Below are 72089 nucleotides of genomic sequence, written 5' to 3'. Positions count from 1 at the left end.
TGGCTCCTCTTCTTTGCCAAAATACTCAATCATCGCTGCTATCAACCTTGGCCAGCTTTGGCAAATGTCTTCGGTCTACTTCTCATACCACACTTGAGCCAAACCCTCTAGAAATGTGGGAAGAACCAACAGCCATCTGTCTTCAGTAAAAAAGTTGAGAGAAACACAACGGCACTTGAAGGCCACAAGATACTCATTTGGATTTTCTTCCACCCATCCACAAAACACGGGAATGTCAGCCATGCTTAGAAGATGGCATTCTAATGGATTCATATATTTTGCAGGCTTTCATTGACACTGGCAAGGTAACATTGGGCAATAGCTTTGCCACGAAGGATGTACATATGATAATCACAAGCGATGCCATTTATGATAGTTGGATCTCCATCCTTGAGGATTACATTGCAGGAAAATATTCACAAGATGGAAAATGCCGTAGGCAACCCACAGTCTCAATGTTTAGATGCTTGCGTGGATTGAGTGATGATCAACTTGGTCAAATTCAAAATGACATTAAGGAAGGTAGAGTAGTCATAGCTAAAACAAAGACTGATGCCATGATTCTTGATATTGAAGGACGAGCTATGCAGATCAAGAGAGATGCTGCACTACAAGAAGAACTTTATATGTTTATATCCGCAGAACGGCCTTCTTTAATGTTAAAAAATTGGGATGAGTGCAGATTACATTTCAAAATTACTCCAGAATTGTATCATCAGATTCGTGGTTGCTCTGACTCATGGTTAAAAGTGAAGCTTCAACAGGGCAAGGAAACTCCACCATTGCTTGATGCTGCAAAGGGGTATCTGAGGTGGATTATGGGACAAAGTGAAGGTGCAAGTCATGGACCGAATTCCACCCGGCCTTGGAGGTTCTACACAGTCGGTTCAAACATGGAGGGAATGGAATTTATACATAATGTGTACCAAGAGCCAATGGCAATAGGGGTTGCCTTTTTGGATGTAATGTATGGACCAAGCAGAAGTAGAAATTGGAACTCGGGGGGGTCACTCATATTATGTAACCCTATCACGTGAGTTCAACAGATGGATATTTTTAATTTTAAAAATTGACAGAATTTAACTTACATAAGGGATTATTGAAAATGATTTTAGCAAAAAATTACAGATCTGTATAGAAAAAGAGTACATTTTATTAATGAAAAATATACGGATAAGGGATTTTACAAATAAGCCTTGAACGCACGTGATATAGAGAGTTTATACATAGTGACCCCCCCGAGAATTGGAATGAGGATCGCTTTGAGTGTTTGTTGAAAAGCTTGATGACAATCGCTTCTCCCCCAGTGCAATTCCTTCTTGTGGTGTTCTTGACCATGGATCATGTATCATGTTTGAAGAATGCATTAAATAAGACATGCGGACAATATAAAATACACTTCGGTTGCCTTAATTTTGAAACTGCAGATATATTTGTCACTGGATCTATGGATGGCTTAATTGCCTGTGTACTGGTAAGCAAGGAAAAGCATTTCAACGATATTGAGCGCTATACCAATGCACAATGTAAGCCATCGATATATGTTGCAGATGAAAAATATGAAAAATCAAGTGGTGCAGAAGAATCAGGTGATGAGGATGATGATGATGAGGATGATGATGATGAATTTGACATTGAATTGTCCTTGAAAAGAAAACGTTCAAGTATCATGAAAGACATGATTATGGGTTTTTGTCGAGAAGATGAGTATGTATTGGACTTGTTCTCTGAGGGGCTTGCTGCAATAGAGTCTCTTTCTTGTAAGAGGCGTGTTGTTTCAGTTGTTGAGACTTATGAGGAGTTGGCAAAGGTTGAAAGTATATGTTGCACGTATGCTTACAGTAATCATGAAATTCGACAATGGGCTGGCTTGCAAGAACCAATATTGGCAATAGAGGGGGTGCCAAAAGAAGATGATACAATTGAAGGTGGAGGGGATAAAGAAATTGATACCATACCAGGACAAAAAGAGCTTCAACCGTTCAATGAAGAGCAGCGTGAGCATTTACAAAAACACGCTTCAAAGTTTTGGGAAACAGAAGAGGAAGCAACAGGTCCTTGAAATTGTCCTTTTATATGGTGTTCGTGTTTTCCATATGTTATCTTGCTATATTCTCCATATGATGTATTAATTTTGTTCCAAAGATCTTTTAATATTTCTTGGAAATTTCTTCTATCTCATTGCCATAATTCAAACATTCATATGTATTCTTGAATATGTTTAATTTTCTATATTTCATGAAAAGATGTGTTTGCATGTTGTAATACCTTCGGAGTGTGATACACATCCAAATTTATTTATGAGTTCATAAATGTTAAAAAGTGTGTTGAGTCTTGATTGTGATGAATGAATTAGTGTAAATTGTTGTTTCTATCCTTATTCACTTCATATGAATGCTCAAATATGTTTTGGCCGCTTGGCCAAATATTTTCTTAGTGGGAACACTCGGGCAATGCTAGATAATGTTGGACTCCACTCTATCTATTACGCAAAGGTTTTTGGCATTGTAAGGATATGTAGTTTTGGGGATTAAAATAACTTGAAAGGGTATAGATTCAACAACTTTAGGGGGTATACTAAGCATATGAACATGAATGCTTTCTTTTTTTTAGTATTCCAATTTTGTTTTGAAAAAGAAAAACATGAATGCTTTCACACAAACAAATTGCATTGAGAGCACACAACCTAAAGTTTGACAATTTGGTTTTCCATCTCAATCTTCAGTTTGTTTCTACTTATGAATTTCATTTCCTTGTTTATCAACAGATATTGGCCATCTCAATTTCTCATCGCTAGAAGCATTGCCTGTACATGTGACACCTGATCCAATGATTCATTATGTGCCTAATTTGAACATTAGCATGCAAGTTCCAAGCTCAACATGGTTGATTGAAAATGTTGAGGATGCAATGTCTGCAGTTAATGTTTCATTGACAAATGTGAATGCAAGCTTAGAAGGTAAAGGAGAAGATGCAATGTCATTGTATGAAGCCAAGGTGCAGGAAGAAATCTTAGAAGGTAAAGGAGAAGACATAATGTACTCACCCTCAGAAATAATGTCAAAAGAGGTGATAACAAAAATAAGACTAGCAGTGATAATAGATTTGAAAGGGTTATTGCTCGAGCATTGTTTTTCGAAGTCAAATAAACATATGAGCTTGCACAATGGGAAGCATTGGCTTGTTCTCCGACCTGGGTGTTTAGAGTTTCTACAATGGTTGCTCGATCACTACCATGTTGGCATTTGGTCCACTGGAGGAGAAAAGGGCATGGTGCAACACATGCTGGACACTTTGGAGCATCATGTTAACAGAAAGTTACATTTCTTCATGGTTTGGGGTGCGATGGCATGCCACAAGCATACAAAGAGTAGAATCATTCGACCAGATAGGATGAATGTGGAAGCGGAGTTTAAACCATTAATGAGAGTGTGGTGTTGTTTCAAAGAGGAATGCAAACCAGCAAGAACAGTGTTCATTGATGTTTTGCCTTACACGGGTTGTGTTAATCCAGCAGAAAATTGCATTTTCCCTACAAAATTTGATATAGATTGTGGTGATTCTATTTTGCTTCATGAGTTATTACCGTACCTACAGATGCTAGATGATGCAGTAGATGTGCGCAGTGCCATCTCTTCTAACAGATTTGGTCAAGCTCCGATTGTCGAAGGGCATGATATGTTCTATTATTTTCAACCAGTGATCCTTGAATTCAAAGAAAAAAACAAAGAAGTTCTCGAAAGGACGAATGTCGAATCTCATATGTCTACTCGTAGTTCAAAAAAAGACACAGAGAAAGGTATTACTTCACCTATAACCAAAACTAGAGTGAGAGGGACTTGTCCTACTACAAGAAGTATGGTGCATGCTCATCATGTTACATTGAATGAAGAGGAAGAATGCATGCTAGGAAAAATTGCCAAAATGGGGCCATTGAAAGATAGTGAGGCAAAACGCTTTGCTATGGTTCTTGGATGCAAGGAAAGGGGAATCACTGCCGATGCTGCAAGGGCATTCTTAGCCAACTTGATTCGATTTTATTGCATAGACAACCCTTAGGGAATGTGAGTGATCTTGTTAATTAGAGTTGCAAACACAAATGCTCAACTAAAACATTTGTACCTACATTCTGATTTATATTTGAACTTTATTTAGATCTGATTTGCAAAACATTATGTTTCAATTTGTTTTGTGAAAGAATTAATAGACATTGAGTTAGTACCTTGTCCAAAAAATGCTATGTGCTTTATGATGTGAGTTTGTATTCCTCCACTAAAAGAATGATTCTTTGATTTTAAACATATGATAGGTGTTGCAGATTGTCCTGAAAAGTTGAAGAGCTATCTTATTACAAATTTTGATCCTGCATCCAATGGCTTATGGAAACATAAATTGCCCATACCCATTGAGCATGTGTTCGAAATGAATGGCATCCATTATGAAGTAAAGAAATCAACAATACCTGGGGCACATGATATGGTCTTTTTGTACATACGAGCATCAAGAAAAAACAAGATTTGATGGTATATAATGGTCCAAAGTATGATTATGATACTTGGAGATCTCTCCTCAAGTTTTTTCCAAGGATGAAGACTTATGGAATGTTTGAAGATCCATTCATTGAGCCATTGACAGATGTGAAATGTATTGTGGGAGATGTATTGTATGGAAACATTGCTGGATATATAAATAGCTCAATGTATTATAAAGAAAGAACAAATGTTATATTTGTATACATCCCTAAACTACCACCTTGGGCTCAGAAGTCACAAGGAAATTTGAGTGCCCATGGCTACATTACTGTGCAAACCATAAAGGATATCTCCTTCGGAGATGAGCTACTTTGTGAGTATGAATACTAGTATGGAATTGTTAATGATTATGTTAAACGATGTGGTGCAAAATTGGCTATGTGTCAATGGTTTTGATTATATTTAGTACAAGAAAGAAATTTAAAAAAAGGTTTTTATCAAGACCATGTCTCTGAGTTTCATGAGCTCTATTGTGATGGAGAGTTTCATGAGCTCTATTGTGATGGAACGATGTTTTTGAACACCACATTTATATGATGGATGTCGAAGCTCTACCATAATCCTATTGCATATGTCAATACTGCAATTTATCAACATAGAAACATATGCATTTGACATTAATTTGATACATCTAATATACCAAATAAAAATTGACAATTGTTGCAAGTTTATTTTTGTTGCAAGTTTATTTTTGTTTTTGAAGACCACATTTATATGATGGATGTCAAAGATCTATAACAATCCTATTGCATATATCAATACTCCAATTTAATTTACTCCAATGAATCTTCCTAATGCAACATCTATAAATTGGCTTTTGTTTGTGGTTTTGATGTATACGAAACAACAAACATCTTTCTTTCACTAGCAAATCAACAAATGTTTTGGCCATGGAGCCATGTTCACATCTATTAAGGCCTTTTGCCATAGCAACATACGGAAGATTTTTGCTTGGGTTTCTAGGAATTGGGAAAGTATTGTGCATGGTTTAGTCTCCCCCAACATAATTGAAACTTGGGTCCTCAATGGAGCTAATGTTTCAATAAAAAACATCAAATTTTACTTTTGAAGTGACTATATTTTATTTCGTGGGAATTGGGATTTTCCCAAATTCTCTAATATAGTGTTCTATGTCAAATGAGAGTCAAAATATGCACTGGATGTCACCCAAGGGTCAAGGCTTGGCAAGACAATAGGGAGTTAATGCAGATGGCACCTGGCAAGGGACTGTCACATTGAGCAATAAGACAATGGGGAGTCAATGCAGATGGCATGAATTCAGGCTCTTTAAGAGAAACAATTTAAATTGTAAACATATGTTCAATCTATATCATTTTATACAAAGACTCCAGCTGAGAGCAACGTCTCTCAATGTAAACATATAATGATAGCTATAATTGCTATTATAATTCTTTAGTTCAATACAAAACTTGGGTCTTATGGCATCATGTCTTTTTTCTATTTATTAAAAGTTTTAAAAATTTTTTGCATATTACGAGTGACAATGTTATTTACATGAAATATTTAAGTCTCCTTTCATGGATTTATAAATTTATCACGTTAAGGAAAAATATTAAAAATAATCAAATTAACAAATAACTTAGGTATAGCTAGAATTTCTAAAATAGGATTATTTCAAATTCTTAAATGTGAGTGCAAGAGTATAGATTGAAAAAACAAGATTTTTATGTGAATATGATAGTGCCACAAAGTGAACTTTTGATTTGGAAAGAATATTTTCAGAAAGTAAAATTTTGATTTAGGATGGATATTTCCATAAAGTAAACTTTTCATTTGGGAAGGATTTTTGGGCTTCATCCAAAAATAACAGAAAAAGTCCAAAATTAATGAAATAGGTGTTAAAATCGTCACTAGGAAGTGACTGTGTGGTCAAAATACCACTTTTGTCAGTTTTGTAGATCTGCCCTTGTGAGACAAAAGTTGTGTTTTTTGCAATGGCAGAATATTTTTGCAGTGTTCTGTAATGGCGTCTGATGCTCTTTCACAGATAGTCACTAAAAAGCTTGACAAGAACAACTTCCAAGCATGGAGGTTTAGAATGACAAATTTCCTTAAGGGAAAAGGATATTGGGAGTTCATTATTGGAGCTGAACAAGAACCACTTATTCCTAATGTTTCCAATCAACAAGAGTTACAGGCATTTAAAGGATGGCATGAGAGAGCCAGAGAAGTTATGTACCGGCTGTATATCAGTATTTCAGATTCTATGATTGTGCATATTCAGGATGCAAGCATGCCGAAGGAGGCATGGGATACTTTGACAAAAATGTACAGCACAAATACGCAAGCCAGGAAAATGCAGCTCAAGTAGGAGTTGCATAATGTGCAAAGAGAAAATATGAGCATCAATGACTACCACATGAAGGTGAAGAAGATTGTAGATGCACTTGATTCCATTGGGTCACTAGTGGAAGATGATGATTTAGTTTCTGTGACCTTGAATGGTCTAGGAAAGGATTATGCACAGTTCTGGACATCCATTGCGGTCCGTGAAAAATTTCCTGATTTTGAGGAGTTGATTGCTCTTCTCATTTCTGAAGAGCAGAGAAATGGTGGTGCATCTTCTTTAGGAGGAACTTCAAAAGAAAGTGTCTTCTACTCAAATGCTGGAAGAAGTAGAGGTAGAGGTAGAGCAGGCCGATCTGGAGGCCATGGTAGAAATCAAAATATGCAGCAAATTCAAGAAAACCAGTCCTATGGAGGAGGACATGGTAACCTTAGAGGTGGGGGGAGCCAAAGAGGTCATGGTGGATGGCAGAGAGGCCAAAATGCAAATAGCAATGTTGAATGCTACTACTGTGGTAAAATGGGTCACATGGCTAAATATTGCTATAAAAAGGAGAATGACATTATGAATGGAAAATTGCAGCAAGGCAATTATGCATCCTCTAGTAGTTAGGGTGATGACAAAAATGAGCATTTGTTTATGGTGCAGCACATGACCAATTTTGTGACAAGTGCAAAAGAAAGCAATGATGTGTGATAGTTGACTCAGGTGTGTCAAACCACATGACAGGTCATGCAGAATGGATGCAGGATGCAAGGAAAATGGAAAAACTAGGATTTGTGGAGACTGGTGATGATACTGCACATCTTATTGTGTAGATTGGTACAATTCCTTTGTCTATGCAAGATGGGAAAAATAAATACCTGTCTGATGTATTTCATGTCCTGAACATCACCAAGAACCGGGTTTCTATTGGTCAAATGGTTGAGCAGGGCTTGCAGGTCAGATTTAATCCTCATGGATGCTTTGTTGAGGATATGAAAAAGGGGTAGTAAGTACTCCATTGCCTCCATATGTGAATTAAGTTAAGCGGATAGTCCCAAATCAGATGAGGAGAGGGCCATGATGGCCAAGGTTCCTTATGTATTAGCGATTGGGAGTCTTATGTATGCTATGATAGCTACTAGATCATATATTGCATTTGCAACAAAGGAGAGGTATACTAGTAGAAAACCAGATATTTCTCATTTGAAAGTTTTTGGTTGCATTGCCTATGTTCATGTGCCAGATGAGTTGAGATCCAACTTGGATCCAAAAGCTGAGAAGTGCATCTTTATTGGATATTCTCTGCGACAAAAAGGGTATAGATGCTATAATCCTTCTACTTGTAAGTTTATAGTGAGCAGAGATGTTGTTTTTTATGAGATGAGTAGCTAGTATAAACCAGTAAATGTGATTGATGATGTAGATGCACAAAAAGGTAATGCTTCACAGAATTCACAGCAGCAATCACAAAATATTAGTGGATCTATAGTGTCCTCCTGCAGTGGTTCACATAAGCAGATTGAGATCAGGAGAATCTCCTCAAAGCAATGCAGATAGTGGTATGCAAGTATCACGAAAAGGAAAAGAGAAAGTAGATCAGCTCATGGTTGATGTGAATGTACGTCATTCTTATGTGGATGGTGAATCCAGTGGCTTAGAACAGAGCCTTGATGATGAGTTGGGTATTCCTTCTATTCTTACACCTGGAGTAAGGAAGACAAGGGATGCTTTGAGAGCACTTGGTAGTGAGCCTATTTTGCGCAAGTCTAAAAGAGTCAAGTATCCTGTGGATAGGCTGAAATATGATGGATTTATAGCCATTCACTATGCCTATATGGTCAAAGTGATACAAGAACCAGAACCCACTTCTTTTGAGCAAGCCATGGAAAAAGAAAAATGGGAGAAAGCCATGGATGAAGAAATGGATGCCTTGGAAGCAAATGCTACATGGGAATTGGTGCCTTTGCCTAAAGACAAGAATTCAATTGGTTGCAAGTGGGTTTATAAGGTGAAGCACAATGCACATGGCTCTGTGAGTAGATACAAGGCAAGATTAGTTGTGAAGGGGTATGCACAGACATATGGCATTGATTATGAAGAAACATTCAGTCCAGTTGCAAGGATGGCAACCATAAGAGTAGTCATTGCTATGGCTGCATCCAAGGGATGGTCTTTACATCAGATGGATGTAAAGAATGCCTTCTTGCATGGTGATTTGCAAGAAGAGGTCTATATGGAGCAGCCACCAAGTTATATGCATGCTATTCATCCTGAGTTTGTTTGCAGGTTGAAGAAAGCCTTGTATGGCTTGAAGCAAGCACCCCGAGCATGGTCTGGCAAGATAGAACAATATCTTGTCACTATTGGCTTTCAGATCTACAAGGTAGATTTCTCACTTTATGTGAGAAAAATAGAGAAAGGCATTATGCTGCTTGTCATTTATGTGGTGGTGGAAGTTTTCCACAGGCACTCAGAAAAGTGCCATGTTTTGGCTGTGCGACCATTGTTCTACAAGTAAGTGAAAAGTTGATGCAAAAATTGCATCGTATGCCTATGTGCAGAGATATTGGGAGTGAGAGTGACAGAATCATTCTTATTGCCTGTCGATGCAAAATCGTCACTAGGAAGTGACTATGTGATCAAATACCACTTTCATCAATTTCGCAGATCTGCCCTTGTGAGATAGAAGTTGTGTTTTTTGAAGGACAGAATATTTTTGCAGTATTCTGTAATGGCATCTGATGCTCTTTCATAGATAGTCACTCAAAAGCCTGACAAGAACAACTTCCAAGCATGGAAGTTTAGAATGACAAATTTCCTTAAAGGAAAATGCTATTGGGAGTTCATTACTGGAGCTAAACAAGAACCAGTTATTCTTAATGTTCCCAATCAACAACAGTTGCAAGCATTTAAAGGATGGCATGAGAGAGCTAGAAAAGTTATGTACTGGCTGTCTATCAATATTTCAGATTCCATGATTGTGCATATTCAGGATGCAAGCATGCCGAAGGAGGCGTGGGATACTTTGACAAAAATGTACAGCACAAATACGCAAGCTAGGAAAATGCAGCTCAAGCAGGAGTTGCATAATGTTCAAAGAGAAAATATGAGCATCAATGACTACCACATGAAGGTGAAGAAGATTGCAGATGCACTTGCTTCCATTGGGTCACCAGTGGAAGATGATGATTTAGTTTCTGTGACCTTGAATGGTCTAGGAAAGGATTATGCAGAGTTCTGGACATCCATTACCATCCGTGATAAATATCCTGATTTTGAGGAGTTGATTGCTCTTCTCATTTCTGAAGAGCAGAGAAATGGTGGTGCATCTTCTTCAGGAGGAACTTCAAAAGAAACTATCTTCTACTCAAATGCTGGAAGAGGTAGACGCAGACGTAGAGAAGGCCGATCTGGAGGCCATGGCAGAAATCAGAATATGCAGCAAATTCAAGAAAACTAGTCCTATGGAGGAGGACATGGTAACCTTAGAGGCAGGGGGAGCCAAAGAGGTCATGGTGGATGGCAGAGAGGCCAAAATGCAAATAGCAATGTTGAATGCTACTACTGTGGTAAAATGGGTCATATGGCTAAAGATTGCTATAAAAAGCAGAATGACATTATGAATGGAAAATTGCAGCAAGGCGATTATGCATCCTCTAGTAGACAGGGTGATGACAAAAATGAGCATTTGTTTATGATGCAGCACATGACCAATTCTGTGACAAGTGCAGAAGAAAGCAATGATGTGTGGTATGTTGACTTAAGTGCATCAAACCACATGACTAGTCATGTAGAATGGATGCAGGGTGCAAGGAAAATGGAAAAACTAGGATTGTGGAGACTGGTGATGATACTGCACATCCTATTGTGCAGATTGGTAAAATTCCTTTGTCTATGCAGGATGGAAAAAAGAAATACCTGTCTGATGTATTTCATGTCCCGAACATCACCAAGAACCTAGTTTCTATTGGTCAAATGGTTGAGCAAGGCTTGCAGGCCAGATTTAATCCTCATGGATGCTTTGTTGAGGATATGAAAAATAAAGGTCACTTGATAGCAAAAGGGAAGAAGAAAGGCAGGATGTTTACATTGGATGCGGACATGCCTAAATTGAGTACAGCAATGTTTGCACATGGGATCGGTGTAGTTATAGATATTGATATCTGGCATAAACGCATTGGTCATGTTAATGTACAATGAGTTAAATTAATGCAGGCCCAAAATATTGTTGCAGGATTGCCTAAGTTCAAGGTTGCAGAAATGCATAAGTTATGTGAAGCCTGCATAAGTTTGTATCCCTTACATGTATCAGGGGTATTTCATCATGTTGTTGCAATAACCGAGCAGCCAAGCACTTCTTTGTGGCATTGCAGGTTGGGGCACATGAGCCTGAATGGAATGAAACTCTTATGCTGTTTGGATTATGTATCGCATTTGAGTTTCTCTGATTTTGAATTTTGTGAGCACTGTCTCTATGGGAAGCAGACTAAATCAGCCCATAAAAGAAGGGGAAAGAAAGAGTTTGAAAAGCTTGATTTGGTGCATTCAGACGTATGTGGTCCCATGCCTACACGGTCACTAGGCGGGGCTGAATACTATGTGACATTCATTGATGATGCAACTAGGAAAGTGTGGGCTTATGCTATAGCTCGGAAGAGTGATGTGTTCCAGGTATTTCGGTTGGCCTTGGTTGAGAATCAGTCAGGTAGAACACTTAAATGCCTATGGACTGACAATGGTGAAGATTATTTCTCTCATGACTTTCAGCATTTTTGTGATACACGTGGGATTAAGAGGGAGCTCACATCCCCTCGTACTCCAGAGCAAAATCCAGTTGCAAAAAAAATGAACCGTACCATTCAAGAAAGGTTGCAATGCATGCTTTCCAATGCAAGTCTTTCTGGTGGTTTTTGGGTTGAGGCAATGAAGACTGCAGTGCATGTGATCAATAGATCACCTAGTAAGAGTTTGGATGGTGGTATTCCTGAAGAGGCATGGAGTGGCAAGAAGCCCTCTTACTCTCATTTGCGTATATTTGGGTATGAGGCATATGCACATGTGCCAAAAGAGCTTCAAAAGAAGCTAGATCCTTAGTCTAGGAAATGCATCTTTCTGGGTTATGATGAAAGTGGAGAGATGGGCTATCATCTCTGGGATCCAGAAGCAAACAAGATCATACGCAGCCATGATGTAGTCATCAATGAGAAGAAGATGCATAAGGCACCCATGAGGGATGTGGAAATGAGGAGAATCACTTTCCAGGATGTGAATCCACCTGCATATGTTGGTAGACAGCAAGTTGTCCATGCACCAAATGTGCAAGAAATGGTAGCATCAAGTACTCCCACAGGTATACAATCAAGGGTAGATGATGGATCATCTATTGGTGGAAATGATGAGCCAAATGTGGTTGATATGTAGGTGGGACAACAAGCTGAAATGCCCTTGAGAAGATCATCTAGAGTGTCTAGATCGCCTGATAGGATTGTTCCATGGGTAGACTATGTGATGCTTACTGATTGCGGGGAGCCTTCTTGCTACAGAGAGGCTATGATGCGTGAGGATCAACGCAAGTGGGAGTATGCTATGTAATTAGAGATGAGTTCACTTATGAAGAATAAGACTTGGGACTTGGTTTCTTTGCCACGTGGAAAGAAAGCATTGCCATGTAAATGGGTCTACAAAATGAAGGTCACAGGTGATGATGTGCCTAGATACAAGGCCCGTTTGGTCGCTAAAGGGTTCAAGCAAGAGAAGGGTGTGGACTTTGATGAGATATTCTCTCCGGTTGTGAAGATGACCACACTTAGATGCATGCTTGGACTAGTGGCAATAGAGGATATGGAGCTTATGCAAATGGATGTCAAGACATCTTTCTTGCATGGGGATTTGCATGAGGAAATTTACATGGTGCAGCCGGAAGGCTTTGAAGAAAAGGGCAAAGAACATTTAGTTTGCAAGCTAAAGAAGAGTCTCTATGGTCTTAAGCAAGTGCCTAGAGAATGATATCAGAAGTTTGATGCTTTCATTTGGTCCCAGGCTTTTAGGAGTGAAATTGATCACTGCTTCTACACTAAAAGGGCTAAGGATAATAGCCTGATAATCCTGGCACTATATGTGGATGATATGCTATTGGTTAGAAAGAATACTTATGAGCTAGATGCATTAAAGGCCAAGTTGCATGATGCCTTTCATATGAAGGATTTGGGACTTGCAGGTCATATTCTTGGTATGCGCATCACGTGTGACCGGAGTAGGAAACTCCTTTGGCTTTCACAAAAAGAGTATGTTACAAAAGTATTGTAGCATTTCAATATGAAGGGGGGGAAGGCAGTGAGTACTCCATTGCCTCCATATGTGAAACTGAGTCATACAGATAGTCCCAAATCAGATGAGGAAAGTGCCATGATGGCCAAGGTTCCTTATGCATCAGCAATTGGGAGTCTTATGTATGCTATGATAGCTACTAGACCAGACATTGCATTTGCAGTGGGAGTTGTTAGCCGGTATATGGCTAATCCAGGAAAGAGGCATTGGGAGGCAGTTAAGTGCATCATGAGGTACATGAAGGGTACCAAGGAGATGTGCATTTGCTTTGGTAGAGGAGACATGCATGTACTTGGGTACACAGATTTATACTATGCAAGGCATGTGGATAGTAGGAGATCCACTTCTGGTTGTGTGTTCACCTTTGCAGGTGGTGCAGTGTCATGGATGTCTCGCACACAGAAGTGTGTTGCTTTGTCTACCATAGAGGCTGAGTATGTTGCAGCCACAGAGGGTTGCAAGGAGGCTATATGGCTTGATCGGCTAGTGGGAGATTTGGGGATTCATACAGGTGTACCGACATTGCATAGTGATTCCATGAGTGCTATTCAGCTAGCATATTCAGCTAGCATGGAATCTGGTCTTTCATGCAAAGACCAAACACATTGAGGTCAGGTACTACTTCATTAGGAGGTACTTGAGGACAAGCGCATAGAGCTTGTCAAGGTTCATACAGATGATAACCCTGCAGATATACTGATGAAGAGTCTACCTATTCAGCAGTTTGAGTATTGTCGTGTATTAATGGGCATTGGATAGTATGCTCACTGGTTGTTCTCCCTTAAAGGCACATTGTCCTTTAAGTGGGAGGTTGTGGGGGTTAAAGGTCACTGTGCCTTTACCTCGGTTATGTACAATACTCAAACACATATAAAAAGATTAGGGTGGTTCTGCACCCCCCACCAAATAGAGCGATGAGATACTGAAAGAACTATGTAATCAAATCAACAACTAATACTTCATGTCTTTCTTCATTACAGTGAGCATACAATAGCAAGACCTTTGTAACTCTGATACCATGTTGAGAGAGAAGAAGAAGAGATGATAGACACACCAAATAGACTCCCAAAGAATGATTCATATTGATCACAAGCTACATATATATAAGTGAGACCTAGTTCAAGTTAGGGCAAGCTATATATAGCTCTAACACATGAGACTATGGAAGGTTTGTCATCTGTGGTTTTCTTCTTGTAGATTACTCTTGTGTGGTTTCGCTATGTCAATAACTCTTTTGCTAGCTATTTGAGAATTGTTACAATATTTTAGAACTATAGAAAATTCAAGACACAAGTGTAATTGCAAGGGTTTATGCTATCTATACAAAACCATCCGTGTATGTTAATGCTAACATAACTTTGGATGTCTTACTATTTGGTTTCCCATTCATAAATTCTCTATGTACATCACACCTACCAGAGGGTATTGAAGTTATTTTTTGGTTCTACTCTACCAAAATAGCAATGAAACTTTTGCCAATAGTCTCACACTAAAAAATGATGAGCTAGGCATTGTTCCACCAAGATCTCAAAGCTTCTTGCTGTCAACCAAACTCCTTTGTCAATGGTGGCTACCAAGGTTGGATGGAAAAAGGAAAGAACCATTGCTATTGATAGTGGGATAGAGAGCCACAGTGGAGACAATGCTGGATCAGATTGATAGCACAGTAGCGGACACAATAATGTGAGTGGATTCGATAGCATTGCAGTGGTGATTAGATTTGCTAGCACCACACTCAGACTCAATGGACGGGAGATTGAATTTGAACTATAAGCTAAGTAGATTTCAATGGAATGCTTATTGATGTTATGTCACGTGAAATTTCTCAAAATCTTAAGAATCACAATTTACACGTAATTTTTATAGGGAAAGAACACAAATAGATGATGAGATAGATGATGGATGATAGTTGGAAAAGGGATCTGTAGTTGCTTGTGCGCATATACACACACACATTAAATGTATTTCTTTTGGTGCTCATCTTTGAAACTTATATGGCAGATGCATATGTTATCTGTATGAGTTCTATAGTTACCTACTTAATGCATGTCCTACGTAGGGTTTTTAAGTAGTGATCCCTCATAAAGCACACACTTGCACATGGGAGTCGATAGGAATCCACATAAGGATGAAATTATTAACAAGACAATCAGGTTTTGTTTGGAGTTATAGAGTGTACAGTCCTTACTTATCACGACTAGATGGAATCGAAGCTCATTAGGAGAATAAAAATGTGAAAATTTCAAAGAAACCTCACATGGAAGCACGTGCTTTTCTCTTAAAAACCCTTTTTGTAGCATGTCCTAATAGGTACTCTACGATGAAATTATATATGCATTTTACAAGCCTTACAATTTAGAGATGCTCAACATGCATTGTCGTGGTCACAAAAGCGTATGGGATGTATATTTGGGGGAAATTTTACAGTTGTCAGACTGGAGTGTAATTTAGATTGCAGTGTAACGTTGTAGCGATAGTTGATTCCTTGGACTGTTGTAGATTTGACAGCCTTAACAGTACTTACTCCCTATTTGAAAGATTTTGCGATTCAAGAATTGAAGCGATCGTCTCTGATCCGTGTACTCAATCGTGCGTTAGATCTGACCACGTTGTTTATATTTAGGTTTGACAGCCTTGATTAATATATTAGTACGTACTCCCGTGTTTGAAAGATTTGCGATTCAAGAAGTGAAGCTCGACCTCGGGACCTTGGGAAGTAGATGAAATGAGCTGTATGTAACGTGGGCTCTGAAAAGGTCACGTTAACCTTTGCTGTCGTTATGGCAATAAACTTTTGCGTGCACTGGTGCGCACTATGGTTTTACCATCGCCATGTTGCAGACAGCAGCTTTGACGGTGATATGCGTGGATCTCAGTGTATCAAGAGTCCCTTTTTCAGGAAAGTATCATTTTTGTGTTGCCATTGTCTGCCAGGGAGACTAGCCAAATGCGATGCAACAATAAGGACAGGCATAAGATACGGGACAGCATGATGATCGTCGGGCAAAAGAAACAGAATCTAGATCTGTTCATGCAATATTGCACACACTCACACTCACAGTTGGCAGTGAACAAGCACGCACACAGTGAACAAGCTGCGGATCATCATGTACAACGAAGGTCAGGAGTAATCCATGGCAGCTGATAAGGAGGTAGAGATCAAAAGTTTTTGGTGTTGATGGGAGCATCTTGCGTTAAGAAAAGATAGGAGCTTGGGTACACGACTGCAAAACCTTTCCTGGACTCTGGAAGGACTACCGAAATACTTACAAGAGGAAGAGGATGACGGTTTCAGTATCCATCCACCTCTAGTTTCAGTGTCCTCCGATCTCTCGCTGGATCGGTAGACTGGGAGCACTACTACCTCACTGGAGTACAACACGGTCATCTCTCGTGTGTTCTGAAGCTGTTTTCCTTCGCGTGCGCAATGATGCGTCCTCACACAGAGCTGACAAGTAAGAGTTTCGCGACCGGATCCGCCTCTGTTACCGAATGTTTCAGCCTGCGTGTTTCTAGATCAGCTTCCGCAAGACACCCGGCCGCCCACAATGGGTTCTACCCCAGGTGGAGATCAAGGTCTTGCGATGAGACGAACGGCCACCTAGCTGTTCCAGTCGAAGAAGTCGAAGCCGCAAGTCAGAAACCAAATAGCACTGCCCTCGACAGAACTTCCAGCTCATTGCGGGATCTTATGTGGCTGTTAACAAGAGGAAGAAAATCTGTCCGAATCCCCGCCACGGATCATAAGGTCAAGGACTTGAGTTCTGAAGGGCTTGCGGTGGAAGATGAGAAAGCTCTAGCCTTGCCCAAATGGAAGGCTTTTCTTGCGAAACTCAGATCCTCAGTAAAGAAGATGCACAAGTCTAGCTCCTCCGTTCGGGTCGCAAAGGCTTCTTCGACTGTGAATCAAAGCCATCAATCACTTTATTCATCTCGGAGTAGAAAGCAGGAAATCGATTTGAGAGTCCCAGTCCAAGGAGATAAGCAGAGGCCTTATGTGTATCCGGAACCAATCTTAAGGCCAGTGTCTCGTCAGGTTTCCACTCCGCCAATTTGGGAGAGACGAAACGTGGAGCCGCCATCAACTCTTGATTTGAGAGGGCTGAGGATAACAGGCATGAAGCATCTACCAAGAGCTCGACCGCCACCGATAATGATCACATAGTTTTCATTTTGTGTTTTGTTGCCGAGAGAAACAGGCATGAAATCAAGCTGGCTCAACCCTTCGCATGCCTGTTCTTCGCGATCCGTTGTTCAGTGCCATGCACACTTATCATGATGTATCGAGACGTATGATTCATCATTTGCCATCGGCTTTTCTGCATGATGCACGGAACTGTCAAGCGATTTCTCTTCGCTTGACTTGCAATACATAAAAACCTCAGTAACAGTTCAGTCGTATAAAGCTTGATCTGGTTATGGCGCAGATCTCTGTTGAACTCCTGCTATGCACAGCTGTGCACCTACGCGTTGCAGAACTACACGAAATCGTGTCTACTAACATGGAAAATGTTCCAAAGAATTTGCTACAGTTTCGATGATTCAGATGTTAATTGCCAGCGCTTGTTTCTATGCATAAATATAGTTTGAATCGAAAGTAATAACTGCAATTAATTGGAGACCAAAGAAGGCCTATGCTTGCAACCGTATGTCGTATGAAATGTCGTGTTTGCAAAGCAGTGAGATTTTCATGTATGTCTTGCGATAGTAAAACCATCAATATTGGTAAAAGCATCTAAAATGATTGGTGGAAATATTGGGTCCATATTTATGACGAGTACTAGAGTGTGTATACTTTAAACAAAATTATGTGGCAAAATGGGTCTCTTATATAAACGAGCACCATGACCCTAGGGGTGTTTTATCATCCTATGTGGATCTTAAATAGGGGTTTTCTTGAAGTTCATGCACGCAGGTGACGTCCCCCTTTAATGAAGAGTGAATCCCCTGGGGGCACACCCATCAGATAAGTACTTGGTTGGATAACACACCTAAGGGCGTGTCTTTTTACAGATGTGCATATCACTACGGGAAAAACGGTGGATAATGCATGATCGACCATGCAAAGCATATCCGATGGTCACAATACTTTGCATGCACCTCAACCTAGTTGAAATGGATTTGTATGCAAAGTGGAGCCCCCATTTGAGAAGTACTTGTTTGAATAACACACCTAGGACCGTGTTTTTTTATGGTTGTGCATGACACTAAGGCAAAAATGGTGTTTTATGCGTGATCGACAATGCAAAGCATATCCGATGGGTAAAATACTTTGCAAACACCTTAAACTAGGTGGAATTGACTTACATGCAAAGTGGCATGCCCATCCCATAAGTACTTGATCGGATAACATACCTAGCAGTGTGTTTTTTTATGGATGTGCATGACACCAAGGCAAAAATGGTATTTAATGCTAGATCGACCATGCAAAGGATATTCAATGGGCACAATACTTTTCCTACGCCTCAACCTAGGTGGTATTGAAATGTTCTCAAAGAGGCACACCCATCCGATAAGTACTGGGTCAGATAACACACCTAAGGGCATGTTTTTTTGCGGATGTGCATATCAGTAGGGGAAAAACGGTGTATAATGCGTGATCGACCATGCAAAGCATATCCAATGGTCACAATACTTTGCACGCACCTCAACCTAGTTGAAAGATACTTGCGTGCAAAGTGAAGACCCCATCTGATAAGTACTTGTTTGAATAACACACCTAGGACCGTGCTTTTTTATGGTTGTGCATTACATTAAGGCAAAAATGGCATTTTATGCTTGATTGACAATGCAAAGCATATTCGATGGGCACAACACCTTGCACACACCTTCAACTAGGAGTAATTGACTTACATGCAAAGTGGCGTGCCCATCCCATAAGTACTTGATCAGATAACATACCTAGTAGCATGTTTTTTTATAGATGTGCATGGCACTAGAGCAAAAATAGTATTTAATGCTCGATTGACCATGCAAAGGATATTCGATGGGCACAAGACTTCTCCTAAGCCTCAACCTAGGTGGTATTGAAATTTTCTCAAAGAGGCACACCCATCTAATAAGTACTTGGTCAGATAACATACCTAAGGGCGTGTTTTTTTACTGATGTGCATATCACTATGGGAAAAACGGTGGATAATGTGTGATTGACCATGCAAAGCATATCCGATGGTCACAATACTTTGCACGCACCTTAACCTAGTTGAAAAAAACTTGTGTGCAAAGTGGAGTTCCCATCCCATAAGTACTTGATCGAATCACATACCTAGCAGCAGGTTTTTTAACGGATGTGCATGACACTAAGGCAAAAACGGTGTTTTATGCTTGATCGACATTGCAAAGCGTATCCGATGGGCACAATACTTTTAACACACCTTCAACTAGGAGGAATTGACTTACATGCAAAGTGGCGCACCCATCCCTTAAGTACTTGATCGGATAACATACCTAGCAGTGTGTTTTTTTACGAATGTGCATGACACTAGAGCAAAAATGGTATTTAATGCTCGATCGACAATGCAAAGGATATCCAATGGGCACAATACTTTTCCTATGCCTCAACCTAGGTGGTATTGACATGTTCTCAAGGAGGCATACCCCCGTTAGATGAGGGCTATCAATGAGATTGTTGATGGTAGAAAGGTGATTGTGTAGGAGCCCCTTATTCTTGCTAGGGCCTGGGGGCTAGTTGGCCCCCAGTTGGGGGGTCCCAGGGGGGCAAGCGGCCCCCCTAGTGAAGGTTCGAGGGCGGGAGCCCTTGAGGTGATGGTATAGGGAATATTCCTTGAATATTCCATGGACAACTAGTCGGTTCCACTGACTAGGTTGATTGGTCGGCTCCACTGATTAGGTCGATTGGTCGACTCCATCGACTACGTTGATCCGACTACCGCCCTCATAGCTATAAAGAGCCGACCTCCCCAGTCCATTATATCAGTTCAGTTCAGATTAGATCAGATCTTCTAGCTAGTAGCTCTTCACCTAGTATCTATCTAGATCACCATCTAAGCTCCACTATGGGAGCACACAGGTGGACGGAGCCATCATATGTACTACATTAGTATTGAAGGAAAAGTTTTTTCCTCTCTAGTTTGCTATGTACTCTGTATTCTTTGTTCAGTTTTTGTTCTGCTACACCATGTAATTTAATAATTTCTACCTCCCTCATGGGTGTCTTATGCATCTTCTTCTCATTAAAGACCACATCATGGCTTTGTATGATTTTCCTTGCTTCTGGATCCCAGAGACAATAGCCCCTCTCTCCACTTTCACCATAACCCACAAAGATGCATTGCCTAGACTTAGGATCTAGCTTCTTTTGAAGCTCTTTTGGCACATGTGCATATGCCTCAACCCAAATATACACAAATGAGAGTAATATGGCTTCTTGCCACTCCATGCATCTTTAGTAATACCACCATCCAAACTCCTGCGAGGTGATATATTAATCACATGCACTGCAGTCTTCATTATCTCAGCCCAAAAACCACAAGAAAGACTTGAATTGGAAAGCATACATTGCAACCTTTCCTAAATGGTGTGGTTCATATGTTCTGCAACTAGATTTTGCTCTAGAGTACAAGGGGATGTGAGCTCCCTCTTAATCCCATGTGTATCACAAAAATGCTAAAAGTCATGAGAGACATACTCTCCACCATTATCAGTCCGTAGGCATTTAAGCATTCTACCTGACTAATTTTCAGCCAAAGCCAACCATTTTTTAAATACCTGGAATACATCGTTCTTTTGAACTATAGCATAAGCCCACACTTTCCTAGTTGCATCATCAATGAATGTCACAGAGTATTCAGCCCCGCCTAATGATCGTGTAGGCATGGGACCACATATGTCAATGCAACAAATCAAGCCTTTCAAGCTCTTTCTTTCCCCTTCTTTTATGGGCTGAGTTAGTCTGCTTCCCATAGAGACAGTGCTCACAAAATTTAAAATCAGAGAAACTCAAATGTGGTACATAACCCAAATGGCATGAGTTGTTGAGATATCGAGCTCCACTCGTGATATGCCAGGGTGACCGTTGTGCATTTATGTCACCGACTTGTTAGCTGCACATGTGGTTGTTACATCACCCACAAATAATAGCTGGATGATAGCTATCCTTATGTACTCTAGTTCATGGATCAGTTAGTATGCCACCTTAGTTAGCTGAGTTTGGTTTGAGACCCACATATAGAGTTCTCCTATTTCTTTGTACAAGACTCGGGGGGGTCACTATGTATAAACCCTCTATATCACGTGCGTTCAAGGCCTATATTTAAAGTCCCTTATCTGTAAAAAATTTCATTAATAAAATGTACCCCTTTTCTATACAAATCTGTAAATTTTTTCCAAAACTATTTTAAATAGTCCCTTACGTATATTTATTTCTGTAAATTTTAGAAATAAAAAAAATCCTTCTGTTGAACTCACGTGATAGGGTTACATATGATGAGTGACCCCCCCGAGGTACAAGAGTTCTTTTGGCTTTCACAACTAAGAAGAGGAAAACTGTTTTCAGCCTCCACCTTTGTGTGTATTCCCCCATTGTGTATGTGAGAAAGTCGCAAGTGAGACTCCTTCCCTCTCTCCCACTATCTTTACATGGTATCAGAGCCTGGTTCATGGTAAGGAGCTCAAGAATGCAAACCAAGTTCCTGGTGTCCTGGTAAGAGGACTCGTGTTGCTTTCCTTTTTTGAGTTTGGGAGCAAATCTCTGCAGGTAGCACAGCCGGAAGTGCAAGAGTGCACTGTCTCAGATTGAGACACCCTTCGCGTGTGGCGAGAGGGTAGTATATGTTGCCAGAGAGGGAAAAACCCTTGGTGGCTTTATTTTTCTGATTCGAGGCCATTTTGGGCCCCGTTTTGAAGGTGGAAGTTCTTCGCAGGCACTCAGAAAAAGGCCCGATTTTTGCTGTGCGACCACTGCTCTGCAGGTCAGTGAAAAGTTGTCGTAGAAATTGCATCGTATGCCTATGCATAGAGATAGTGGGAGTTACAGAATCATCCTTATTGCCTGTTGATGCAAAATCGTCATTAGGAAGTGACTGTGTGGTCAAATACCACTTTCGTTAGTTTTGCGGATTTGCCCGTGTGAGGCAGAAGCTGTGTTTTTTGCAGTGACAGAATTTTTTGCAGTGTTCTGTAATGGCATCTGATTCTCTTTCACAGATTGTCACTGAAAAGCTTGACAAGAACAACTTCCAAGCATGGAAGTTTAAAATGACGAATTTCCTTATGGGAAAAGGCTATTGGGAGTTCATTATAGGAACTGAAGAAGAACCAGTTCTTCCTAATGTTCCCAATCAACAAGAAATGCAGGCATTTAAAGGATGGCATGAGAGAGCCAGAAAAGTTATGTACTGGCTATCTATCAATATTTCGGATTCTATGATTGTGCATATTCAGGATGCAAGTACGCCAAAGGAGGCATGGGATACTTTGGCAAAAATGTACAGCACAAATACGTAGCAAGCCAGGAAAATGCAGCTCAAACAAGAGTTGCACAATGTGCAGAGAGAAAATTTGAGCATAAATGACTAGCACATGAAGGTGAAGAAAATTGCACATGCACTTCCTTCCACCATTGGGTCACCAGTGGAAGATGATGATCTAGTTTCTATGACCTTGAATGGTCTAGGAAAGGATTATGCATAGTTCTGGACATCCATTGCCGTCCATGAAAAATTTCCTGATTTTGAAGAGTTGTTTGCTCTTCTAATTTCTGAAGAGCAGAGAAATGGGGGTGCATCTTCTTCAAGAGGAACTTCAAAAGAAACTGTCTTCTACTCAAATGCTGGAAGAGGTAGAGGCAGAGGTAGAGGAGGCCGATCCGGAGGCCGTGGTAGAAATCAAAATATGCAGCATCACGAAAAGGAAAAGAGAAGGTAGATCAGCCCATATTTGATGTGAATGCAGGTCACTCTTATGTGGATGGTGAATCCATTGGCTTAGAATAAAGCATTGATGATGAGTTGGGTATTCCTTCTGTTGTTACACCTGGAGTAAGGAAGACCAGGGATGTTTTGAGAGCACCTGGTAGTGAGCCTATTTTGCGCAGGTCTACCAGAGTCAAGTATCCTGTGGATAGGCTGAAATATGATGGATTTATAGCCATTCACTATGCATATATGGTCAAAGTGATACAGGAACCAGAACCCACTTTTTTTTAGCAAGCCATGGGAAAAGAAAAATGGGAGAAAGCCATGGATGAAGAAATGGATGCCTTGGAAGCAAATGCTACATGGGAATCGGTGCCTTTGCCTAAAGACAAGAATGCAATTGGCTGTAAGTGGGTTTATAAGGTGAAGCACAATGCAGATGGTTCTGTGAATAGATACAAGGCAAGATTAGTTGTCAAGGGGTATGCACAGACATATGGCATTGATTATGAAGAAGCATTCAGTCCAGTTGCAACGATGGCAACTGTAAGAGCAGTCATTGCTATGGCTGCATCAAAGGGATGGTCTTTACATCAGACGGATGTAAAGAATGCCTTCTTGCATGGTGATTTGCAAGAAGAGGTCTTTATGGAGCAGCCACCAGGTTATGTTCATGTTGTTCATCCTGAGTTTGTTTGCAGGTTGAAGAAAGCCTTCTATGGCTTGAAGCAAGCACCTAGAGCATGGTCTGACAAGATAGGACAATATCTTGTCACTATTGGCTTTTAGATTTTTAAGGAAAATTTCTCACTTTATGTGAGAAAAACACAGAAAGGTATTATGCTGCTTGTCATTTATGTTGATGATTTGATCATCACAGGTGATAGTGATGAAGATATCCTTCATGTGAAAATGCTATTGAAGCAAAAGTTTGAGATGAAGGATTTGGGAGAGCTGTGTTATTTCTTGGGCATTGAGGTGATTAGATCACCAAGTGGGATACAGCTCTTGCAGAGGCAGTATGGATTGGACATGCTGTCCAAATATGGGATGATTGGGTGTAAGCCTATTTTAGTTCCTTTGGAGCAGAATGTGAAGTTGAGCGCAGATGCAGGTGAGCTTCTAGAAGACCCTACTATGTGCAGACGCATAGTAGGAAGTTTGATTTATATGACTATTACCAGAGCTATGCTATTGGATTGGTAAGTCAGTTTATGCAGGCTCTAAGGAAACCGCATTGGGATGCGGCTAGACGCATACTTAGGTATGTGAAGTCCACATTGCAGTATGGATTATTTTATGAGGTTGGGGTTCAGATACAGTTACATGGATACACTGATGCTGATTGGGCTGGTAGTATTTCTGATAGACGATCTACCAGTGGATATGTGTTCTCTTTTAGGAGTGTTGCAATCACTTGGAGTAGCAAGAAACAGCCTACAGTTGCCTCATCGAGCACAGAGGCTGAGTACAGGGGTGCAACAATGGCTGCATGTGAGGTAGCTTGGTTGCATAAGCTACTCTATGATATGCATCAGTCTACAGATGGGCCAGTTGTCATTTATTATGACAACATGAGCAGTATACACTTGGAAAATAACCCAGTCTATCATGCTAGAACAAAGCACATTGAGGTGCATTATCACTATGTGTGGGAGAAGGTTTCACTAGGTCTTATTGATCTAGTTTATGTTAGCACGGGGGATCAAGTAGCTGACATATTCATGAAGGCATTGGGTGTAGAGAAGCTGCGCAAGTTCAGAGACCTGCTTGGTGTGCAAGAATTGGGATTGAGCTCGAGGGGGAGTGTTGAGATATCAAGCTCCACTCATGATATGCCAAGGTGACCGTTGTGCATTTATGTCACCAACTTGTTAGCTACAGATGCAGTTGGTACACCACCCACGAATAATAGCTGGATGACAGGTATCCTTATGTACTCTAGTTCGTGGCTCAGTTAGTATGCCACCTTAGTTAGCTGAGTTTGGTTTGAGACCCACATATAGGGTTCTCCTTTTTCTTTGTACAAGAGTTCTTTTGGCTTTCTTAACTAAGAAGAGGAAAACTATTTTCAGCCTCCACCTTTATGTGTATTCTCCCATTGTGTATGTGAGAAAGCTGCAAGTGAGACTCCTTCCCTCTCTCCCACTATCTTTACATGAGTTTCATTCCATTCTGGCTCATGTGCCCTAACCTATAATGCCACAAAGAAGTACTTGGCTACTCGATTATTGCAACAACATGATCAGAAACCCATGATATATGTAAGGGATACAAAGTCCCACACTTGGCACCCCTGGCCAAAACCATAGAGCCCTTCTGATTTCCAACTCTGAAAGCCAAAAGTGATCTGAAAACCGGCATCATCTAGCTGACCTACTAAAATAAGACTCTTGGTCAACTTAGGCACATGTCTCACATTTTTCAAAACAAATGCAGACCCATTTGCAAAAGAAAACTTTGTCACCTACTCCCATTATGTCACATGCATAGTTATTTCCAAGATGCACACAACATGTCTTTCCATTGTCATAAGTGGAGAACCATTCCCTATGGGGAGTAACATGGAATGAACCACCAAAATCCAAAATCCAATCCTAGGAATATGCATCATTTGAAGTGGTGAGCAAGTCTGCAGGTAGACTAGACATGAAAAGAATGTCATTGTCACTATCATCAGTGACTGCATTAATCTCCTCGATCTTCATTTTTCCTTTGTCCTCCCTTGGACTCTCTTCCTTCTTATTTGCACCCCAATTTGCATTGCTTTTCTTATCCTTTTGCTATCTTTTCAGCTTGTAGCAATCCTTTTTCATATGGCCCTTCTTGCCACAGTGGTAACACTCAATGTTATGTGCCCTGGATTTTCTACGAGACTTCCCTCTTTCTTGGGACTTCCCCTTGAACTGTGATCTGCCACTTTGCACATTTAAGGCTGCATCTTGCTTGTTCCCATCCATATACTTTCGTTTAATCTCCTCGGCCAACAAGCTACCCACAACATCATCAAACTTCAGTACTTCACCAGGTGCAGAGTTACTGTGACAACTGTACGGAAGGTATCTCATGAGGATGGCAATGGACATAAGAGAAATATTACCTTAGTCTCCGCATCAAAGTTCATCTTCTAAGCCTCAAGCTGTGGCTGAAAATAATATTTAATCTATTCAAGTGAGAAGCAATGGATACCCCTTTCTTCATCTGTAGCTCAAACAACCTCTTCATGAGGTAAACTTTATTAGAGGTAGTTTCCTCCTCATAAGTGGCACACAATTTCTTCCACAAATATTTCATAGTCTGCTCTTTTACTATTGTGAAATAAACTGACTCTGCAAGATGAAGTGTAATAGTAGACTTTGCTAATGCATCCAACTCATTCCAATCATCCTCAGACATATCTGTAGGCTTAGCTTCAGTCCCTGCCAAGGGTTTAATTTGCTTCTTTTGAATAAGCACATCCCTTATTTGTTCTTTCCACAAAGACAAGTTTGTCCCATCAAACTTTTTAATGCTAAAAAACTCCTTTTCAGACATGGAAGAGGATGCCATGATGCAAATGAAACAAAATTCCAAATGCTAGTACCTGCAAAGGAGAAATCACACCAGTGCACCCAATATGTCTACTTTAATGAAGGATAGTGTCACCAAAACTCAAGGCTCAAAGCATCAAAAATGCATCTGACTCATGTGCATATACTATGCATCCATATGAGCAAATCTGGCCCAAAAGAAAATGTCAACGCACAATGACAAAACAATGGCAAATATAATGCCAATAAGAGCCAAATGCCTCCAGCATAAACATCGTCCATGGGCATAAGCATCAATAATGTCACATCCAAAAGATCATAGCACAACCTGTGCATCAACTGCAATATGTCAAAGCTATCCCTCAGCATAAAATAGCATTTGTGTGCTAAATGTCTATCAATAAAGCATCCCAATTCCAGTGATGCAATGGAAGTACTACTCAGTGGATGGAGGTCATTTATGGAGTGAGCCATATGCTTTATTACAGAGAATAACTCCATTGGAGGAAACTAGATTTGTTCTTGCAAAGAACAAAGAATTTGACGTAGATGAAATAAAAGATTTGGATGCCTTTATTAAACATCTTCAAAGTATGACACAAAAATATCCTGAGTAGGCAATAAAGAATTCAGAGATAATCAATTCAATTGAGGAACTTGTCAAATATTTACAAAAACAAGAAAATTTAATGAGCATTTAATACTATGAATCTTTTTTGCCAAAAGAAGCTGTGTTACGAGATCCACATTGGATACAAATACAACAATAGATGACGAAGACGCTGAGTAGTGCCTCTTACCTCAGGAATATTGTGGTAGGAAGGGGGATAAACCCTTACTAGAGTTTGTATCATGTGATGAGATTGAAGAGGGTATGTTTGTTGCAGTTTGGGCATCTATTGCAATTGGGGCATCTGATGCAGAGTCATAGTTGGATGAACAAGGTGGCCCAATTTGGGTGGAAAAGGTTGCTCATATAGAAAGGGGTGAGAAGGGAATGCCTATAACATTCATAGCTTTATGGTATGAACCAAAGCCTTTGAAAAGTCTCTCCAAAAAATATACAATGAAACAATTCTATGACGGTTGCTTGCAAAAGAAACATGAATGGATTCCAAATAAAGAGGGCTGGACAAATGTGAAAGTGAATAGCATTATTCTTTGCTAGAAATCAAGGACTAGAAGTTACAAAAAGAAGCATGGCTATGATGTTGAAAAATGTATCACAATTCCTAATCCTAGCCTTGCACATATTAAACATCATTTGGCTAGGCTTAACCCATCGAGTGAAAATGCAATACCAAATGGAGGTGCACAACATTTTAAGATTTATTAGACCATATTTGTGTGGGGTGATTCATTGTTTTTGTAAATTTACCCATGATGTATCGAGTAGAGGTCACCACTTACAACCTTGGGGAAATTTTAGGTTTATTGTGTGGAACTTATACATCCAGTGTTCCCAATGTGAAGATTGTGGGAGAGAGGGAAGGAGTCTCACTTGAGGCTTTCTCACATGCACAATGGGGGAATACACACAAAGGTGGAGGCTGAAAACAGTTTTCCTCTTCTTAGTTGTGTAAGCCAAAAGAACTCTAGTACAAAGAAATAGAAGAACCCTATATGTGGGTCTCAAAACCAAACTCAACTAACTAAGGTGGCATACTAACTGAGCCACAAACTATAGTAGATAAGGATAGCTGTCATCCAGCTATTATTCGTGGGCAGTGTACCAACCGCATCTCCAGCTAACAAGTCGGTGACATAAGTACACAACGGTCACCCTGGCATATCTCGAGTGGAGCTCGATATCTCAACACTCCCCCTCGAGCTCAATCCCAAATCCTGCACACCAAGCAGGTCTCTGAACTTGCGCAGCTTCTCTGCGCCCAATGCTTTCATGAATATGTCAGCTACCTGATCCTCTGTGCTGACATAAACTAGATCAATAAGACCTAGTAAAACCTTCTTCCGCACATAGTGATAATGCACCTCAATGTGCTTTGTTCTGGCATGAAAGACTGGGTTCTTTGCCAAGTGTATACTGCTCATGTTGTCACAATAAATGACAACCGGCCCATCTGTAGACTGATGCATATCATAGAGTAGCTTATGCAACCAAGCTACCTCACATGCAGCCATTGCTGCACCCCTGTACTCAGCCTCTGTGCTCGACAAAAGGCAACTGTAGGCTGTTTCTTGCTGCTCCAAGTGACTGCAGCACTCCCAAAAGAGAACACATATCCACTGGTATATCATCTATCAGAAATGCTACCAGCCCAATCAGCATCAGTGTATCCATGCAACTGTATCTGAACCCCAGCCTCATAAAATAGTCCATACTGCAATGTGGACTTCACATACCTGAGTATGCGTCTAGCCGCATCTAAATGCGGTTTCCTTGGAGCCTGCATAAACTGACTTACCAACCCAATAGCATAGATCAAATCTGGCCTGGTAATAGTCATGTAAATCAAACTTCCTACTATGCGTCTGTACATAGTAGGGTCTTCCAGAAGCTCACCTGCATCTATGCTCAGCTTCACATTCTGCTCCAAAGGAACTGAAATAGGCTTACAGCCTGTCATCCCATATTTGGACAGCATGTCCAATCCATACTGCCTCTGCAAGAGCTATATCCCACTTGGTGATCTAATCACCTCAATGCCCAAGAAATAACGCAGCTCTCCCAAATCCTTCATCTCAAACTTCTGCCTCAATAGCATTTTCACATGAAGGATATCTTCATCACTATCACCTATGATGAGATCAAATCATGAACATAAATGACCAGCAGCATAATCCCTTTCTCTATTTTTCTCACATAGAGTGAGAAATCTGCCTTGGAAATTTGAAAGCCAATAGTGACAAGATACTGTCCTATCTTGTCAGACCATGCTCTAGGTGCTTGCTTCAAGCCATACAAGGCTTTCTTCAACCTGCAAACAAACTCAGGATGAGTAGCATGAACATAACCTGCTGGCTGCTCCATAAAGACCTCTTCTTGCAAATCACCATGCAAGAAGGCATTCTTTACATCCATCTGCTGATGTAAAGACCATCCCTTTGATGCAGCCATAGCAATGGCTGCTCTTACGGTTGCCATCCTTGCAACCGGGCTAAAAGTTTCTTCATAATCAATGCCATATGTCTGTGCATACCCCTTGACAACTAATCTTGCCTTGTATCTATTCACAGAACCATCTGCATTGTGCTTGATCTTATAAACCCACTTACAACCAATTGCATTCTTGCCTTTAGGCAAAGGCACCAATTCCCATGTAGCATTAGCATCCAAGGCATCCATTTCTTCATCCATGGCTTTCTCCCATTTTTCATTTCCCATGGCTTGCTCAAAAGAAGTGGGTTCTGGTTCCTGTATCACTTTGACCATATAGGCATAGTGAATGGCTGTAAATCCATCATATTTCAGCCTATCCACAGGATACCTAACCCTGGTAGACCTGCGCAAAATAGGCTCATTTCCAGGTGCTCTCAAAACATCCCTGGTCTTCCTTACTCCAGGTGTAACAACAGAAGGAATACCCAACTCATCATCAATGCTCTGTTCTGAGCCACTGGATTCACCATCCACATAAGAGTGACCTGCATTCACATCAAACATGGGCTGATCTACCTTCTCTTTTCCTTTTCGTGATACCTGCGTACCACTATCTGCATTGCTTTGAGGAGATTCTCCTGATCTCAATCTACCTGTCCATGGTGAAGTATGTGAACCACTGCTAGAGGACACTGCAGGTCCACTGATATTTTGTGATTGCTGCTGTGAATTCTGTGCAGCAATACCATTTTGTGCATCTACATCAATCATCACATTTACTGGTTTATACCAGCTGCTCATCTCATCAAAAACAACATCTCTGCTCACTGTGAACTTACGTGTAGAAGGGTTATAGCATCTATACCCTTATACCCTTTCTACTGCAGAGAATAACCAATAAAGACGCACTTCTTAGCTTTTGGATCCAACTTGGACCTCAACTCATCTGGCACATGGACATAGGCAATGCAACCAAAAATCTTCAAATGAGAAATATCTGGTTTCCTACCAGTATACATCTCCTCTGGCGTCATGCCATGTATTGCTGCAGTGGGAGTCCTGTTCATTATATAGACTGCTGTAGCAACTGCTTCAGCCCAATAATAATCTGGTAGATCTTTTTCATTTAGCATAGCCCGAGATACCTCTCCAATATGCCTGTTTTTTCTTTCTGCAATTCCATTTTGCTGTGGGGTATGACTGCATGAATATTGTTGCTTTATACCATGCTCCTGCAAGAACCTTGCAAACTCATTTGAGAGGTACTCTCCCCCTCCATCTGACCTTAGGCATTTTATTTGCAGGCCTGTTTCTTTTTCAACCATAGCTTTGAAAGCTTTGAAGTGCCCAAACACTTCACTTTTCTTTTTCATAAAATACACCCACAGTTTTCTGCTGAAGTCATCAATAAATGTGACAAAATAGTGACAGCCTCCAATAGATGCAGCTTTTGTAGTCCACACATTAGAGTGGATTAATTCCAATGGATTTTTACTCTCTTGAACATGCCTAGGAAAAGGTTTCCTTGCCTGTTTCCCAAATTGACAGGCTTCACAAACCTTGTGCATTTCTGCAACCTTGAATTTAGGCAATCCTGCAACAATATTTTGGGCTTGCATTGATTTTAGTCACTGTATATTAACATGACCAATGCGTTTGTTCCAGATATCAATATCTGCAACTACACCGGTCCCATGTGCAAACATTGCTGCACACTCAATTCAGGCATGTCTGCATCCAACGTAAACATCCTGCTTTTGCTATCAAGCGACCGTTATTTTTCATATCCTCAATAAAGCATCCATGAGGATTAAATCTAACCTGCAAGCCCTGCTCAACCATTTGACCAACAGAAACCAGGTTCTTGGTGATGTTCGGGACATGAAATACATCAGACAAGTATTTCTTTTTCCCATCCTGCATAGACAAAGGAATTTTGCCAATCTGCACAATAGGATGTGCAGTATCATCACCAGTCTCCACAAATCCTGGTTTTTCCATTTTTCTTGCATCCTGCATCCATTCAGTGTGACCTGTCATGTGGTTTGACGCACCCAAGTCAACATACCACACATCATTGCTTTCTTCTGCACTTGTTACAGAATTTGTCATATGTTGCACCATAAACAAATGCTCATTTCTGTCATCGCCCTGTCTACTAGAGGATGCATAATTGCCTTGCTGCAATTTTCCACTCATAATGTCATTCTGCTTTTTGTAGCAGTCTTTAGCCATATGACCCATTTTGCCACAATAGTAGCATTCAACATTGCTGTTTGCATTTTGGCTTCTCTGCCAACCACCACAGCCTCTTTGGCTCCCCTTGCCTTTAGAGTTACCACGTCCTCCTGCATAGGACTGGTTTTCTTGTGTTTGCTGCATATTCTGATTTCTACCATGGCCTGCAGATCGGCCTCCTCTACCTCTGCCTCTACCTCTGCCAGCATTTGAGTAGAAGACAGTTTCTTTTGAAGTTCCTGCTGAAGAAGATGCACCCCCATTTCTCTGCTCTTCAGAAATTAGAAGAGCAATCAACTCCTCAAAATCAGGAAAGTTTTCACGGACGGCAATGGATGTCCGGAACTGTGCATAATCCTTTCCTAGACCATTCAAGGTCACAGAAACCAAATCGTCATCATCCACTGGCGACCCAATGGAAGCAAGTGCATCTGCAATTTTCTTCACTTTCATGTGGTAGTCATTTATGCTCAAACTTTCTCTCTGCACATTGTGCAACTCCTGTTTGAGTTGCATTTTCCTGGCTTGCGTATTTGTGCTATACATTTTTGCCAAAGTATCCCATGCCTCCTTTGGCGTATTTGCATCCTGAATATGCACAATCATGGAGTCCGAAATACTGATAGACAGCCAGTACATAACTTTCCTGGCTCTCTCATGCCATCCTTTGAATGCCTGCATTTCCTATTGACTGGGAACATTAGGAAGAACAGGTTCTTCTTCATTTCCTGTAATGAATTCCCAATAGCCTTTTCCCATCAAGAAATTTGTCATTCTAAACTTCCATGCCTGGAAGTTGTTCTTGTCAAGCTTTTCAGTGACAATCTGTGAAAGAGAATCAGATGCCATTACAGAACCCTGCAAAATATTCTCTCACTGCAAAAAACACAGCTTTTGCCTCACACGGGAGATCTGCAAAATCGACGAGAGTGGTATTTCACCACACAGTCACTTCCTAGTGATGATTTTGCATCAACAGGCAATAGGCGTGAATCTGCAACTCCCAATATCTCTGCACACAGGCATACGATGCAATTTCTGCGGCACCTTTCCACCGACTAGCCGCGCAGTGGTCGCACAGCAAAAAATAGGGCCTTTTTCTGAGTGCCTGCGAAGAACTTCCGCCTTCAAAACGGGCCCCGAAACGGCCTCAAATCAGAAAAATAAAGTCACTGAGGGCAAAGCCAAATCCCGCAACATATACTACGCTCTCGCCACACCGCGAAGGGCGTCTCAATCTGAAACAGTGCACTCCTGCACTTCTGGCTGTGCTACCTACAGAGATTTGCTCCCAAACTCGAAATAGGAAAGCAACACTGGTCCTCTTACCAGGACACCACGAACTTGGCTTGCCTTCTTGAGCTCCTTACCACGAACAAGGCTCTGATACCATGTGAAGATTGTGGGAGAGAGGGAAGGAGTCTCACTTGAGGCTTTCTCACATGCACAATGGGGGAATACACATAAAGGTGGAGGCTGAAAACAGTTTTCCTCTTCTTAGTTGTGTAAGCCAAAAGAACTCTAGTACAAAGAAATAGAAGAACCCTATATGTGGGTCTCAAAACCAAACTCAACTAACTAAGGTGGCATACTAACTGAGCCACAAACTATAGTAGATAAGGATAGCTGTCATCCAGCGTGGGCGGTGTACCAACCGCATCTCCAGCTAACAAGTCGGTGACATAAGTACACAATGGTCACCCTGGCATATCTCGAGTGGGAGCTCGATATCTCAAGACCCAAATACCCAATTTATGAGTCTACTAATTGATATTGAGTGGAGGTAACCAGTTTAGGAAAAAAGTCCAAATGAAGTGAGAAAGTCCTAAATTTTTGAATAGTGTGTTAAAATCAACATTTGAATGCAAAATGAGAGATTTCTTAAAGAGGTGACTATCAACACTCAAAATCACTTCCATTTTCAGCACGATTCCTCATTCTTGGGTTTGTTGTGAGTTTTGATACCATAAACTCCTTAACAATCTTCCAAACTATCTTCCTACCAACTCACAACACTAAAAAAGATAAAAAGCAAGCTTCAAATTATCCAAAATGCTTTCTAAAAAGAAAACGACAGCTGCTTCTTTTCTCTTCCTAGACTCACACTTCTCCTCTCATTCCTTTCATAAAACTCCACTAACAAAGCTTCAAGTCAAGCTTGAAACAATGAGCAATGGGTAGATGATGAGAGAAAGAAAGTGCAATGCAAAAGCATGTACATTGAACTCCCCGACAATGATGCCGAAGATGTGTTGTATGGCAAAGACACACGTGCCGTGGGGATCTTTAAGGAATGCCGATGAAGCATCACCATCCAAGCTACTCCTTGTGAGAGCAATGCAAAGCATGAGCCATCTACAAGTGTCACTCAAGCGGCTCCCAGATTGTTGCAATGTGTTTCCACGAGACAAAGAGGGAAAGGGGAGATGGGAGCAAAGAGGCAGAAGGGGAGAAGAACAGGGGAATGAGGGGGATGGAGTGGCAAAGACAAAGGCACTGCAAAGGAAACAAGAGAGCACCCAAAAACACTCTTGGGAGAGAAGAGGGAGCTTGTATTCCAAACTTGTGCATCCAACAATGAAGACCAAAGTCAACCACTTGGCCTTTTATACATGTCACCTTTTGAAGGGAGGTCCAACCCTATTCCCTTTATACCACTCTCTTTCCTCATTCTTTTACAACCATCTTGGGCCTTTTTGGCTCCAAGGCACAATCCTAGCCTTATGAACTTGCCATCATCCATCAAATTACATTGCTAACTGCTAGTGCCATATGCTTAACCAATCGCCTAACATGCACCCCTTCCTGATCTTGATCTAATCCCTCAGGGGATACACTCCTAACAAATCTTAGGTAGTATCACATGCATTAAAGGAGTCTTTAAAAAACCCCTCAACTAAAATTTTATACCCAATAAAACCACCCCTCTTTACTTATAACCTAACAGATTTTTTTCTAAATTTGAATTAAAAAACAGTTTCCATTATTGTAATCCTGTTAATTTTTTTCCAAAAGTGGGATTAAAATACGCCTCCTTTTGAATGCATGTGATACACTACATTTTTGGGAGGTGAACCCCCCGAATCCAGCCCTCTAGATCGTGCAAATGTCATGGTTGTTGGTGTGTTGTCAATGAAGGTCATGTAAATTAGTCTTTCTTGTGCACTAGGCCGAATCTTCTTTTACAACATTGCAGTAGATGGATGTAGTGAATCCTTGTTATGGAATTATTGCTAGAACTATGGATGAGTGCTTCTTTTGAAACTAGCACCTCAAATTTTAAGTGAGCTGAGTTGAGTACCTATGACCATTCAAACAAGGGACAAGAAAAAGAAAAAGAAAAATATAAGGGGTAAGTTAGTACGGTTGCTATAAGATCCTAGTAGTGTTAGTGTTAGCAAGGTAAGTATAGTGTATTCTCATGCTCCTCCTTAAGTCCCATATTTTATTTGAGTGGAACTTTTATTGCATTCTCATCAAACTATGTCTTTGTCTTGCCATGCTAGTAAGTCCCAAGTTTTACATGACATTTTTCGTAGCTTCTCTGCTTTGAAGTTCTTTCAAAATCCATCTTATGGAGTAAATTTTAATTGAGGGCTTTGTCTAAGTCATCAAATTGAGAGGAGTATGATAATACACCATACAAACCCCTAAAATGAGGCTTCTAAGCTAGAACTAATAAGAAAAAGAAGAAGTCAAAATAAAGAGAAGAGGACGATTTGGAGTTAGATAGTTAATGGTGTTGTTATTAAGGGAATGTGGAAAAAAGCTTTGAGGGTCACAAGAAACTCATCTGTACCCATGTTGGTGTCATCATCTTCACCCTACAGTTGAATGCATTGTCTAGAGCTGCTTGCAGAGAACCACTTGTTGTTCCATGTCCGAACTCAAATTCAAGACCCTACTAGCTTAGGCATAATTCAGTGCCTTGCTCTATTTTGTCTACTGATGGGATTTGTTGTTGATGTTGATTGGTGTACTAACTTTTCGTAGTGTTTGTAGCTTATCTTCTTGACCAAGGATCCCTTGGACTAATTTAGATGTTATTTGCTAAGTTTACTGAGTTGAGGACCTGAAGAGGACTACCACCTATTTTCACCTACTCCTATTTTCACCTAGGACCCTTGAAGCAAGTAGAGAGGTGGGATTCCCACATGTTTTATCTTTATTGATTCTTCAAGGACACACGGCTCCTCCTGGTCAAGCACCATGGGGACCAACTCCTCCCAGGTCAACGTAGCTACTCCATTTTTAGGATCAGGTTCTTTTGGATCTACTATTGGCATGTTCCTTGTTGTCAGGTTGCACCATTCAACATTGCGGTCTTCCACATGTGCCACTTCTATGATACTCACCCCATGATAGAATGATATACATTCTATGCATCAAATGTGAGTAGGATCACAATGTCTCAGAGATCTTTTGCTTTTGTTGAGCCCAAGTTTCAGTTGGGAAATTTGTCGGTGATGAAGATAATTTGTTGTTCACATTGCAAGGTTCTTGTGGGAATTTTGCTGTGATAGGCATTACTAGTAAGGGCGATTCTTGTGTAGCTTCCTTGATGATAGATGTCAAATTTCTCAAAAAAGAAGGTTCTTGTGTGGCTCTAAAAGCAGATCCTATTTGTGTCGTGGCAAGCTCTTTTGTTACTGGCAATTTCCTTGAAGATGATGCAATAAATTGACATGCCATTTGATAGACTTGTGGTTGAGAAGGTTCTTGTGTTATTATCTCCCTTTTTAAGACAGGTTCTTGTGTAAGTACTCGAGAGGAGGTAGATGAAGTCCTTTGCATATGACACTCCTGCATTGGTTCTTTTCCCTTGTCATTGCGAGCACACTCTTGTGACTCTACCTTTTTCAAGGTAGGTTCTTGTGGTTTTGCTCTCCAATCTTTGCCTTGATTTTTCATAATAGGCAGAAGTTATAGTTTGCCTTTCATTTGTTGAAGATGAAGACTTTAGAGGCTTGTGAATCCATTCCTTATTTTTCTCTTTATTGAGCCCATTGTCGTTGCTTCTGGAAGATGATGGAGGTGATCCAAATATAACTGTTTTCAAGGTAATATCCTTGGGCCTCTAGTAATCTTGTGGAAACCCAATAGGTATTGTACCTTCCTTTTTGAATGGCATCATTTGGTTCCTCCATGTCAGGGTTTTTTGTTTACATACTGGGGTGGCTCTTGATGTCGAAGTTTTGTTGAAACCCAAATGTATGATTCACCTTCAAAGTAGCCTTGGGCCTCTAGTAGATCCTTTCGGACCCACACTTGCTTGGTTGTTCTTCTTCTTCATTTTCTTTACTGATGAGGCTCTTGAGGATGTTGAGAGATGGAAGTGGATATTGATGCTTGAATGTTGGGCCACTTGGTAGGACTTAGCACATCTTGTTGGGTTGACTCATCACCAAATAACCCTTTGTAGGTGTCTTGCATCCAACTTTTGCCAAGAATGGTAGCTTCCATCAAGGTGCCTGCAAGAACTACAAAAGACTTGCAAGGCACAACGAAACATTCAACATTAAAAGAACCAATAACCTTAACAACAAGTGATGGCAGGAGCAAGATTTGACCCAATCCAATCTAACAAGTGTGGACAAATGTCTTGAAAGTGGGTTGGCTACCTAATCTAGAAGACTTGCAGCTTTAGAACAAAATCGCTAAAACCAAGAACATAGAAATAAGATAAGTACTTTGATATTAATTGTTTAGTGAATAATCTAACCCAAAATAGAATTAGTAGATAAAAATATATTAAGTCAAATATTATCTTGTTGCTAAGATCCCGTGTCAGGATAATGTCATGGGATTGCCAATACGTCTTCTTGAAAAATTTCCCTAGGGCGGCCTTCCTTCCTTTCTTTTTCCCCTTTTGAAATACCTTGGGTAAGCCTTTGTCTATGGATTGAATTTCATAATCACATATTTGAAGGCGTACCTAGCCAAGATGTTTTAATGTTTCCCAAGAGATGAGGTTATTGCTTGCTTGCGAATCTGCCATGGCCTGTATTTGGCATTTTGCACTTGCTAATATCAGCTCTACCCAAAGTTGAGATGGAGTCATATATATCTCCTTAGGATCAATAACATTATCAATTTCAAGTTTAACTTGATTAGGTAGTACCACTTTTATAGTGTAAAAAGGTGTAATGGAGTTAAGTTGTTCATCATTCATCAAGGTGCATTGTCTGAGTGCTCTTAGGATTTGGTAGATCTATTCCAACTAGTGTATGCATCCAATTTAGTGAGTCTTCTAGTTTTGATAAGTGAGCACACCAAGGTTTATCAAGACTTTTCTCATTCTCCTATTTCTCATATTTTTAAACCATCTTTACCAACACAGACTTATTGGTGGTATTCGATTCAACTGTAAATAGATGTCTAGACATAGTGTCAACCTTCCATGTTTGGAGATCAGCCCTCACATGACTTGTTGATATCTCCTTAGATAAATGTTGTTGGAGTTCCAATCATGGTCCAATCCTGCCATACACAAGAAAGGTCTCCCTAGTATAGCCTCATACACAGGGTTGTTTTAGTAATCCATTACAATAAGGCACATCTGATATGTGAGACCAAAGGTTTTTATTTTAATGTATTTGAGTACTCCTATGGGATGAGTTGTGCCTCCATCAATTTACCTACCAAGGAAGTACTCTCTCGATCGAGACTTCCCTACTATTCCCAAGATTGTTTCGTGATAATGCTTACACCTACTCCTCCGTCTAAGACTATTATAGCTTGTTGATCATGGAAGGAGATGGGCAGCACTGTGTTCGTGTCATCACACTCAAATTATGGGTCCATCTTGTTGACGGGAACACTTGTAAGGTCTTGACCTTGATTAGGAGAATCAATATTCTCATGTTTAGTGGACTGGGGTGTCACGATTTGCCAATTCATCCAATCTGAGAGCTCTCCATAGAGTAGGATTACCCTATAATAGTGTTGCGATGGTCATCTTGATCATAGTGGATAGGAATGATGAGACTAATCCTGCAAGTCTCGAGGACTAGTGATAGGTTCCTTGCCTATTGATTTCAACTCTCCTAATCCATATAAGGACATGTCATCCCTCTTTACTTGTTGCAAGGTGGGTTCTTCTTCAAACGTCCATTGCAGTAGGGTGGCTCCCTGTATTGAGGTCATGATACACCTTCTTCATCTATCCTTTCAGGTATTTACAAGGCTTTTGAGGCTCGAGTGTTTATCTCATGTCTTGGATGAATTGTATCAGCACTCTTGCTTGCCTTGAGCCTCTTATCACATTCCTCTTGGCATATGTATACCAAATTCTGCACCTCGGTGAGACATTGTCCATGGGTTGGGATATTCACGATGACCCTTAGGTGTTGTGGCTTCGCCATGGGAGGAGCCCCTTATTGTTCCCTCATTTGCACCATGCAAGTGTTTGTTGCTACTATTGTTTGAGAAAGTACCACAAGAGGAAGAGGATTTTGCTAGCTCGAGGCCATGTCTTCATCCGACCCATATTAGATGATGACCTTCTTATGTCCCTTCCAAATCTTCGTTGCACCCTTGGGGGTTACTCGTGCTGATTCAGTTGCCTCCCTAGTCTGTGATGTGCTATCTTTATCCCTTTTAGCTTGTTTGTGAAGCTCTTTATTAGGGGCTTTAGCTTGCAACCTCATGATTACATTCAAGGATACTACTGACACTTGTACTCTTTCAACACTTAAAAATTTAAGGCTTGTGGTCTTAGATGGCCTTCTCATCGAGTAATCCTTAAAAAGATGGTCCACACCACACCCAATGCACAATGCAGTGGTGTATTAGATGCTAGTGCAAATGTGATCGACTGGTTAGATTGCCCCTTATATGGACACTCATTGGCTAGGTGTGGCCCTCAAAAAAATAAGGCATTGAAGGGGTTTTGTCTTGGTCAAGTTGTAAATATCTCCCATTGTTTGAGAAATCGGTGTCTTTTGGTAGACCGGAATGTATTGTCCATCTTGTATAACGTAGTGACTTATAATGTTGGACCAACTTGCATTGTCACCATATTGGATATAGTTGTTTCCACTAAAGGTAGGTTCGGGGTCACCCCAATCACTCGGTAGCTCTTCCACCAAGACTTGATTCAAGGGCGTGATTTGTGGTGGTGGTGGCTGAGGTCCCAGTACTCTGGCGGGGGTAGTGGAATATTTTGAGCCCTAAATTTCCCTTGATTGGCTCATGTGGCTCCTGGTATTGCCAATTGTGCTTGAGTGGAGGGATTGGGTGGTGTAGGAAATGTTAGATGCGGCCTTCGTTGATACATGGGTTGCAGAATCACCCTAGGATAATGACATTGGGATGTGTCATGATTTCCCCAACAAATACAATGGGCATAGTAGAGTGTTCGGGGGGTGCACTACTTAGAAACCCTATGTATCACGTGTGTTCAAGGGCTATTTAAAAAACCCCTCAACTAAAATTTTCCCCTCAATAAAAACACCCCTCTTTACATATGAACTAAGTGAGTTTTTTCTAAAGCTGAATTTAAAAATCCCTCTCTATTATTGTAAACTTGTTAAAATTCTCCAAAAAGTTAAATTAAAATACCCCTCCTTTTGGATGCACGTAGTATAATAAAATTTTATGAGGTGAACCCTTGGGGTAGAGAGCTGGCCAGGCTCTAAGACAGGGGCACTCATTAGTGGGACGATTCCCATTTCATACCCCACACCATATGTTCTCTTCATGGAAATAGACGGGGGTTGCTAGGAGCCTCTTTTGGTTCTTCTATCTTCCATTGTTGGCTCAACTTGTTTAATAGATCTGTGGCCAAATCTTTCATGTTTAGCACCTTGGACGTCATGCTTGTATCCTTACTTTCTTTTGAGGTTGAATCCTTTGTTATTTGGGACATATTAGAGGAAGCTAAGGATGTGGGATCAATGTCTAGGTGTATCGCCACATGTTATCCCCTAGCTGTACTGTTGTCTTGTTGCATAGCTCAAACGATGTGGGATTCATAGAAAATAGATGATTGTGTAGCTTAGCATCACGTAGCCCTACAAGGAAGCATGGCAGAAGCTATGCATCACTCATCCTTTCATGAGGTTCACATCACAACTTTATACATTAATCCTAACAATATAGTCTCTTAAGGATTTAGTCTCCTTCTAATTCACCTCATAAAGTTGGTTAATCGGGCTTCATTTGGGACCCCTAGGGGCAAACCCCACAATGAAAGATTTATGCAATGTGTGCCAATTTATTTTTTCCTCAAGGCCTAAGGCTCAGAACCATTGTCCAACCCTGTCATCAAGGTTTAAGCCAAAAGCATTGGTCTTGTCTAGATCCCTGATATTACCAAATGTCTCACATGATTTGTTCAAATGTCTCAATATGGGAGACTGGGTCTCCTCCTCCTACAAACTTAGTGATTAGCTTGGAGATTGCGATAGGTTTTCTCCTAATTCTCATAGCTTCATTTGTAATTACCATTTGCAATACATGAGGAGATTGTGGAACAATGGGCCCTATCTCATACATTGGTGGTCCTAATGAAGGGTTCCATGGATTTGATGGCATAGAACTGGGATGGGAGGATCCAAGCCCAGTAGGCATTTGCTTTATGACTTTGGGTTTGGTTGGGCCTAATAAGATGGTCTAGAGGTCTTCTAAGGAGTGGTATGTTCCTTGTAGGCATAGTCCTATAAGGAACATACCACTCCTTAGAGGTCTTCTAAGGAGTGGTATGTTCCTTGTAGGCATAGAGGTCTTCTAAGGAGTGGTATGTTCCTTGTAGGCATAGTCCTATAAGGGGTAGGGGATATCTCCCATTTTTTGTTGGCAAGGAGGAATCATAGGGGTTTTTGAGGTGCTCTTAATTGTGGGCCTTCCAGGCTACTCTTGTGCCCCCTTTGTTCCAACATTTGGGACCCTTGTGAGAGTTTGGGTCTAAATCCATCCCCATAGGTTTGTATATCATTAAAGAATTGATATGATGGGGTTTGATTGCTAGTAGGTATCGTGAGACTTGGTTCCTTGAGTATTTCTTCTGACATTGGTCATTGGGCCAACATTTGAGGCTCTGTCATTGCCCTAGTCTGCCCAACAGATGGGTTAAACATTTTTGCAGGTGGGTCATTGAGCCCAAACCTTCCTAGCATGTTTACAAATAACTCCTACCATCAAGGCTCAAAACCATTGTCTAGCCCTACCATGAAGGCTTAAGCCAAAAGAATTGGTCTTGTCTAGATCCCTGATATCACCAAATGTCTCACAAATTTGTTCAAATCTCTCAAAATGGGAGACTGGGTCTCCTTCTCCTACAAAGTTTGGTGATTATCTTGGAGATTGTGACAGCAAGCTTGCTCCTTGATGGGTTGGTGTCCCTTTATAGAAAAGATGGAGTGGCATTGCATCACCCCTTCCTAGTGCTTGCATTAGGATTCTCATAGCTTTGTTTGTAAGGACTGTTTGTGATACAAGAGGAGGTTGTGTAATGGTGGGCCATATCTCGTACATTGGTAGTACTAATGAAGGGTTCCATGGATTTGATGGCATAAATTTGGGACAGGAGGATCCAGACCCACTAGGCATTTGCATTGTGACTTGGGCTTGGTTGGGCCTAATAGGATGGCGGACTGGAGGTCCTGTAGGGAGTGCTATGTTCCCTGCAGGGATAGGCCTATAAGGGGTAGTAGTTGGGTAGGGAATATCTCCCATGTTTTGTTGCCAAGGAGGAATCATAAGGGCTTTCAAGGTGGAGGATCTTAATTGTGGGCCTTTGAGGTTAATCTTGTGCCACCTTTGTTCTAGCATTTGGGACTCTTGTGAGACTATGGGTCCAAATCCATCCCCATGAGTAAGTCAAAACATCAAACAACTGCGTTCGAGCGAGCCCAGAGTTTGAGCGATGCTTGTGATGAACTTTTTCTGAACCTATAGTAGCAATAGTTTTTTACTAGAAATGGTTGAATCTACATGAGCATATAAGATATTGTTCTTACTTATTTTTCGTATGATTCTTGGCAACATACAAAGATAAAACCTACTATTGGGGATAACTGATAAGTCCATACATCAGCAATGATTCAATGAATACCAAATGAAAACTTATTGCCAACATACAAAGAGAAAACCTATTATTTGATAAATAATAAATCCATGCAAGTTAGAAATCATTCAATAAATACAACAGGGGAAATGTTGCAATGTCTACACCTCGAGGTAGTCACTCAAAATTATGTAAGGTAGCACGTGAGTTGAACGGGTTTCTTTATTTTGTGGACTTACATACAAACAAAAATAGTCCCATCCATGATATAGAAGCTCCTCCTATGAAAATCCTTCACAAAAAACTATTTGTACTATGTAGCTCATCGATTATTATGCTACCCATATGATATGATCCATTTTGTACACAAAATGATAACATGAATAAAATGTTTAAACTATGGAGCTAATAAATTATTGATCACCTCATGACCATGATGCTAACAAAATATGGATCACCTTCATATGTCCATGACCATGTATATACCTGTGGGAGGGAGGGAGAGAACCAAGGACCCAAACTCTATATGTGAAAAATTTAAGAAAATATAAGAGTTTGATAAGGTTTAGTCCTAATGAAACAAAGATATGTACAAACTTTTTAAAGTTGTAGAATTTAGGCATTCTAACATGATAAATGGATTCATTCATATCATTTTGATCGTTTTGACTACAAACATGACCATATTTGGAGTTTGATTGACCAAGTTATGGCCCAAATCAAATTGGCAGAAGGAGCCTCCTAAGAAGCCGCGATATCGCGGCCTCTTGGGAGGCTCCTCCTCCCATTATCTTTTGCCTTGAAAATGGAAATTTCACAAGAAAAACACATACTCTAACCCCTTTCTTTGACCCCTCCTTCTTCCTTGACCCTTGCAAAAACATTGCAAAACATTTTTCAAAATTTGTTGTTTGTATGTAAGGCAATTGATTCCTCATAATATCATGGGTAGTACAATAACTGTAAAAGTAAGCAATGCATGCTACTTTTTATACATAAATCATCACACTAGAATGTCAATTTTATGAAAGTCCTCGCTCGAACTGTCACCTCGCTCGAACGCAGTCGCTTGAATTCTGGTAATCCTCCATCCCCATAGGTTTGTCTATCATCAAAAAATTGATACAATGGGGGTTAATTGATAGTAGGTATCGTGGGACTTGGTTCGCTGATTATTGCTTCTGAACACGGTGGTTGGGCCAGCATTTGAGGCTCTGCCATTGCCCTAGTCTGCCCAACAAATGGGTTGACCATTTCTGCGGGTGGGTCACTGAGCCCAAACCTTCCTAGCATGTTTACAAATGAGTCCCTTATTTGACATGTTGTGGAAGGAGTAGGTGATTGAGGATGTACTGAATTGGAGTTTGGAGCTACAGATGCTCTAAGGTTGGGATTTTCACCCATACCTCCGTCAAAGCTCATTGATTCTTTAGAGCTGGACAACTCAGCTTGGGATCGTCTGTGCACTAAGTGGGCACTCAATATTGAGTATCCTGGCTGAATAGTTGTGAAACTCGGCACAGAGCTAGATAGAACATTGTTTGAGGCACTATCTTTGTGCTCTGGGTCAGCTCTTAGGATTCTTCCTCATCTTAAATGCATGTGTTAGTCTGTGCAAATGATGCCCCAATTCTGCCATATGTTTGGCTTGTGGCTTGATAGATGTTGGGTGCTCGTGGTCGGAGCTGTGGGAGCTATTTGGGTGTATGGCAGAGTGCAATCGGATCTTGATTATTCTTTAGTCGTCGAATCGATGTCAAAGGTGCTATTGGGCCCCCAATAGTGTTGGTGCGGGTCGGGCCGACATCGGAAAGCATTTTCTTTTAGCGCTTGGCGAAGTCGGACTAGATTTGGATGGAGTTTACAAGCTAAAGATGTCTCCAGCAGATGCATTGCCTAAGTATAAGGCAAGGTTGGTAGCCAAGGGTTTTAAGCAGGAGAAGGGTATTGACTTTGATGAGATCTTTTCCCCAATGGTAAAGATGACTACCCTTCGTATAGTGCTTGCATTGGTTGCCAGAGAGGACATGGAGCTTGTCCAAATGGATGTAAAAATAGCTTTTTTACATGGAGATCTTCATGAGAACATCTATATGCAGTAGCCAGAGGGGTTTGTTGTGCAGGGCAAAGAATGGATGGTATGCAAGCTTTAGAAAAGTCTTTATGGTATGAAGCAGGCTCCTAGGGAGTGGTACCATAAGTTTGATGCATTTATGCGATCTCAAGGGTACACACGGAGTGAGACAGATCATTGCCTCTACACAAAGAAGGCATCAGATGGCAGCCTTCTTATTTTGATTTTATATGTTGATGACATGCTTATTGCTAGGAAATCTACTTTGGATGTGGATGCCTTGAAGAAAAGGTTGCACGAGACCTTTGACATGAAGGATTTGGGTGATGCGAGTCACATACTTGGCATGAGGATTGTGCGGGATAGGAACAAGAAACTACTTCATTTGTCACAGAAAGAGTACATTAGCAAGGTACTTGAACATTTCAATATGGAGAGGAGGAACTCCATAAGTACTCCGTTGCCTCCATATGTGAAACTCAGCCAAGCGGACAACCCTAAGTCAGATGAGGAGCGGGTTGAAATGGCAAAGATTCCTTATGCATCCGCAGTAGGAAGCTTGATGTATGCCATGGTTGCTTACACATCCATATATTTCTTTTGCAGTGGGAGCTGTTAGCAGGTATATGGCAAATCTTGCCAGTAGTGTAAGCATCTAATCAACATTGCCGTATCCTATTAATTAGTGACTAAGTGCAATCTAATGAACATTGCTAATTACTCCTCCACTCCCATATGCCGCAGGCCCCTTGCCCGCTCACCCTCCCCTTCTAGCCTCTGCCTTCCTCGTCTTCCTCACCTCTCTACTGTACTCCCTATCCTCTCTCACAGCCCCCCTGGCCTCTGTTTCACTGCCCTCCGTCTTCTTTCCCCCAGCCCACCTCTCTCTCTCCCCTCTCTCCCCTTCCGCCTCCCCCTTCCCTCACCGCGTAGCCCTGCCTTCTCCCCCTTTATGGCTTGCCAGAGGTGATTGACGAAAACATCTGGAACACTCGAGAATTTCGCAGATTTTTGCAGCGCCTGGCACTCGTCCCTACCCTTCCATTAATCATTTCACAAAAGCTTAGGTTAATTGGCCCCCCCACCCCCCTCACGTCAACTAATTAATTAATACAGTTTTTTTTCTCGCGGGGGGAGGGGGGGGGCTATTAAGGAGGTAAAGTTGAGTAGTCTTTGGTAGAGGGAGGACATTGAATATGCAGTCCCCCATCCTTTTGCACCCCGAGGACGGTGACTCGTCCTACGGCATTCAACACATCAATCAAACGACATAGGATACTGCACCCACTAATCCATGGGCTGCCCCATCAGCTAGAGGGGCACTTACAAGCTTTGGCGAATTTGAGAGGAGTCCCTCTTTGAGTTCTTGTCACGGCCTACTATTTCACACAGGTTGCTAGAGCGATATACTCGATTTTCAGGACGGATGCTCCTCCTTGAAGCGGAGGCTAGACCCGTACGATGATGAGATGTCGGGGACTTGCGTCGAAGACGATCAGAAATGGTAGAATGACTAGGGAAGAGATCGGGCAAAAAGGAGTATACCCAGTGGAGACTCCAGCGAGTGAGAGTGGGTTTTGGGGATCCAATGTAGGGCAGAAGAGAACGAAATAGTAGGTTCTCTTCTCCTAGCCCTCCGTCAAGTAGGCTACCATACCCCACGTGAAAACATATCGAATCCATAATTCCTTGCTATTGAATCTTCAAAAAGCAATCCTTGGGCCGCAGGGCCCCTCCATAGATGATGTGCAATCGTTTCTAGATCACCTTTTATGCCAAAGAGTCTATGACTAGAAACTGATAAGGAACTCATGTGGCAAATGTTGTTCCATCCACTATCTTACGAGAAGTGCACCAAGGAAGACAACTTGGGTAGGGTAGCCGACCCACCTGATAGGAACAATGTACGAAGGCTTCCAAGAGAGCTTCTAGAAGGCTTGCCTTGCATGGATTGATTACATTCACGGATTGAGAGATTCATTGGTTGTATTAGTCCGACGCACTACTTGTTTGGCTAGGCAAGCAGTAGAGACAATATGAAGCAAGATGCAAGACAATTGTTGTTCAGCACCTATTTTGGGGGGGGGAAAAGAACTCAGATAACCATCAGGCAAGATTCGACCTTGACAACAAGGAAAGCCTGAAAGCTTAGGTGTGGAATTTTATCTTAGTATCACACACATTCTGATTGTAGATTCAATGACAGATTCTTTGTTCTGTTCAGCATAAACCATCGAATGAAATCTGCACAGTTCGGTTCCGCCAAACGATGTGTAAAATCATATCAAACATTGTTTCTTAATCATTGTTCCTCTTCTGTCGGGTAAGTGTGTTGTCTTTTTTCCCAATATAGACTTTCCACTTAACAGAAGCTGAGGATCCAAGAAAGCTTGCTTCTGTGGATCCCATACAAATTGTGCATAATCTGGGTGCACAAGACATTTGGGAACGAGCTTGATTTTAGGAATTTGACGAGTGACAACATACATTTAGCCTAAACAGGCCCTATAAACGGTGACTTATGTTTACTTCAGTGCAATGATTTCCCTGTTGTGTTTTCTTCACAGAAATAGCAGTGAAAGTAGTGCTAATCACTGCACAGTATGCTCCCAGAGGTTGCTGTGTATCACATTTTCACCTCCAAGCTAAGCTGGCAATTTTAGCCTCCTCGAATGAAGCCATCGTTTTATTCTTTTGTGTGTGTGGCTTTAGGTACAAAGGAAAAAAAAGTGTGACGCTTTCAGATCAGAGACTTTCTAGAGAAATAAACACAATAACGTCTGTCATCTCAAAAAGTGAAAGGTGGACTCATCTAGCATAGAAGAGCAAAGCTACTTAAAAGCCTCAAGTTATGATTAGACCCATAATTTGTGTCTAACTGAGCTCCTTTCTAGCAGTTAGGTTTTATGAGATTCAACATTCACAACATCAAAGATACATGTCACATTTTCTTGTAAATAACAATCTCCACATTACCAAAGCCACCCAAACGTTATGAGAAATCATAATCGACATATATTTAGTTCCTTCCTGCATTCAACTCTCATTGGGAACCTGGGATGCAGATGGTGAGTATCAAAATATAATAAGATGAGGTTACCCACATTACCAAGTTCCAACTACCAAGCAACAGATTGGTGACTGATTAGCAAGGTGATCCCCCTTTTGAACCCCTAATAATACCCAGTCAATCAAGAGATACAGAATGCAAATTCTCTCTCTCTCTCTCTCTCTCTCTCTCTCTCTCTCACACACACACACACACACACACACACACGCACACGCACACGCACGTGTGCACACAAAGTGACAGCCCTTCTGAAAAGGCAACAATACTGAACGATCTCGTAGATGCAGAATGCAGACAATTACAACAAGAACAAGAAGTACAGGGCATGAAGTCTAGACATTATCTACCTACATCTGTGGTTAGTAATATTTTCCATGGCAGTGCATCTCTCCTCTACTACTCTATTAAACCACTCACCAGGATTGTCTTGTAGAGCTCATCCAACCCACTAGGGCTCTAATCGAGTGCCAAAAAAGCTAGTTGCTTAACCCAACTAGATCAGCAGAATGGATGTCTTTTTGCATAGACGACGACTCATCATCCTTGGCTATCTCCACGACAGGAGAATGCTCTTCATGATAACTTGCATCACCTGAAACCTTTTCTTTTTCTTCTGTGGTCAAAGAAGACTCAACCAAAGTGCTGTGAACAGCTTTTCTCTGAGGCTCCCGATCCTCCTCTTCACCAATGGATTTGATGTTAAGGGGCTCAAGTGATTCCCTATAGGTATCCACGGTCAGCATAGTCTCTTCTTTCTCAATTGTGATTTCGCCATTAACTGGTTCAGATACACCTTGAGTCTCCCCTGGACTTACTGAATTAAAATCTTTTCCATTATCTTGATGGGTGAGTTCTTCCTTGCTTGCTGTTTCATGATTCTCTTCTTCCCGAATGTCCTTGGCATTGTTGGCATTCTCCTCCTGTTTAGTTATCTGTAGATCACCATTAGCTGATACAGGCTCTGCTGTTTCTGTACTCAAGAAACTCCCTCCCTCACTGTTGACTTCCATGACGGCTTCCTTGCCTTGAGTAATACTCCCTAAAGGAGATCTTCCACCTGCATCATTGCTTTCTACAGCTACATTCTTGCCTGCCTTTTTAGTACGCTTTGGTGAAGGAATAGGTTTGTCCACATTTGACTCCTCATGAGGCATCTCTGCAGACTTTCGCTTGCTATTTTGTGGCCTAATTTCTACATCCATCGGACTGGTGGATATCTTGGAGGTCAACCTCGCAGATCTTCTTGGTGTCTCCGCTAAATATGAGCCAACATAATTTGGATTAAAAACTGAAAGCAGAAAACATGCATAAGGAGAGCGAAACGCACGAAACAAAATACCTGAGCTCCAGTTAAACTCTGACATTGCCGGCCCATCTTTATGGGCTTTCAAGTACCGTTGCAGTTGTGTCTTAGACTTGATTTCTTCACCTTCAGGGGCAATGTAAATGACATCGGTCTTTGTGGGGGTTAACCCCTTCCCGATACGTGGTACGAGCTAGCATAGTTGAAAACAACAAGCACTTTAGACACTCTGTTATACCGGCTTTCTCATATTAATCAGATACATAGGGAAAGGGATATATGAGAGCAAAGAAATGACAATGATCATAGGGAATCACATGAAATCGAACAGATCAGAAATGCCCAAATCAAGCACCCCTCATTCTGCTATGTTCACTCTTACTACAATCGTGCTTTGGCACAGCTGTTTAGTCATCAGCAAGCAAGGACCAAGCTTAAAGTGGAAAACAAGTGTGTGTGAGGGTGGAAGGATGCAAGAGTGAGTGCAACCTGCCGTAAGAATATTTCTGTAACACTCTCTCAGCTAAGTGGAATTATGTGATTGTGGCCAAACCCTCATGCATTTGACCTTTTAAGGGGCCACTTTGATCCCCTTTTTGCCCGCATAGGGATCAGCCTGCATTGTATAAATTTAAAATGCCTTGAGCTATGAGGCCTCATAATTAAGAGGCATCCCAAAATGCCCCTTATATCCCCTATCGTCTTCTAGTAAAAGGCAAGCCGCAAACCCCATATCCAATTATGTCTATATCTAGGTGATTCCAGGAACATGCCCAAGCTAATCCTCTAAAAACACAAAAGGTTGCAGTTTCAATCTCATGATAGTCACTCACAAGATTGAAAAGCATAAATTCCATCACGCATAGCAGCGACTAGCTACTATGACATCCCCACTGACGTCATCAGCGCCCAACAGTGAGTGTAGACCAAACATATGCTCTCACACATACAAATCCTCACACCCACACATATTTGAGCATCCATGTATACAAAGTCTTCGTACTGAGTTTCTTAAACTTCCCTAGAGATTTCATTCAGGCGCATCCCAAAACAATGTCAATTGGTTCTGTATCCAAAGTGAAAAGGTCTCTTGAATGAGTAACCATGCAAGAGTCGAAACCTTGCAGTAACAGCCCCTGCTTATCATGTACTGTTGACCATAAGTTTCATTTTCTGCAAGGTCTTCCTGTGTGGGTACTCCTGCTATCCACTAACCTACGAACAGTCTACCATCGATGTTGGCTCTCAATTTGAGTGTCCCAGCATTTTTGGTACCCATTGACACAACAAGGGATATTGTATACAACTGCATTCCACTATGGCTCCCCAACATTGCTGCTCCTCATTAACAGGCAGGAGCGTTACCCTCACCATCGCCTGGTGCATGGAATGGCAGAGAATAGCAATGCTCAACTGAGACTCTAATACTCTGTTGGGAAGTGCCAGCTATGGGCTGAAAAGTAAACCTCTTACCTTCCTAGATCCTAGGGGTGTCACGTGCAAGAGCATCATGAACTGTAGTACCACCTGGGTCAAAAGGGAAACGAGGATTGCTTCCTTCAAACTCTCTCTCTCTCTCTCTCTCTCTCTCTCTCACACACACACACACACACACACACACACACACAGTCACCCCAGGCGGGCATGAACCCAGCTTGGGGGTTTTCTTCAGCAAGGACATTCTCAGATTTGTGAAGGCCAATATGGAGTTCCCTAAGACGAAACTGTTTGACTCAACCCTGACCAGTAAGCCCTAGTACTCTACCATTGCAACAACACTATGTACTGACATTCAAGCGAAGGATTAGTTCAGACCCACAGGAACAAATTTATAACCTACAGCAAGAAGTTAGAGAGCTCAGGTTTCAGCTTGCAGCCCTTGGAAGAAAATGAAGGAGATGGAAAGTAATGGCAAGCAGGAAATCATTGTGGAGGTTATACAAATATATAGTACATCTCCACCAGCATCAACAAATGTTTCCATGGTAAAAGAGATGATCAACACTCGAGTCAGCTCAGCCAAGAAAGAGAAGGCCATTGTGACCACCAACAACCCTAAGATACAACTGTTTGCCTCGACCCCGAGCAGCAAGCCCTTGTACTTTACCATTGCAGCAACACCCAGTCCCTATGCACTAACATTCAAGCGAAAGATTAGACCCAGCTAAACAGTTTTATTACCTACAGCAAGAAGCTAGAGAGCTCAGGCTTCAGCTTGCAGCCCTTGGAAGAAAGGTGAAGGAAATGGAGAGTAATGGCAAGCAGGAAATCACTGTAGAGGTTTTATACGAAAATGTCGCACATTTCCACCAGCACCAACACTCGTTTCCATGGTCAAAGAAAGAGGTGGCCGCAACAAAATCAATAAAGCAGATCTTAATGCAGAAGTAAAAGAGCAGCAAGCTATAGTACAGAATAAGAAAATAGTATGCATTGGGGGGCTGCCAGAGGATTGACTTGGCTGTCTTAATGATGATGAGGGTACACACACACACACACAGATGTTTTTTAACTTCAAAGCAACAATGCCAAGGAGCAAATCGACACATACCAAGCGATTCTTAGGAATCGAACACACACACACACACACACACACACATTTTTTTTTTGGGGTGAAATCTTTGATTGATTATATTATATGAGTAGCAACCTCAAAATAAGGTGCTACAATTACATCAACTGAAAATTTCAGTATATGCCAAAATTTCACACACACACACACGACGACATGAACCAGAGCCTCAACCACAAAGACCCAGGTGGGTGTTACAAAACTTGGTCAGGAAGGATGGCTTATACACACGGAGAGAGAGAGAGAGAGAGAGAGAGAAGGGGGGGCGGGGGGCTGCGGCAAGGGAGCACAAGCAGACCAGAGTCTGCAACCTCAAAGAGTGGGGCAAAGAGGGTCAAATTGATGACCAAAGGTGAGCAAGGAGGGGCCTGCCTGCTGGGATTTCGCAGAATGGCTATGGCTGACGTGGATGGCTATGGCTTTTGCAGGCTGGTATGGCTGACCTGGATGCTGGGCTGTGGCTAGTTTCTGGACTGCTGGCTCAAAAGGTGCACAGGAAGGAAGAATAGAGGTGGTGATGGATGATGACAGTTCAGGCAACATTTTCTCTTTTGGTTGAAAGAAAAAAGAGGCACTCCAAGTGGGCTCTTACCAAAGGTGAGCAAGGAGGGGCCTGCCTGCTGGGATTTCGCAGAATGGCTATGGCTGACGTGGATGGCTATGGCTTTTGCAGGCTGGTATGGCTGACCTGGATGCTGGGCTGTGGCTAGTTTCTGGACTGCTGGCTCAAAAGGTGCACAGGAAGGAAGAATAGAGGTGGTGATGGATGATGACAGTTCAGGCAACATTTTCTCTTTTGGTTGAAAGAAAAAAGAGGCACTCCAAGTGGGCTCTTACCAAAGGTGAGCAAGGAGGGGCCTGCCTGCTGGGATTTCGCAGAATGGCTATGGCTGACGTGGATGGCTATGGCTTTTGCAGGCTGGTATGGCTGACCTGGATGCTGGGCTGTGGCTAGTTTCTGGACTGCTGGCTCAAAAGGTGCACAGGAAGGAAGAATAGAGGTGGTGATGGATGATGACAGTTCAGGCAACATTTTCTCTTTTGGTTGAAAGAAAAAAGAGGCACTCCAAGTGGGCTCTTACCACCTTGAATGGCTCTGTCGTCCAGGGGCTACCTCAAAGCAACCTTGGTTTGATCATCGATAGAACTCAATAAAGCACTTCCCATGTTACAGCAATCAGACATCACAGAGATGCAGCAATCCTGCCAATCCCTCTCCAGATGGCCCTGGGCTAGGTGTCAGTTTGCAAGCTGCTTTGTACTCCTGCTTTAATCCAACTTTCATCCGCCCACTGGTGGAGCTCCATACAATGTGTGCCTCACCATGTTGTAGCAATCAGATACCAGAAAGATGCAACAACCATTCTGCAAATCCTTCTTGAATTGCACTAGGCTGGAGTGCCAGTCTGCAAGCCATGTGTCGGACTCCCGGCCTCTATGACACACTGTTGTCCCTTTGAGGACATGGTCATCCTGTGCAACCAGATTTGTCATGCAATGCTTCTATGCAAAGAATTCTCCATTTCCCTTATTATCCAGAAGAAAAAACTTGCCTATTCAAATTCAAAAGTGGAGAGTATTTCAGCAATCGAAATTATCTGCAAGACTATATTGCTACCCTTAAAAGTACCTGGAACCTTGCTTTGTCCCGCACAACTCTTGACAGAGGCTCCCCGTAGCTTGCTAGCATGTGCCTTACTTTTAGTCAAGATACTTCAAAACGAGTAAATAAAGCCACTTGAGTCAAGTTAGTATACAATGCTGTTGAGTGCCTTTTGTATTCCATGAACAACCTTAATCAATCTGCAAACCCAAGTCGTTAACCACTTCCCTAATCTATGGTTAAAATACTCCCTAATACAGGTTCAACAGACCAGTGGCAACAAAGTGCCGCTGCTGATTAGCATATTTAGAAATGAAGCGGCTTCACAGGATAGTGCTATATTGATGCAGGAGGAAGAGCTAAAAAACAGCTATGCTACAACAAACAATGTCCCATATTTCCACTCGGAGTAGAGATGTTGCAGCAAGGAGGATAGTGCTTCTTTCCCTTGGCTTCATGAAGGCTGCCAGAGCTAAAGTTTTAAGCTGCTAGAGAATCTTTTTTTAAAGAAGCCAAACGTACGAATCATCAGTCTCCTAAATATCACATACTCATAGGCCTACGGTAACAAAGACCAGCAAACTGGCACACGGCCAGCTGCATGGTAACTACGCAACGATTACCATGCTTCTATTAGCCTTTACCCACCTGACATGTCGACTTGCAGCATTCAAGACGCCTACAAGCAAGACGATAAAGAAGAGCTGTTGCCAAAACTATGGGCACGCGAAAGGCTATTAGTGGTCGTAAAAGCGCAACAAATACTAGCATTTAGCATATGCAACATGTCGACTCTTCTTTATATGCCTTCATCGTGATTTAAACCTGAATTTTCGTTCCTATAGATGAAAGTGATGAATTCAGGATCTGAAGCGTGGAAAAGAAGCGATAGAAGATTGTTCAATTGCTGTAGAACAAATCGAACTCAACCGTTCCGCGTAAACAAGTTATCCGATGTTCGTGCAAAGCTATAAGTGGTTTTGACGCCAAAGAACAAGTCCTTATTGGAATAGGCATCACACACGCTTGCACTGTTTGCGTATGACGTAAATTCCCAATGCTCCACATTGGGGGAGGTCGTACGCGTGCTTGAGCTGACAACCCAAAGAACATCCCAAAGAGAAACCGTACAACCAAACCCTTGCTTGAAAGCAAGGCTGGATTCGGTACTAACCCTTCGCTCCCTCTTTTCCCTCTCTCGAACGTACATTTATGAGCTGCAGGACGATGTTACGAACGGTTCAAACTCTGCGAGCTTCTCAAAAATCACGTCTGATGTATGCAAGATACAAACTTCAAGATGAACCAAGAAAGCAAGTCCGAACTCTCTAATTGCCAAGGTCCTGCAGGACGGTCAGTCATGCAGGTGGCGCGGCTAGAGCGACAAAATATTGAGAAGCAACGTTAAGGACGAGCTCGGGAAAGAGCGAAACGACGTAAGGAGTGAGGCGACGAAGCATGCAAGAGGCAAGAATGCGATGCACAGAAGCGGTACTGCGCGAATTGTACGTAAAAAGCGATACAAGAAAGCGAGCTGAAGGCAGGCTGAATTGGGAGAAGGAAGATGGATGTGGGGGATGTTCAAACCTTGCGTTTCCAGCCGGGAGGGGCGGGAGTGTCGTCTTCGTAAGCTGCAGACGAGGAGAGGTCGGGGGCAGGGGAGGAGGAGGCCGCCATGGAAGCTGTGAAGCTTGAGCTTGTTGAGCTTGAGCTATGGCGATTGGCTATGGCGATCTTCTTTCCTTGTTTCTTTATTTCTTTGTTTGTTTCTTGTGTTTTTGGCTTGATTTTCTTGCTCCCTCCTAACAAACAAACAACTCAAGAACAACACCACACATAACATGATTTTCCTTCCTTCTTCACACTAGCTTCCCTTAGAGTCTTCCCATTATCATCATTCAATCAAGCTTGGGATTAGTAAGGGTTAGTAGTTGTTTTTCTTTTGTGCTTTCGGATAGTACCCCTCGCCTCCTTGTGTGTTTTTCTTTTGTGTTTTCGGATACTACCCCTCGCCTTCTTGATTCCACATTCGCGCATTTTTCGACAGCATCGCCAAGGGCAGTTTGCACCCACACACCGCCGCACCACGTTCGAACTCTCAACCCCACGCTCGGAATCAGTTTTCCATTGTTGTTGCTTCAAATTGGTGTTCCCCACGTTAAAGGAGTGGCCCTCAGCCGTAGCCTGCAATTGTAGCACTCCGATTGGCAGTTGCTAGTGGACATAAAGAACAACTGGCTACATCCCTACCATCCCTGTTTTCTAGTGTGATAGCGCTGATTCAAAGCTTGCCAAAGAATTTCTCAAACCAACAAGCATGTGTGACCATGCTCTTAGCCAACATTGTTCATGGCTGATAGGTTCATGGGCCTTACTTCATCTCTCCTAGCTCTCCAAGGACTTTCTCAAACCGACAAGCATGTGTGACCATGCTCTTAGCCAATACTGTTCATGGTTGATAGGTTCATGGGCCTTACTTCATCTCTCCTAGCTGTCTAAGGACTTTCGCAAACCGACAAGCATGTGTGACCATGCTCATAGCCAACACTACTCATGGCTGATAGGTTCATGGGCCTTACTTCATCTCTCCTAGCTCTCGAGTTCTGACTTCTACTCTTGAGTTGGATGGTCAAGTAATGTCGCTTCTTTACAACTCCTCAAATTGAGTTCACATAGTACGCTTTATATGAATAGAACCATGGACACAAGGCATGACAAAGGTCAAAGATAAAGTCAAGGGTGATGCTTTTACTACCCCTAATATTGTCACTTTTGAGGAACTGAAACCCAACAAATACATGATTAGAGCCCGCATGGGCTCCTAGCTTGTCTTATTAAGACATTGATAACAAATTGCTCCATCATATAAGATGTTGGGATCAAGCCTATGATGACCTGAACACACATGCGTGCTTTGAGTGTGCTTAATCCCCCATCCGCCCTTGAGGTCAAGGGTTTCAGGCATTGAAAGCTCATCAAAAGGAATTACTAGTTGGCTTCTTAAAGAATGAGTTTAACTCAATTTCCTAGCAAGTTCCCACGTGAGGTGGCCGTCTGAGCATTTGATTCAAAAATCAGATCACAGATATGAGAGTTTTCCCATTATGGAGAGGAGACTTAGAATGTTATTTTACCTACTTTTAGAAAAATGATTAGTTTATACTTTTTATTAGTTAAATCTGTAAATGTTGCACGCGTGCGCACACAAACACACAAAGAAACCCAGATAGAGATTAAGCATGTATGCATGCATGTTTGTGTATATCTCGTGTACACACACACACATACATGGAGAGAGAGAGAGAGAGAGAGAGAGAGAGGGGGGGGGGTGAAACATAATTGTGTATAGCCATTTTTTGCGAGGTTCAAGGATTATATTGCATATGGGTAACTTGCTTGATCCATAACTAACAAGCTTGATGTATGAACTAATCTATACATCCCAAACTTGAACATGAGACTAAAACAACAAAATTGCCTTCTTGAATGAGATCATTAAAGCATTACAAATGCTATTCTTCATGTGGAGTGTGTATCCTCCAATTTATGGGATATAACAATTTATTGAAAAGCATCAAAAATTTATTCTACACAGACATGTATGCAAGCAAGCGTTCATTCAAAACTATGCATTACTTTAGCTTTCATGCAACTATAGGAGACATTGGCAATATTTGATGTGTGCAATGTTGCACACTAGAATTGCACGTGCACATTTGAGAGTATGCTCCATAACTTTTTGTGGGGGTTAAAGGTCATTGTACCTTAACCCTGGTTATGTACAATACTCAAACACATATATATATGGATGACATAGAAGATTAGGGTGTTGTGCACCCACCAAAACTTGTGTCTCTCAAGCTTCCTCTCACCCTCTCAGCTTCCGTTGTGTCCTCATAACTGGTATTAAAGCTTGGCAGAATGTAGTAGTATAAATATATGGAGTTAGTGATAGAATTTCAACTTGAAGTCTTCAATGAAGTTGTAGATCAGATTGAGAGCTACATTTTCACTTCTAACATCTCTGTCATCCGAAATTTCAATGAAAAGTTACAACTCCTGCAAAAAAGTGACGAAATTCATTTCCTGCGAGGATTTCGTGTGTTGGATCTCCATATCTAGGCCACCATTTGTAGTTCTGACACTCCTAGTGGATCCAAAGTGGTCCAAAACTTCTACTTGAGAAGCTGCTTCTGGTTCTGTGAACTTTTAAAGCTGTGGTGAATCTCTGTCTACTCCGATGTCTTCATTTCACCATTTCCTGTGTGAGTGGGATCTCGACATTCGAGCCTCCATTTGCAGAGTTGTTTGTCCCGTTGGATCCGAGACTCCCTGAAACATATGTCTACAAAGTTTTTTCCCATTCCGTGAAGAATTGAGGGAGTTGTGATTCTCTGTGTTTTTCCATTATCTCTTTGAAGGAAATTTCTCAAAATTTCCAAGACCTTCTCATTGATTGCCATGTGGCATTTTGGCTAAGGTTAAGTTTCCTAAAGTTCATTTTTACTCCATTCTTGGATGAGATTTTGGAGTTGGCAGAAGAGAGATATTTGCAGATTCTCTTGCTGAGTTCGATTATGCAGTGACACCCATGTTTTGAGACATCCTAGGTTCTACTTTCACTAGCGGTCATTGCGGTAAGGCTGCGATTTCTTGGATATACCTTATGCAGATCACTCTGGTTGCAGCCTGAGCCATGTGCGCTCATTTGTGGTTTGCATTGGGTTGCAGTGGATGCTTTACAGGCCATTTGGATGCATTGCGATCCTTGTTGGATGCGCTGATAGGCCCAAATTGCCTTGTGGGATGCTTTATTGATGGACGTTTAGCACACAGATGCTATTTTATGCTGAGGGACAGCTTTGACATATTGCAGTGGATGTAGAGGTTGTGCTATGATCTTTTGGATGAGACATTATTGATGCTTATGCCCATGGACAGTGTTTATGCATGAGGCATTTGGCTATTAGTGGTATTATATTTGCCATTGTTTTGTCATTGTGGGTTGACATTTTCTTTTGGGCCAAATTTGCTCATATGGATGCATAGTATATGCACATGAGTCAGATGCATTTTGATGCTTTGAGCCTTGAGTTTTAGTGACACTATCCTTCATTAAAGCAGACACTTGGTATTTGGTGTGATTTCTCTTTTACAGGTACTTGCATTTGGGATTTTGTTTCGTTTGCATCATGGCATCCTCTTCCATGTCTGAAAAGGAGTTTTTCAGCATTAAAAAGTTTGATGGGACAAACTTTTCTTTGTAAAAAGTATAGATAAGGGATGTGCTTATTCAAAGGAAGGAGATTAAGCCCTTGGCAGGGATTGAAGCTAAGCCTGTAGATATGTCTGAGGATGATTGGAATGAGTTGGATGCATTAGCAAAGTCTACTATTAGACTTCATTTTGCACAGTAAGTTCAGACTACGAAAGATTTGTGGAAGAAATTGTGTGCCACTTATGAGAAGGAAACTGCCTCTAATAAAGTTTACCTCATGAAGAGATTATTTGAGCTGTAGATGAAGGAAAGGGTCTCCATTGCTTCTCACTTGAATGAATTCAATATTATTTTCAGCCAGCTTTACGCTCAGAAGATGAATTTTGATGCAGAGACTAAGGCAATATTTCTCTTATGTTCATTGCCATCCTCATGGGATACCTTCCATACAACTGTCAGTAACTCTGCACCTGGTGGAGTTCTGAAGTTTGATGATCTTGTGGGTAGCTTGTTGGCTGAGGAGATTAGACGGAAGTCTATGGATGGCAACAAGCAAGACGCAGCCTTAAATGTGCAAAGGGGCAGATTGATGGAGAGGAGGTCTTATCAGAGAGCAACAAAGAAAGGGAGAACACCAAAATTGTGGGTGCTAACTCACCCAGATCAAGGTAAGCTCTTATTATGTATGTATGGTACAAAGGGGTATATACTAGGCCATTGGCCTTTACCCCAACAACCTCCCACTTAAAGGCCAATGCGTGTTTAAGGGAGAAGATGGGCATCCTAATGTCATCCGACACCCATCAATACTCTGCAATGTGCAAACCGCTCTGAGGAAAGACTCTTTGTAAGAAGATTTGCAGGGTTCTCATATGTGTGAACCTTGACAAGTTGGATGCGCTTGTCCTCAATCACCTCTCTGATGAAGTGATACTTCACATCAATATGCTTTGTCTTTTCATGGAAGACAGGCTTCCGTGCCAACTGGATGGCACTCTGACTATCACAGTGCAAAACTGGAACCTCTCCTGTAATGCTCAAGTCTCCCACTAGACAAGTAAGCCATATAGCTTCCTTGCATGCCTCAGTGGCTGCAACATACTCTGCCTCAGTGGTAGACAAAGCCATACATGGCTACAAATGAGAGACCCATGAAACTGTACCTCCAGTGAATGAGAAAACATATCGTGTAGTAGACCTCCTGGTGTCTACATCCTGTAGTAGACATCCTGGTGTCTACATTCCCTACAAAATCAGCATCTGCATATCCAACAACAGATGTGTCCTTCCTCTTGAAGAAAATGCACATGTTCTTTGTACCATTCAAGTATCTCATGATACCTTTCACTGGGATACGGCAATGTTGATTAGATGCTTACGGCTATGTTGATTAGATTGCACTTAGTCACTTAGCCTTCATTAGAAGGAGCCATCATTAGGTGCTCCTTTACTAGGTTTGTCAATATCCCTATCTATGGGGTGTACCTCACAAGCTCACTCAATTAAGAGCTTCTACTGCTCCCAACCTGGACTGAGCCCAAGAGAGCTTGATTGTGTCACCTGGTTAATCATCCCCAAGACTAATCTTTGCCGAGCACTTTTGGCCCCGTTGTTCTATATACAATCAAAACATGCCTATGCACCAAGCACTAAGCTACTCCATGCCCAGGGGTTCTTGATTAACCACCAAATGCTCTTTCCACCAAGGAGAAGCCTAGTAAAGCAGTTTGTAGTAGCAGACACTCTTTAGAAACAAGGCAATATGTTGCTTTGATGAGATATTAATCCACCCTAGCAATTGAGATATCTTTTCGTCTCTCCCCTTAGAATTCAATGAAAACAAAGGCCCCACCCCCCTCGCCCTCTCTCCTTTAAGCTAACGAAAATCGACATACTTATTCCACTAACCTCTACCAATTGTCTCACCCTAGGTAATGAGCTACTCCCTCCAAAAGTAGAATTGTCAAATACAAAATTTCAGTCTAGAAGCTCGTGCTCCCGTTAGGTGGGAAGGCACAACCTTGACCAATTGTGCTACTTAAGAGAGTAGGTGGTAACCTAGCAAAGAAGCTCGAAGGAGCCAGTGGATAACATTGTCTCTCCACGTGAGCAAAGGAGAAGGCATCTCTAGTGTGGCTTCTTATAAGGATCTGGCTAGACTTCCTTGAGTATAAGGCAAAGCCCAACATAGCCAGTGTGCTTTAAAAACATATTGCTCTATGTCGCCCTAGCCAAGCTTTACGGGTCGGTGCTAGAGAGAGAGACCCCATGATGTACACTAGCCAAGTTTAATGGGTTGGTGCTAGAGAGAGAGGTAGAGATAGGGGGTCACGAGCTTTGGGATAGGATGGATTCTTGAGACAAGACTCTACTAAAGACCACATCTTCACTCTACAGGCCATCATCCAGGAGGCTAGATCAAAAGGCCTTTAACATGTATTACCATGCTCTTGCATGGTCAAGAGACGTAAAGAGTTTCAATTCCTAGGAGTCATGATATGAGTCTATATGAGTTGGTCAAAGGGAGAGTATGTGCCCTGAGAGGCCTATTAGGCTAGATTGAGAATACGTTCAGAGTAAAGAAAGGATGCCCCTTGTCACCAACACTTTTTGGCCTCTACATTAATGAGATCACGACCTTCATTGACCATCTAGGAGGCAAGGCCTACCATTACTTGCGAATGTGATGATATACATATTATTATTATTTGGTGAGGATATGGTCCTCATATCCTCCTCAGCAAGATGCTTACAAAGCCACCTAGAGGCTCTAGAGGTGTTTTACAAGGAGAGAGACTTGACAATCAATCTTGGTAAGACCAAGGTCATGATTTTAAATACCTTACGAGCAATATTGCATCGACAAAGCTTCAACTATCGAGGGGAGATGGTAGAGATCATTCAATCCTACACTTTCCAAAGGGCGGGCTTTCACGATGCTTGATATATCTTGGCACGAATTACAGGATATCAGAGAGATTTGGCTCGACTAGAGCGACTATCTCGAGGCACAATTCCGGGAACCCCAATGAAGGGGTGGCTTTTTGATACACTAGTTAGACTTCACCCATGGATGCATCATATTTCTGGGATAGTGACTTCTTGGTGACTAACTAGAGGAGATTTGAGAGGCTACTAGGTGTTTATGGGATCTAGGATGATTCGGAGTAACCCCAATCTCTAATCAAGTAGTACATGTAGAGTTTACCATGACATCACTCCAAATCGATGCCATTTTTTACATAGTGACATAATTCATTGAGCATAGGTAGTTGATCCAAACACTATGAGATGCTGGACATTTGGCTTATGTCCACTCCATGCTTCCTTTGGTGTCATATTATGCAAAGTATTAGTAGGGGATCAATTCAACAAATAAACCATTGTGCAAACCGCTTCTACCCAAAACTTCTCAGTCATGTCCTTTGTTTGTATCATGCTCCTTACCTAGCTAGACGCTATCGCGATTGGCACTAGTGTCATCCAGACAGAAAGGCAATAGAAAAATTATCACGGCCTTCTATGCATGAATATCCAGATGGTTTAGGGTTTAGGGTTTTCAATACAATTTTGATGCCCCATCCCCCTTGATCCCTGAAGGATGAGTTCAAAGATATTATATAGTTGGATCAGCTCCATACATCATGGACTTACAGGGGAAACTAGGAGTTCCAAACCATGAGGTAGTTCTATCGTGATCACTTCTTGAGAGTATCAAAGGGTGGAGTGATTATCAAAGGGTACTTGGGGGACATACTAGTCTCACATGCATTGAGGATTTCCATTGCATAGCTTATACATCTCATCCCACCAGTAGAGCATCAAGACAAGAAGAGCTGTAGGCAGGGCCTAAAGAGTAGCAGATTTGTATACTTTGCACACTGAAGGAAGTTGAGAAAGAGGATCGCTTCTTATATATATGCATAGTCTACTTATGAGATTTGTGGATGATACCACTATCTCTTTTTAGAAGTGGTGCAGTTTCAGGCCCCTTTCTTGGCCAAGACCAGTTTTTATGATCAGGTTTACTTTGGTCCATACCTAAGTAAGATGCGATAGCACAAAGAGATCTTCATTAGACATATCAAACAATAGGCGATGACAATGGCATAGGGGATGGAGCTTGCCATGGATTCCTAAACATTCGAGATAAACATAGTGGAGTAGAAGAGAAGTAACTAGAAAAAATAGGGCACATTGGATTAGTTAGAAGAGATGATGGAGACATAAAGACCACACATAGGGTAGAGGTTGACCAAAGCACATTGTGACCTTGAGGTCCAACATATCTCGTCTTTACTCGAAGGGGATCATCAGAGTCAAGGTGTCAATCTTAATATGGCCTATTGTATACAGAGATCATGAAAGCCACACCCCCCCTTAGTGAGAGACAACCCTACAATGATAGTTGACTTGGTAGCAATAGGTATGAGACTTTTTCATATCCCACCGAAGGATGCCATGGCAGTAGGATCATAGCTAATAGTTGATCACATCTCCACAATCACATCATTGGATGCTCTCGTATATTTCTAAGTTTGATTTTTGAGTACTAATTTTAATACTTGAGTTTCTTCGTATAGCATTGTATACCAAGGGTTGTAGCAAGCCCGTGCTTCATCCCATAGTGGCTTGTATGAAAATCTTTTCTGATTGCATGTTTGTCTCATAGGCATGTCTTTCCTCTAGAAGGCATTAACACATCTTTCTTTATTTCTTTATAAACAATTGTCTCAAGATGTAATTTGACGTGGGGGGTGAAAAGTTCCAAAGATATGGTGTATTTGACTTCGATGCCTTTATTGTATGGTTTCATGTCTTAATTGTTTAAGAGTCTAGTTAAATTCTTAGTATTTTTGGCTATATAATCTAAAGGAGGCCTTAATTCTCAACGTTCCCTCTTCTTGAGCCAAAATTTTCCTAACCTTTCTAGCCGTGCATTTGATCTAGCACCCCTCCTACTTTGACCGCTGGATTCTATTTAGGTACATGCAAGATTTCATTAAAGACCTTGCCATCAAGTAGATGAGTTTAAATAGTGGTGGGGTATTCCTCTAGAATTAGGAGCCCAACTTTCTAATGAGGCTTTGCCTCAATTTATAAGAAACTTCCATACAATGACATTTTGATACTAATTGGGGTCGTAGGAAACACATGACTATGTTTCTGTCTTGGTAGATGAATTTTGTCTAGGAAGGTCAACAAGAAGGAGAGACCTCATCCCTAAACACTCTATCCCATTTCTTCCCAAATCCTAGTTCCTCAAGATGCCTCAAGCTCTACATGGAGGCTATTGATAAGGCAAACGTTGAGAGACAAGAAGTTGAAGCCTTAGATATGCTCCATACCATTGCCAATGAGACCCCAACTAGCACAAGGCCCCCATCTAGCATAGAGCCTCTATCCACCTCACTAACCATATCCATTGACTCAAAGATGGAAATAAGGTCCTTTTCCCCATCATTGTCAATGGAGAGGAATATCTAAGCTCCCATTATATTGAGATACTTTCTTATTTGAGGGAAGATTAGCACTTTGTTTCTTAATGCGGTTTTAATGTTGACCTTTGGTATTCATTGAATGATTGCTTACTTACATGGATTTATAATTTTATACAATAATAACTTTTATCTTTGTAAGTTGCAAGAAATCATACAAAAAATAAGTAAAATCAATTCTATGCAGTGTCATGCAGATTCAATAACTATTACTAAATACTATAGTTTTAGACAAAGTTCCTCATGAGCATCGCTCGAACTATAGGCTCGCTCAAATGTAGTCACTCAATGTTTCGACTTATTCCCTCTTTGTGATAATGAATTTCATAAGTATTAACACATGTTTTAACTCTTGATCAAATTCTGTACATTTCCAAATGCCAAATTAAAATTAATAATTTCCTTTTACCTATACAGATCATTATATTTTATATTTAACATTTGTACATTACTGTTTGTGCAATGTAACAAACTTTCTACTACAACTCATGACAACATTCCAATTGCTCTGTCAATTTCTAGAAAAATCTAGAATAAATCTAAATTCCATTATTAAGAAAAGTTGATTGGGGAAATATTGTAGCAAGAGAATACCATTTCCTACCATAGTATAAATTTTGAAAAGCTACAAGTATGGAGACATATGTGTTGGAATAAGAATTGTACAAGTGTTGGAATACGATTTAAGTAGGAGGCAAGTTACAAATGTAGTGGAGAACATAGCAGCCTCACTCATTCATACAGCGCATAATGTGTTAATGAGACTATGACTAAAATTGTTAATTATAATCAAAATGAAGCTCCACAATCACAAGTTCCTGCAACATACTCCCTAGACAATGCACATGAAACTTTTAGTTAATGTATAGCTAGAGCCTTTGTTGAGGGTCTTTGAGCAACACAAAGGAGAGGAAAAAATAGTGGGGTAAAAAACATGTGTGTTTTGACTAAAAATGGAAGATTGCAATCAATTTGAGTGACTATGTTGAATGGATATACACATTTTGTTATGATGAGAGACCTGAAGTTGATCCTCATCAACCTATGCTCTAAATGATAGAGGTGGCTATGGCACTATGTCACGAGCGAACATACCCATGACTATGTGTGAATGATAATAGAAAATCACAATGTAATTCAAGGAGAGTGTTTGGGATGTGAAGTATTGACTTTCGTATCTCTACAAGACTCCATAATCAAATATCTTAAGAAATACATGTTCTCATAGGTTTCAATTTCTAGTCTATTCCACAGTTGTTCATGTCTGAAGTTTGCTTCATTATAAATTATCTCAAGTTTCAACTTCATGTGAAAAAAATATTTTTGAGTGGTTTATTTTCAAGATATGGAGAAGATTCATGCCAATCCTTAAACGTGAAGGTGAGACTTAATATAATCATGTGTTTGGAAGAGAGGGAAAAGTCATGGGGAGAGACTAAGAGAATACATAGTGCAATAACACTGACAAGGAAGACTAAATAATTTCTTTCTATGGGATGTGATGTAGAGAGAGAGAGAGACGCATGCACACACGCATGCATGTGTGCCCGCACATACACACACACATAGAGTCATAGAGCAATAATAATAACAAGAAAAAGTAATAATTTATTTCAATGGAAAGGAGAGATAGAGATAGAGAGAGAGAGAGAGAGAGAGAGAGAGAGAGAGACTCATAGTGCAATAACAATGACCAAAAAAATAGATAATTTATTTCAATTGGAAGAGAAGAGAGAGAGAGAGAGAGAGAGAGAGAGAGAGAGAGAGAGACTGAGCTAATGTCATAATGCAATAATATGGACAAGAACAATTAGTGGTTTACTTGATAGTGCATACAAAAGTTTTAGAGAATGTAGTGGGAAGAGGGGGTGGGTGGGGTGAGATAGGGAAGTGCAAGAGAGGGGAGAAGAAACGAGAGAGAGAGAGAGAGACAGAGAGAGAGAGAGAGAGAGAGTGTGTGTGTGTGTATAGGCTTGCCATTTTTGCACACGCTCGCTTAAACATGCTCGACAAAAAAATGCACCTGTTGCTAACTCTTAGAGTCTAGAGTAGCAATTCATTATTCTCGCCTGCTGTGAACATAACTTTCATCAAACCATTTTCTTCTTGAATATCTATCTTTGTGACCATGGTAGGAGTCCTTATTGCCTTTATACTATATTTTGGGCTTTTAACATGTTGTTTAGTGAGACCAACAAAAAATACTTTGCATTTCTCCCTGCCGTGAAGTACCACCCATGATTGATAAATCTGTTAATGACCCTAACCTTGGGAGCCATAGACTGTGTCTTGATTTCCTTGTTAATGACCTTGGAAGCCACAAACTTTGCCATGATTTCTTGCAAATTTATATATGTTTACATTAGAACTTATTTCATAGAGATGTAAAAAAGTGAGTTCTAACTATTTAACAAACATGTGTCTAACTACCTAAGTCTTTTGAAGTCGGTAATTCCTCCTTGGTACTCCTAACCAAAGTGTGGCAACTATCTTAACAATAACTCTACGTCGATAGCATCAGTCATCCGTAGCATTTCTTCCATTTTCTTTATTTTAATATTCTTCATTTTCTATATTTTAATATTCTTCCTTTTCTTTATTTTAATATTAGTCTAGAGTTTAGGAGGGTTAAGGAATGGTTTTGTTCTCGATTGCACCATGATAGTTCATTTTAACATTGTGGTGCCAAAAATTGATATCTTTAATTTGGCATTGGTATTGTTTTTCTCTATGTTTGATAAGAGTTTAAGTATCAAGTGATAGCCTAGTGGCTCTCACTTATTTCTATTTTCTAAGATATAGTATGGGATTGAGAGGGTGAGTGGAATGGATCATTGTAAATACCATAGGTATGAATTATAAATGCCTTGGTATGGGGTAAGAGTTATTTGTGTATGGAATATTATGGGGTTTTTAGAAAATAGGAAGAGTGAGTCATATAAAGAGGTGGGCTCATGTCCATGTGTTCAATAATATAAGAAAGGCCACATGCTAAGCGTGTGGAAGGCATGTGGAGGAGTGTGGAGTCAAGAGGAATCCTTCTAGAGTTACCATGTGGAATAAGGAGGATGTGGACATATGGAAAAGAGAGGATCCCTATGGGCTCCATGTGGAGAGACTCTTGACTTTTTCAATATTTTAAGAGTCTTGAGCATCTTTTGATGGGACAAGTTGCAAGAGTAGCCAAAAAGGACATGGATTGTGACATAAGGGCTTATGTGATTGATGGGGAAAAGAATCTACAGGTAGCAATTGCAAATGGGTAAAGGAGGGTGAAAAAATCTCTATAAAAGAAGCCATCCTCTCCCCTGTTCATCATCTCTTCCACCATTAGGCCTCATGTTGCTATAGCTCTAGTCTCCTCTCCCTTGTGTTTGTAATATTTTGAGTTGCATTGGAGTGGAGTCTCACTCTATTGGTAATGAAGGTCACTTCAGGTTCTCTCTCTTGAGTGTCTCTTCCCTTTTTCCATTGTTTTCTCTTCCAAAGTGCTCAAAAGTGTTGTCTATTCGGTCGCTCATTGCGCATACATGGTTTACCTATTTCCCAAGCCACAAAGGGAGCTCTTCCTTCTCTTCTAAGAAACCTCTATGAGACTTGGATCGTTGATGAAGTTTAAGCATGGAGGTGGTATTCTCCCAAGTCGGCACTAATAGGAGTAGGTGTTTTTCATGACAGTTTGACCCCCTGTTAGTATTTTGCTCATAACTTTTTGCTCGATGGCTCGATTTGGACGAAACTTATATCAGCGCAAAGCTCTCTTCAAGGAGCATCATCCATTTCTTTAATTCTTGTATTAGATGTCAAACGAAAAATCTATGACTCTCTATGTGTGACTATTTCTTTTTTAGATAGTTTTTACCCCCACCCAGTAACTACCCATATCTTTCCGACCGCTTCTCTGTTTCTTACGAAACTTATATAAAGTGAATCCCATTTCAAGGTGCATCCCGATTATTTGATATCATGTCTCTATTGAAAGTTATAGGCCTCTATATCTAATGACAGTTTGCAGAGTATTTTGAGCTAATTGTAAAGGTATCTATGAAGGAGGTGCAATGTTTCCCTGGAACCTACCCATCCAGCCCAATCAGCCCCTTCAAACTCCTCGATATCTATTAGTTAATGTCATGTTGAGCCACAAGATCTTCTTTCAACAACGTATCGCTCTTCTCTTTGGTGCAAACCAGCTTGTTGAGATTATGGCCTCCGCTGATCCTTTGCTTCTCCTTATGCTTGAGTACAACATCACTTGGGATGGTACCATCTTTATTCTCATATAAGGAAGGATAGTATGGTGTGGTCTCTTGGTATAAAAGCTTCTTTTTAATGTCCCTTTCCCAGTAATGAATATCTCTATCAGTCAGTTCGAAAGCAGCAGGAAGTGAAGAGGTGCGTGAAGTTTATTATCCATACATTGCCAATGATCATACAAGACCTTGCAAACTGTTCTGGTAAGATAGTAAAGGTAATTGTTTTGGTAAGCTAGTAAAGGTGAAGCTAAATCATTAAGCTATTTTAAGATGTCAGTGGCTCCTAGTGCTACTCCCACCTAGGTTTGCATAATTCATTAACCAAAAGACCTACTTAGGACAATATAACATTTAGCAGAATTTTGTCCAATGCTTAGGTCAATGTAATGACATTTCATATACTAGTGAGATATAAACTTGGAAAATAATGAGCTTGGGATCTATGATCATGTCAATGATGATTGGGATGTCTATGCCAACTCGAGTGATGGATAATGTGTACATTATCTGTAAAATAAAGTACATAGGACCATTCGTCATGTCTACCATTTGACTTTTTTATCTTGAACATGCTCCACTAGTACATAGGACCATTTGTCATGTCTACCATTTCACTTTTTATCTTGAACATGATGTAGTGGAGCTTATAGGTAAGTTTTATTAACAATTTTACACACACACACACACACTCTCTCTCTCTCTCTCTCTCAAGTTTCAAAGAAAAGAGAGAGATGGATGCATTTATTTAAGAAAATTATCCTAAGACAGTTTCCTTCAATGTGATGGAAGACACAAGAAAGTATTATGAGAAGAAAAAACTATATGCATGGGCTCCAAATCAAGAAATAGTAGTAGCTTTGAAGACTGCCATAGTGGGATGCTCACATGTATTGAGGACATCATCATAACTGATGTTAATAGAGAAGAGGTTGCTTGTCTTGTAAGTGACTCGGACATGCTCATTGGTATAGAAGACGTGTCTTGTTTTGCAAGTGACTCAAACATGCTCACTGGTATAGAAGACTTTTCTTGTGTTACAAGTGACCTGAACATGCTCATTGGTATAGAAGACTTGTCTAGTGTTGCAAGTGATCCAAACATGCTCACTAGTATAGAAGACTTGTCGCTATGAATTAAAGCTTGTACCTATACATCCCTAAGTGGCTTTTTCCCCTCATTTCTTCTCCTCATGTATGGTTAGCTTTTGGCATTTCCTCTTGAAGGTTCCTAAGAATGGGTTTTATTTGAGTTGAATCTACTTTCTTTCCATAAACCAAAGGTTTTAGTTGCATGATTGATGCTGAGTCCTCAAATAGGCTATGAGCTATACCTACATCTGAGCTACATTCCCAAGTGGTTTTTCTTCTACTCATGCATGATTAGCTTATGGAATCTCCTTAGTATTTCCTCTTAATGGTCCCTAAGAGTGGGTTGTATTTGGGGGATGGTGGCTTCCCTAATCTTTTTGACTTACATCTACCATTGTGTCTTGAGACATAAACTATCTTTTAACACATTCAAAAGGGGGATCTTTAAGCTGCTTCAACAACTCTTGACCATCATACAAATCCACTAAAGCCTTCCCCTTGCTTCCCAAAATTTTGTAGGGTTCTTCTTTTGCACTTTTTGCCATCTTATCTACATCATCATCCTAATATTTCTCTTTCGATGCAATTTGAGACTCTTATGGGCCTTGTATGTTGGGTGCTTGATCTTGCACTAGCTTTGAGACATCAACAAAAGGTCCTTGCATTCTAGGCTCATCAATTGTGAGAACAATATTCTTAGCCTTGGTATGGTAGTTGTTTAAGAAGTGACCCATCTTGAAGATAATGCATGATTCTAGGATGGGTCCAAACCTGACCTATCAGCACAACAGGTAAGCCCATCAATTGCATATTCACGTAATGATGTAACTTTTTGCATGTGGTCATCTCTTCACAAACTCAAGCACACAATGATTATCTCTAATGGCCTTATCTCACTATAAGAGTCTGGCGATATTTTTATATAACCCATATAATTTGAAAATTTTCATAAGAAATACATTACCTTTAACTTTATACTATATTACTCTTTAGGCACACTTATGATAATTCAAGGGTCAATTTATGCTTAGGTGTAGTCATATTTGTTGAGGTTAAAGGCATTTTTTATTGATAGGTATCTCATGACTTATGCATTGCTCAACAAAATTCAATAAAGTTTGTCTTTAAGTTGTAATACACATTCGAATCTTGAACATGACACCCTGCCTTCATGGCTTTCTTCCACTCGCACTTATGAGTGATGTGTAGCTGTCCCATTAGTGCTTGTCCTCCCTCTCTCCTAGAAATCTGCCTCTTAAGCAAAGACCTCTTATTTGCAAGGATAGTGGTAATCCTTGTCTTTGCCCAATTGTCAGTGAACTCAACACGTTTTGGATTGGGATACCTCTTGCTTATAGTCTTGATGGTATCATCAACCAAACTTTTTTTTTTCTCTTTGAATGGAATAAAGCAATCTTTTTAGTTTTTATGAAATACAGAGCGCATGAAGGACATGGTGTCCTTCCCCCATGCATCCTGCAAGATGCTTCCCATCTCAATGATATCATAGTAGATCGTACCATCACCGTTTGGCACATCTACATCTGAATCATCCCTACCCCCAATGCTATCCCCAAAGCATTGTGCCATGCATCTTGTGCCAGAGCTCTCCCTACTACTACGCCTACTGCCATGTCGTGATGAGCTACTATGATGGGTACTCACCTTTGGAGAAGGGGCTCTCGACTACATATGAGTAGGTTGGTGGTTCTGTGATCTAAAAGGGACACTTGACTGCACGGGGGAAGGCTGGCGACTTTATGATCTAGAATTGGGTGTTTGGCCCATGGGGGGTGTTGGAAAAGGTCCTACAACCCTCATGGTAATGGACAAATAAATAAAAGAACATAAGAGGGCTAAGAGGCCGTTGGCATGTGCAGGTGACACGCATATATAAAGGGAGAAATCCCATATACAATGGGATCATGAAGGGACCTTACTATATGTTGAGAAAAAGAGTAGATCATCCTTTAGTACCACCAACCTTTTGCTAGGGGCTGAAGGGGGCTGTGCGTGACTAGGAGGTAGGGGAGTGGGACCCCTCATACTCGGTGCATCCCATGGCTAACTACCATGTGGTAGTGGAGGGTAGATTTTTAATAATTTTTGTTGAGCCAATGGCAAAAAACCCACTTGGATCCTTCCAGACTGTAGCTTGAGCACCTCCATAAACAAATTTGAACCATTTCACATCAAATATAAATACTTAGAATTTTTAAAAAATCACTTGCGAAAGAGCTTGTATGGTTCCAACATAATCCATTTTTCCTACGAAGAGATTTGAATCCCTCACTCTAGCTCTACTCTCTTGCAAAAAAATGGCCATGACTCCTCGATCAAATGTGTTACGCCTTACATCAATTTTCTCTACTTGGTAATGATTGCCATATACCCACATTGCATTGAACGATTGATACTACAAAGGTAATGGAATCTAATTAGTTTATACAAAAAAGTTATAGATGAATGTAAATCAAGGAGAAATGATTACATACCTTTAGATCACAACCTCGTGCAAAATCCGCCTCCCTGTCTGTCACAATCTC

General features: G+C 41.0%; 2 protein-coding genes across 2 annotated transcripts; one reads left to right on the top strand and one right to left on the bottom strand.

The window, feature by feature from the left end:
- The first annotated feature begins 16517 nt into the window (after positions 1-16517).
- LOC147899999 (uncharacterized) lies at positions 16518-17337 on the top strand. The gene has a single exon (XM_087377592.1). It carries the CDS (start codon positions 16580-16582, stop codon positions 17315-17317), a length of 738 nt encoding a protein of 245 aa, XP_087233718.1. The 5' UTR covers positions 16518-16579; the 3' UTR covers positions 17318-17337.
- Positions 17338-48237: 30900 nt separating this feature from the next.
- Positions 48238-55318, bottom strand: LOC147899998 (uncharacterized). The gene is made up of 3 exons (XM_087377575.1): positions 55074-55318; positions 49348-49504; positions 48238-49263 (listed from the first exon to the last, which is right to left on the bottom strand). The coding sequence occupies exons 1-3, from the start codon at positions 55161-55163 to the stop codon at positions 48485-48487; spliced, it is 1026 nt and encodes a 341-aa protein (XP_087233701.1). The 5' UTR covers positions 55164-55318; the 3' UTR covers positions 48238-48484.
- Positions 55319-72089: the final 16771 nt, after the last annotated feature.

Source organism: Dipteris shenzhenensis, chromosome 7 (genome assembly GCF_047967505.1).
Source record: "Dipteris shenzhenensis isolate YYH24624 ecotype China chromosome 7, Dip_SZ_1.0, whole genome shotgun sequence".
Taxonomy (NCBI): Eukaryota; Viridiplantae; Streptophyta; class Polypodiopsida; order Gleicheniales; family Dipteridaceae; genus Dipteris; species Dipteris shenzhenensis.
This window is presented reverse-complemented; position numbering and strand designations above follow the sequence as displayed.

Bases quoted from the DNA above. Each gene is read 5' to 3' on its own strand.
- LOC147899999 (XM_087377592.1), top strand. From the start codon at position 16,580: ATGATGCGTCCTCACACAGAGCTGACAAGTAAGAGTTTCGCGACCGGA.
- LOC147899998 (XM_087377575.1), bottom strand. From the start codon at position 55,163: ATGGCGGCCTCCTCCTCCCCTGCCCCCGACCTCTCCTCGTCTGCAGCT. The intron at 49,505-55,073 runs GTTTGAACATCC...CAACTATGCTAG, and splicing joins CTCCCGGCTGGAAACGCAAG to CTCGTACCACGTATCGGGAA. The intron at 49,264-49,347 runs GTATTTTGTTTC...GCTCATATTTAG, and splicing joins AGAGTTTAACTGGAGCTCAG to CGGAGACACCAAGAAGATCT.